Source organism: Peromyscus eremicus, chromosome 4, assembly GCF_949786415.1.
Source record: "Peromyscus eremicus chromosome 4, PerEre_H2_v1, whole genome shotgun sequence".
Lineage (NCBI taxonomy): Eukaryota > Metazoa > Chordata > Mammalia > Rodentia > Cricetidae > Peromyscus > Peromyscus eremicus.
In genome coordinates this window covers 71,834,699-71,906,787 of record NC_081419.1, presented here as the reverse complement: position 1 = coordinate 71,906,787, position 72,089 = coordinate 71,834,699, and the positions used below count along the sequence as shown (strand labels likewise).

Here is a 72,089-nt window from a genome sequence, read left to right as displayed (position 1 = left end):
TGGCAAGAACGTGTCCAAGAGACTCCGCCAAAAAGTAACCCAAAAACTCATCAAAGACGAAAGGAGCCCGGGGAGTAGGGCAGAGAAGGGGCGGTGAGAGGTGGGGGACTACAGATTGGGAGTCCCAGTGCCTGGAGATTATTTTCACGCTGTTGAGATCTCCTCTTGTACGTTATACCTGCTTTGGTTGTCACACAAACCCACACACACAGGACGGACACTCACACAATCTCTTTCACGAGAAAGCAGGCACCCACACGCAGGAACACATAAAAACACATAAGCACTCACAGAAGCCCGTGTAATGAAAACTGTCAGTAGTAACCTCCAAGAGGTGCTGTGAGCTGCAGATGGTATGGCTTGCGGTTACCTTCCCAGGTCTGTGGAGAATCAAAAGAACATCCAAAATCAGGGGGGTGGGGGTGAGAACTAGATTCCGGATTCCTCTCCCCCAGGCAGATGTATCAAGCCAGGAGCGAGTCAATCAGCAGAGGTGTCTGCTTGCACGGTGCCCCGGATTATGGCAAGGTTATTAATCTTGATGCGCTGCATGCCCCCACCCCCAACACTCGGCAGCCTGCATTGAGATGATTGCCAGAGCCGTGTCTGTCCCTGCTCTACTGCATTTTGCTCAGCGCTCTGATGCTGCAAGTGAGACACAGTGGAGGCAAGAATACTAATAAGGTGGTTAGCTACAGTTTCTTCAAGGCAGTCGGCAGGCACGCAGTACAGTAAATGTGGACTTCCCAGGGCTCTGTGTGTGTGTGTGCCTGCTTGTCTGCAGGGAGGGCAGCGAATCCATCGCCCGCCAGCAGGAGAGATGGCTTGCATTCTGCTGGGGAGGACTCTATCATCAGAATCGTCACTGTCCTGCATCCATTGTCTCTGACAGTATTTTGCTTGGGATGAAGAAGGGGGGTTAATGGTTTAGAAGCCTGGAGCTGGTATTTGAACGAGGTGGAGGAAAAAAAAAATGTCCAGGGAGACAAATTAGCTTTATAAATAGGCTCTAAGGAGACCATGGCAGATTTTTAACATGCTGCTGCCCTAGCTGTTAAGTGGAAATACAAAGCAATTTCAAAAACCAGCTTTAGCCTATAAATCTTAGAGCTGGCAACAAGTATCTGAATTTGACTGATGGGACAGTGGACAAATGGATTTCTGGGGATACAAAAAGTTTGCTCATGCCTTCTTCTTCCTAACCTGGTCCAATGTGTGCTGAAACCCAAAGTTCATTCATTTCAAATGTGAATTTAAACTTTACCTCTGCAGATTCATGTTAGTGTATTATTATTATTATTATTATTATTATTATTATTATTATTATTATCATTATTAAGTTATAGAGAATATTTGAGTGGCTAGGTGATGCTGTATCCCTTTTAGTACCAAAAACATGAAAGTTAATATATGTCTAATATGCTAAATGAAGAATCCCTAAATGCTGGACTCCGTTTTTCTCTTTCAAGGTTGAGACTCACATTACAATACCTCTTCTTTAGTCAAGAATACTCACTGAATTCCTCCAGTTCAATTAAAATGGTATTTCTGGAAAAGAATTGCACAATTGGAAAAAGTGAATTATGGAGCTTTGTAATACTGGGTATGGCCAGCAGATGTCACAAAATAGGAGGCAGGCAAAAGAATGCCACCCAGAACTGCAAACATTAATTTGATTAAGTAAACACAGGTTTTAATAAAATGGATGGCATTAATTTGAAATATTGAAGTTCTATAAAATTTAAAGAGAAAAGGTACCCAGAGAACAACCTGACATGTATAGTTTTCCAAGTATTTCCTTCCAATCACCATTCCACATGGTTCACACCTATCACTAATATTACAAGAAATCCTTCACCACTAAGATTGGGATTTTTTTCTTTTTTTTTTATTAAGAGGTTTATCTATTTATTTTACATATCAAACACAGATTCCCCTGTCCTCCCTCCTCCCACCTCCCAGCCTTCCCCCCAACCCATCCCACATTCCCACCTCCTCCAAGGCAAGGTCTCCCATGGGGAGTCAGCAGAGCCTGGTACATTCAGTTGAGGCAGGTTCAAGCCCCTCCTTCCTGCACCAAGGCTGTGCAAAGTGTCTCACCATAGACACTAGGCTCCAAAAAGCTGGCTCATGCACTAGGGACAGGTTCTAATCCCACTGCCTGGGGGCCCCCTAAACAGTTCGAGCTAAACAACTGTCTCACTTATCCAGAGGGCCTTGTCCAGTACCATGGGGGCTTCTCAGCTATTGGATCACAGTTCATGTGTTTCCACTAGTTTGGCTAGTTGTCTCTGTACTTTGTCCAATCATGCTCTCGATATCTCTTGCTTGTAGAATCCCTTCTCTCTCTCTCGTCAATTAGACTCCTGGAGCTCCACCTGGGACCCTGCCATGGATCTCTGCCCCTGCTTCCATCAGTCACTGGATGAAGGTTCTATGATGACAGTTAGGGTATTCAGCCATCGGATCACCAGAGTACGTCAGCTCAGGCACCCTCTCGACCATTGCCAGTAGGCTATGGTGGAGTCATCTTTGTGGATTCCTGGGAACCTCCCTAGCACTCTGCTTCTCCCTATTCCCATGATGCTTTCATTTATCATGGTATCTCTTTCCTTGTTCTCCCACTCTGTTCCTGTTCCAGTCTCAGGTTCAAGATTGGGATTTTTTTTTTTTTATCTCTGATGACTTTGTATGCTATGAAATACAGAATTCAATATTGCCTTACAGATACAGCAGATATGAGATGAAGACACAGGACAGATTGTGGGATAAAACAAGTTAGGTGGTTTAAGATTGCAAATTTAAAGCAATAATCCTGTTTGATCTTGATCAAGTTCATAAACATCAGTTTTAAAAAATTATTATTGTCCACGATAATATCACTGTCTACTATTACTGAGATATACAATATTAATAAATACATAATCAAAAACATGCAAAACTTTTGGTTGTTACCCAATTCTGTTATTATTTTTTTTTCTTTTTAAAGTTTATTTTGTGCTGAGGATTGAACCCTGGATCTTCTGTATGTTAAGCTGAGCCCTGCCACCAAGTTACCACTTGACTTCCTCTACATACTATTTGACAGCTTAAAAAAAAAAATCTACGAATCACTTTAGCCTTTATTTAGCTAAATGTGACTAATCAAAACCTACTGCCTCATAGCACAAATTGGTCCATATGTCAATAAAGCATGGTGTTGAAAGCTTGGCCTTTAGAACTGACACAGATTGAGGTTGGCATATCGGTTACCTTCCTTTAAGATAATTTCCAGTAAGCCGTGTGCCTCTCTATCACTTTATTTGTGATAAAGGAGAGGCCATTTTGACATCATTTTTTCGGAGGACATCTATACCTAAATAAAGTTATATAAAGGCTGGAATAAATCAACATTTACTGTATGCTTGATGTATTTACTGACACAGCCTATGATATAAAAGTATCACGTGTGTTGATGAATAAAGTAGATATAGTACTGACTCACTGTAGTAGTTCTGCCTACATAGACCATCAAGTGACATCAATCAATCAGTCAAGCCTTTTGGTGCTGAAAGGTGTGTGTGTGTGTGTGTGTGTGTTTAATGTATTCTTATAAATAGCTGTTTCAATCTTATTTTTGTAAGGCTATAGTTATATAACATTTGGTAGTTCCCTACATGTGTATTTATATATGCATGCTTGCATTCATCTGTGTATTTCAAGACTAATGTGGGGGAAAATTTCACTTTCTTGATTGCCTGACATCTGGACTCAAATAGAGTATGTGTTTAGAAAGACAATTTAGTGGCCGTGCACTGCTTCCTAGTTTGAGACTTGCTTTGAAGTCAGTAGTGTCACCAAGCCTCAAAGTACTGCTCCTTAACAAGACAAGGTCTGCAATCCACTAAAGTGGACACCCTAATTCCCAATGAGATAACATGTGGAGTTACAGCGATGGGATCCAGGAAGAGCTACCTCCCAGAATGATGCTTTGATGTTTAAGCAAACTGTGGAAACAGACAAGTCACTCTTACATTCCTGGGTCCCCTTCGTCCCACAAACAGGGACTAATACCTAGCTGACTTTGCTCAAAGCCTTCATTCCTAGAACCCTGGAGGGAATGCACAAGCGTTTTTCCTTTATTTTGTTTTTAAACATTTTTATGATTATTTATTTATGTGTATGTCTGTATATGAGGAGTACAAAGGGATGTCAGTTTGCTTGGAGCTAGAGTTACAGGCAATGATGCACTGCCTGTGATAGATGCTCAGAAATCAACTCAGGTCCACTACAAGAGCAGTATCTGCTCTTGACCACTGAGCTATCTTTCCAGTCTCCAAAAATGCACAGTTGTTTTTTTTTTTTTCTTTTTCTTTCTTGAAGGCACAGACACGGCCAGAAGAATCTGAACAAACAGGACCTGGCCAGTTTTTCCCAGTTCATTAGCATTGATCCAAACTTTCTCTGATCCCCTTCTATTATTTGACACTTCTGCTCATAAAAATACAGATATTTTCTGTTGAATCTTTGTTTCTGAAGTTTCCCATGTCTCACGAAAGTTATTTTAATAAAGTCAATATGATTTTCTCCACCTAAATTATCATTCATTATAGAGCACTCAAGTGGGAACTTTATGATGTATGAGGAAATATCTATTTTTTTTTCCTTCAGGAGTCATGATGTTTCCCTCATGAGTGTGATTCCAAAGAAGAAACTAGGAGGAGATGATATCTGTTTTCTATATGAGGATGTGGTAAGTAGGGGTCCATCTACAAAAAAGGATGAGGACCCTTACCAGGGCCAGACTATCTAGTGACAACTTGAATGTGAACTTAATTATTCTCCGAAACTGAAATAAATTTATTTATTCCCTTTAAACTGTTCCTTCTATAGTGGACTGCTTGAGCTATGACATAGGTGAAAATTCCTGTACAAGAATTTTTTTATGAACTGTACAAGAAATTGGTACAGTTCATAAATGATCATAAGTAATTAGTTCCAAGACAAAACATGGCAGATTATCACTACAACTTAGATATCAATTAAAAAGTCTAAAGGTTAAACTTTTTGCTATTGATCATTGAGGAGTTATTATCTATCTTGTAAGTCACTTAGCGAGGAGAAACAAAACTAAAATCGTGGTCACAGAGTGTCAATTACATCTGATATCCCACAGAGTCTCAAAAACACGTGTACTAGATAAAAAGTTTAGGTCATATAATTTGAATGCTTGGTGATGTACCCAGTGTTCTTCAGTGAGTGTGTCAAGTTGTACTATTGTTGGAAAACTTTGTATAGTACAGCTAAGCAAAAATTCCTTTGCCAACAAAGTTGATTTTTAAAGATTATCTTCTATATCATTCTTAGTTTCGTAATGGTTCCCTAGCTATAAACTGAAATGCATGTAATAATAGAAGTAGACAATTCCAAAGGAGATGGCCTTTCCAAGGGGGCCTTTCTTCTCTCTACCTATGAAAGCAGGCCTCTCTTTTAGATGTCAGTATTAGGATGCTTCAGTTTTAAAAGGTGGGCAAACAATTGAGAACTTTATGAGCAGCATGTTTGAATTAAGGACAACCCTACATACCCTAGACACTTATATTCTTGTTATCCTAAAATTCAGAATTTCTGCAGGAAAATGATCCAATCTAGGGTGGACAGTAGATATATGAGTCACCTTAACACGTTTTACTTTGGGGACTCAATACTGATTATAAATGGATCCTATCCCAGTCAATATAATATTCTCAGAATTCCCACATGACAGTTTCAACTTCAGATTTTCTTTTAAACTCACTTTACCTACAGCATGCTACTTTGCTTCTGTTCGCTCCCTGTGTCGTGTGATATACAAAAAGGACAGGAGAATGCAAATGGGGCTTGATATTGGTCCTCCATGGCTGGCTGTAAAATTCGTTCTCTACATGCCAACCACTCGGTAATGGTTTCCTAGTCTGAGTTGCCGCCTAACCCACTGGGCAGAAGACTCTTAGTTTGCTAAACAGTCAAACCCCACTAGTTCATCTTTTGGAGTTTTCATTATTCACAGCTTCGGTGTAACTTGGGTCTTTTATTCAAAGTGTTTTAGCAAGTTGCTGAGAATTCGACACCATCATATGTCTAGAATTATTTAGCCCAGTTATTTATAACATAAGTCACAAACTTAGGAAATTGTAGCATAAATACTAAACTCCTTTTTCCCCTGAGCTTTGGACCTGGATTTTTATAATGAATTCTACTCACTAATCAAAAAATACTTATTTTATTCTTCATCATGTAATATTTATTACTTATTGTTTTATGCACAATGTGAATTTTTTATAATATTGATTTTTTAAACTAACTTTTGTAATTTATTTGTTTCCTAGAGAAAGCTTAACCCATTTACCCAAAACTGCAGATACTAGATTAGTCTTGGATGTTACTGATGAAAATATGGCACTATACAACTCAATTTAGAGATATAGAATATCTTGTTTCACATTTACTCCTTTGAACATGTGCTTCTGAGTGAACTTGCAGTGGTCAGTAAGCTGACTGTGGTGAAGTAAAATTAATACTTCATCATTTGTTCAGCAATTCATAATCACTCTACTCCTTTAACATCTATATGATGCTATCCCCAACCCTGACCACTTGCATTCTTTTTTAAAGTCTAGCTGGAGATTGATCAACTTTATTGATTTCTTTGAAGAGGTCTCTGTGTTTGGTTTGATTTCATTGATCTCATTTTAATTTTTAATTTCTTTACTTTTCTTAGAGACAGGCTTTCATTATGTAGCTCAGGCTGATCTGAACTTGCCATGTAGTATAGGCTAGCTGGAAATCATGAGCCTCCTAAGTAGTAAGATGATAGGTTTTTGCTAAAAGGCACAAGTTTATATACCTTTGTTAATTCTTCTGTTTAACTTGCATTTTCCTTGATTTATCTATGGTTTCAAAATTATTTTATATAATTTGATCAATGTGTACGTTTGTTTTTTGCATACTTATATTGTTAATCTATGAGTTTATGATTTTCATGAAAATTAGCAGCATTTAAAGCATTAATATTTTACATTATTCTTCAGTTTAGTCTTCTTTGGTGCCCCTCCCACTGAAAATCTGTTCTTTTTTTTCTAATCTTTTTTCCTCTATGTTTCATTTTATGGAATTTTCATTTTACAAATCTTCAAGTATGCTCTTTTTTTTTTTGATAGAGTCAAATGTCAACTCTGCCTATATTTTTGTTTAAAACCTCAAATATTATGGTCCTATGTCTCTGTATTGCATCTATGGCAATATGTTTTGGATATTTTCAGTCTAGCTTTACTGTCCCATAATATGCTCTGTTTTTATCTTCTTTCTTAGAAGCAAGGAATTCAGTCATAGTATATATTTTGCTATCCCTGCCTGCTTGCTTGGTCTTTCATCTGCATTATTTCTAGGCTGGCTTCAGTTGATTTATGACTCCCACTCACAGTGGGTCATAAATTACTATTTTCATGGATTCCTGGCAATGCTTATTGTTTGACAAGAATTTTGATCTATTTTATTGAACTCTGGTCCTCAAAAATGATTACTAATATGCTTGGGAATCTACAGTTTGAGCCGGGCAGTAGTGGTGCTCCCCCTTAATCCTGGCATTCGGGAGGCAGAGCCAGGTGGATCTCTGTGAGTTTGAAGCCAGCCTGGTCTACAGAGTGAGATCCAGGTCAGGCACCAAAAACTACACAGAGAAACCATGTCTTGAAAAACCAAAAAAAAAAAAAAAAAAAAAAAAAAAAAAAAAAAAAAGAAGCAGTTTGAAGTATTGTTAGGAAGAGAAAGGGAGCCTGAGGTCTAAGATTCATTTTCCCCAACAAGGAAGCCATGCCTCTGTGCACACTCTACTGTATATGTTCTCTATTTTAATGTTTTCCCAACTCCAGTTGGAGAAACAGAAAGCATCCTGCCTTTCTGTGAGCTATTGGATTATTCACTTTGATCCTTTTCTAGATTCTGTCTAGCAAATTCTTCCTCCCCTTATCTAATCAGCCCTTCGGTGAAAACTAACTGGGACCATGTGATGACTTTCAAAGTATTCTCACTTTGTAGTCTTCTCTCTTCCACAGTCTATGCTGTCAAATTGAAATGGTTTCACCTCATCAAAGCCCAACTTCTATTGTGTCAACACAGAGAGACTGATGGCTCCCATCAGAGTTTATTTCCCCAAACGTATGGCCAAGAAACTCTCCAGGTGATAAGTTGAAGTACTCATAAATCCTATCTTATATTCCCCTACAACTCAGTGATGACTGTCCAGTGCTAACCACCGCCAATGAATATTTTCTTTGAAATACTTCAGTTTGGTTGTTCCTGTTGTTTAGAGAATGGGAGCAAATCTGTATGCTATTGTTCTGGTTTGGCTAAATATGGAAGTCTTAAATTACCCATTCAAACAATGTGTCTGTGTGTGTGTGTGTGTGTGTGTGTGTGTCTGTGTGTGTCTGTGTGTGTCTGTGTGTGTGTCTGTGTGTGTCTATGTCTGTGTCTGTGTATGTGTTTGGGGGGGGAGAGGGAAGAGGTCACTACACTAGTGAATATTTTTCTTTACTGTGCTAAAATCCCTGACAAAAGTAAGTTAAAGTGAAGAGATGATTTCAGTTTATAATTCACAGGTTTAGTTCATCATACTGAGGAAGCCATGACAGCAGAAGCATGTAATAGCTGGTCACATTGTGTCTCCAGTAAGAGAAGAGACAAGGATTCATGCCACTACTCAACTCTATTCTTTTCTTTCAGCCTGGAATTCCCTTGCCATTTGAAGTGATTCTCCCTCTTCAGTTCAAGCTCTAATAACCATTTCACAGATATCCCCAGGGGTATGTGGCATAGCTTGGCAAGGACTGCATGGTGTCTATTGCTACTTGACAAAGTTCCAGCATTTCAACACTGCAGCCCACACCTCTCCAGTACTCATTTACTTTCATTTTTAATGATTCTCAATATTAATGCCTTTCCCTTTGGGAAATTTTGTGGTGGCTTTGGTAAAGGATAAAAATGTGTACAATGGTACCCTCTCTAAACAAAATTATTCTTTGGGGGAAAAAATCCCCACCACTGTAGAACCAGGAATTCCATTGTGCCCTCCTAATTATACCAAGAACAGGAAAATTAGAGATTTATTAGATACACCTGGTCCTAAGGATGAAATGCCTACAATTCAGATCCCAAGCTTGAGGCCATTAAGGGCAACAGTTCAGTTAATAGTACAGAGAAATCAGAATGGTACGGTAGAATGGGAAGACTTCAGAACCTTCCCTTTTGGGAGCATATGAGGGGAACACATCCATATAATATGACCAAGAAATTGCAGTATAGTGTCAGCTCCCCAGAAGAAGTCCTTTTCCTAAGGTCAGGCATTTGGATAAGTGTCTCCATTTCCTTGGAGCTTGAGGAAAGTTCCTGCTTGCTGAAGCAGTCATTCTTATCTCTAGCAAGAGAAACTTACTATCCTTCCATTAACTTATGACCAGTGCCTATTGTCAAGGGCAATGCTACATTCTTCAATCCCTGACCTCAGTTACACCCCAGCTCATACGCCCCTTGTCTCCCATTTAATCTTATGTGCAACTACACAGTATAAATGGTGTAATCATTTTTCAATTAAAGGCTGCTGACAGCCATCCTGATTCACTCTCAGACCACACCCATATCCTCTCTCCCCTCCCACTCCACAATCCTCTTTGAGACTTAACCCTCTCCCCAAGAAGGCCTCTGGCAATAGCTGATTATAAAATCCAGCTAAATTGACAATAAAAGTATTTTATATTTGTCATTATTTTTTTAGGTGGTTTGAACCAGAGTAAACACATCTCTCCAATCATAGAGCTTCTGTGCTAATGAGATCATATTGTCAGTAAATCAGTTGATAAATATACATAGATACCTTAGATTGCTTAAGAGGTATGATCAAATGAAAGACTATAATATTCCCAATGAGTTAGAGGATTATTTTAAACCAAGTGATCAAATCCCCCTTGTGTCATGTGGATTAATAATTGAATCATGATGATTTGGCTGTTGAAAGCTCTGGAGATTGTGCTCTCCAGGCACAGTGGGGCGCAAAGATAAAAAAATCGGTTCTGTAATATCAACTAAAAAAACTTTACACTAGCTTGGCAGTCTTTATATACATTTCTGTATACAGTGTGATACAAACTGGTCAAATCTAAAAAGTCACTTATTTGCTTTTTCTTGGCCATGTGTGTATTATGTAGATTTTCCCCCAATAGTGTTAACATGATGCTAGATTACTGAAGAAGAATTGGAACTTTGTGTTACAATCAATCAGGATGAACTATATTCCAATGTGATTTAATATATATAAAAAAAAGGTCCAGCCAACTAAACAGAACAGTCACAGTACATTCTTGATTCTTGGCAGAAGAGCTGGGTTCACTGCAATCACTTAGGACCCCGGTCCATAAAACCTTTAGGACAACAGAGTTCATAACAATTTTCAAGTAACAAAGAAATTATGGAAAGCAACATATTGTCATTAAAAGTGTTCACTATATTGTTCCCACTCAAGTTCTATTTATAAATAGGAGATGTATTATATCACCTTACTTTAAAGGGGTAGAGCAGCTGACTTCTATCATAATTGTATAAAAAGCCATGGATATTTTAACAAACTACCAATGGAGACCATACCTTCTACCATAGATTCTATTTATTCATAGCTTTCATGAAAACAGAAATCTACCCTGAGATCAAGTTCTGCTTGAAAGCATCATTCACTGAGTATAAAGATCAGGTCATTAGTACTAACTAAAAAGTATCCCAAATTTCCTTTACTTTCTTTGAATTCGAATCATTAATGTGGTCTACTAGATTACTCCAATTAAAAATGATTGGGATTTTAAAGGCAATATCTTACCTTAGGGAAAGTTCCAGCAGCTTTGAAGAGAAATTTCTACATTTAAATGTGATGCCTGATTTCAAGAGGCAAGCTTTACAAGAAGGCAACATTGAAGTGCTTCAAGATGCTGTCATAAACTGAGACACTTAGATGAAAAAAAAAAAATCCCACTAGAACAAAGACACATTGGATCTGGGATGACTTAAGCACTGCTAAGTAAATAAAACAAAAACAAAAAAACTTTTTTGTTGTCCTCATAGTGCTCCCAACTACAGGGGTCAATGGTGCCCTGTCTCTAAAAAAAAAAAAAGACTCAGGCCACGAACCTAGCTATGAGGACAGGGAGGCTTGTGTTTGCAGGTAATGGCTCTCTTCTGTTTTCAACCTTGGAAGTGTCTGATGTGGAATGATAGTGATTTCTCACTTGGGAAATTCTTTGTCCCTCTAACTTCCTTACCTTCCTTGTGCCATTCAGGACCTTGAGTTTTTTGTTTTGAATCAGTTTTTTTAAGGAGATGGGGGATACAGTTTTTTTGTTTTTTTGTTTTTTGTTTTTGTTTTTGATTGTTTTTGTTTTTGTTTTTTTGATATTCCTTTCCACTAGATCCCTCGTAGTAGTGTCTTCCCACCATAAGAAAGGGGCCAAATAAAGCATACAACCTGTTTTCATACCCACTTTCAGCCAATAGGTAAGAGAAGACCAAGGTCATGAGGCAGCTTCACTCTTTTAACTGTATTTGCCCAGGGACAAGGAGTGCTCTACAGGGGAATTGGTATCAATGATTAATAACTTTAAATAGACTGTTCATTTTTTTTGGGAGATTTTCTAAACTTACTACTGTCTCTATGTTAAGGTTAGCATCAATTGACACTGTGACAGTTGAAGACACTAAACAAGCTCATTGCCTTTGTTACTATAAATATTTCATTACATCACTTCTTAAAATGCTAATTGCAATTTAGATTACATTTTTCCCTCTTTTTTTTGGGGGGGGGGTAATCTGAATTGCCTTGTCTTGTTGGCTAGTTAAAACACTGTTTCTAATGGCTTAATTTTAGAATTCAGGAAATCTATGAAGACAGACACCTCTACCTAAAGAGGGTGGGTTATAATATGCATGCTCATGTGCACCCCAATACATAGATACACACTTAAACTATATAAACATGAGAGATCCATTCTCCTTGTAGATAGTCATGACCACAGGAATGGTCTTGATCACATCAATAATACTTACTCAATCACACTCCTTCAAAGCCACTTTTAGAAGAGTGGGTATATTGGGTTGAGTCTTCTGCCCTTTTAGCTTCACAACGAGTTACATATGTAGAGTGAGGCTGAGAATTGGGTAGCTATTTTCAGCTTATTCTGAAAGTTCCATCGAAGTCTCAGACCTCCAAAACCCTGAAAGTAATTGTGAAACTCTTTTCTTCCAATATTAATCTTTGATGCTATGGATTTCACCTTCCCATTTGTCCTAATTGCTGCAGAAGTAGATTTTCTCACTGAAATGTGGTAAACTCCTAATAGAGAACATATTAATTTGAATTTTCTCCAACACAGAAGACTAGGTATGTTTGACACATCACTGTTTCTACTTGACATTTAGACTGAGAAGGAATTAGTTAACATGTCACAAGTTAGAATATATGTGATTTACATAAAATTTTGATTTAAATTTTTAGAAAATCTGAGCAAAAACCTGCTTTCTGTACCCACAGATGTAGGTAACCAAGATTCTATTCGTTAAAAGTAATATAAAATAACTTACAATTTAGAATAGAATAATACCTTACAAATTCATTAATTTAAGATTTTTAGAAGATAAGAATAAGTCAACTAGGTCATTGTATTAATACTATTTTTGAACTAGAAGTTGTCACTAAGACTCAGTATCATGAGATATTAAGGAAATTTCTCTTCTACTTTTTTACCAAAAGCTAAGTGCTTAAAATGAACTATTTCTATACCAGTCTTGAAATACAGATCAGATACAGTGATGTTATTAAAATCTTTATAAATATCATTATAAACACTCCCATGTAGCATTATAAATATTACTATTAATATTATGACAAAGAATAAAATGAAAATTACAATCTTCCCTTGGTATCCATGGAGGATTCATTCCACGATGCCCTGTGGATACCAAAATCTGCAGAAGCTCATGTTCCTTATATAAATAGCACAGCATTTGCATATAATGGATACACATCTTCCTCTCCACTTTAAATCATAAAATCATCTATAGCCTACTTACAATCCAAATACCACCTGTGAAGAGCTATATCAATAATTGTCATACTATATTGTATACAGAATGAGGACAAGGGGAGGTAATGCCTGTAAACATTCACTACAGTGGTAAAGTCTTCTGTAAATTTATTTAAAACATGGAATTGTCTCCAGACTGCTCATACTACCCAGTGTAACTCAAATGTTTATGTAAATCATTGTCACACTATGTTGCTTGCAGAACAATGACAAGGAAAAATGTCTGCACATGCTGACTAAAGATGTAAACATGTTTCCTAAGTATTTTTGCTCAGTAAAATGGATGGCAAAGACAACTACAAGAGGCCTATTTTCTCACTGAAGGAGGCTATTAAAAAAAAAAACCCAAATAACGCTCATTTAACAAGAAATCAAAGAAAATAACAAAAATTCCCAATAGTTAACAGTGTATAGCCAAGATAAGTACCAGGATTAGAAATAAGTTTGCCACACCATAGTATCAAGAATAAATAAAAATAATTATTCAAATAGCCAAATACCTTTTTCTAATTAATATGATGATTGCTGATTGTAAACTTAAGATTTTAATGTTTTGTCTTTCCTCCTGCTTTTTTTTTTTTCAGAATTTTAGCTTCTTATTGTCTCTGGTTGCTGTTCATAAGGATCTGTTTATGTCAGGGAAGCTTGTAGGAACAACATCTCAATATTATATCAGATTAATTTTCTCTGTCCATGTACATTTCTGTGTGCTATGGGTTTACTATAAAGTCTAAGCTGTTATCTAAACTCAAGTCATTAGGTTTTATATGTGAGAAATTATCACAAATAGTCTATTTTCTCTGAGCATGCTTCAACTTTATGTAGATCATATTAACTGGAATTAATTCTTATTTTCTTCTATTTAAAAAAAAAGAAAATTTCACATTTAATTTTTCTTATCAATACTTGTTCAGTATCAACAATACCCCCAGGAGCTGTACATAATGATGGATTCTGAATGAATAATGCAATTCCCTAAATCAAGAAGGAGGCAATTATATCAACTAATTATTGACAGAAAGACAGATAATTAAATTTCCAAATTGGTCACTGCTTCTAAGTTTTGATCAATAGCAAAACAAAATCATTTATATTTATTATCTTCAGGCATAGATAGTACATATTCCTAGATGACCAAATTGTTTTTCTTGTAGTGAATTGAAACATGGAAATAAATATGCTTTGTGTGATGTGTCTCTGGTATCCTGAGAAGTGAGGAATAATGTATCTACTTGGGAACATAAAAGAGGGGAATTTTATTTTGATTTTTTTCACTCCATACTTCTTTACATATTTATTGTTTTCTTTTATTTGTCCATCAGATATTTACTAAGTTCTAGTCTATTAGAAAATCATTGTGAAATAAGCAGAAAAGACTGAAATCAGTGCATATTGTATCAGTGTTGACTGACACCCGAGAATGTGGATGATGTGTGGCTTTGTGAGACTTTAAACTTTTGCCTTCTCTTTCCAGATCTTAATTCCAATAACCAATGTAAATTTGGCCAAGATATTTTCCACTGTATGACCCACTGTGCTCATTATAGGATGTGGGAATCATAACAGAATTTACCGAAAAGTTGATTCTCAAGCCAGTCATATTGATAAGATTACTCATTACAAATCCACATCTTGTTAATTTGATTTATAAGTATAATCCCTCTAATCTAGAACAATATACTCTATCCCTTAAAGTCTCATGTTTGTGTCATGATAAAAAAATATATTTAATACATCTACAATAGTTCCCATAGTCTTCAACAGTCTTCACACTGTTCAAAAGCCTAAAAGTCTCTTCAGAGAGTCAAGGCAATCTTTTATCCAGGAGCCCATATAAAATCAGAAAACAAGTTATGCATTTCCAATATGCAATATTTGCGGAAAGCTATCATTCCTGTTCCAAAAGGAAGGAATGTGAGTATAACAAGAAAAAAAAAGGGCCAAATTATGACTGAAACCCCACAAGGTAGACAGCACAGACCTCAGCTCTTTGTTCAGCAGCTGAGACTCTTGGCAGCATCGTGGATTCCAACAAACTCTAGTAGCATCAGTCCCTTTACCACACACAAATACTCTCCTAGACCAGCTCTTTCTTATGCCTGCAGTTCCACTGATGGGCAATGCCACAGTTCTAGTGTCTCCAAAAGCCTGAGGTTCTCTGTTATACCTTTTAGGCTGCACCTTCACACCTTCATGCAATGTCCTCCTCAGGTCATCGAGCATGGAATTCCATCCTGCGGCATACTGTTTGACATCAGGAGCTTCTGGAACATTCATGCACTCTGCCATAGCTCCATTACAGTCGAATGTTTGAATGCCTAAAACGTCGTGTCATGTGTATGATGGTACTAAGGTTACCTTCAAGCTCAAGACATACCGTGCCCCACTTCCACCACAGTGGTAGTAACTTCTGTGAATTTACCTCACTGACCAGAAAAAAAAATTCTCTAAGCCATTCTGCTCCCTAGGGATTCACATGAGTACCTTTCTCTATATTCAGACTATCTTCTTTCAGATTTTGCTTTTCGGAGTTTACAGTCATCAGTGAGTGGGATCCTGCCCTCAGGGAAGCTTTCCAGTTGTCTATATATAGAGCACTAGTTTCTCTTTAATGGAGTTCATCTCTTTAGGAAGTACAGCTGCTTTTCCATCACCTTCCTTCTCTCCGATTCCAAACTCACTCAGATTTCTTTCTTCACCAAGCTGCCTATTTCTCTTCCTTTAGTTGTCTGCCATGGTGGATCTACCTAAGAACCATGAGATGTAACCATGCCACAACCTGGATGGTAACCCATGTTAAAATGCACTCTAACAAACTACTTGGTACATTACTTTTGTACTCAAATTTTCAGGGCCTAAGTAGACAGTAAGGTTAAGTGCCGAAGCTAATGTGAATAGCCATTCACTCAGTTCCCAATGGGGTCCCTGTTAGTCCTCATGAGCTGGGCCTCCACTGTCTGCATGTCTATAGACTTTGTGGGTTTCTGAGCTTCCAGTGTCCCTTTGAACTATGCTTACAACATTCTGGAGTTCCTCTACCCTGTAGCTCTAATCTCTTCCACACTTCTCTTCCAATCAGTTCCCAAGGCCTAAGAGACTCCTGGTCAATTTTATCACAAGAACCTGGATCTTATGGACCAATTTCTTATATTGCTACTTTTTTTTTATTCTAATGAAACGATATATGACACAGCAATCTAAGGAAAGAAAGTTATGCTTTGACTGGCAGTTTAAGTTCCTCATAGAGGGAAAGGTGTGGAAAAAATGGCACTCTCTGTGGTAATGGGAGCATGAGGCTGCCTAAACTGATACTTAACTGGCTTTTTGTTTTCTTTTCTTTTTTCTTCTTTTATGTATTCTGAGGCCCTGTAGGGATGAATCTCCAGCTTGTGGAATGGTGCTGCCCACATTAAGGGTGGGGGCTACCTCTTTACTTAAACTTTTCTGGAAACACCTCCACAAACTTGTCAGAAGTTTGTCTCCTAAGTGACACTATAGTCTCTCAAGCTGATGACGAAGAGTAAGCGTGACTACACGGTTTACTAATGTTTTCTATTTATACGTCTAAGAACTCACTAAGAAAGAATCATAGTTTTTATGTGGATCTATATAATTTTTTTTATTTGGTGGATGTTAATGTTTTGAGATACCTCAGACCTGAAACTATAACCAAATGGACCTAGTCTTCACCCAGCATGCTTATGTGGATAATGCTTAAATTGCTAAGGAGTGATTTTTGTGATACATAGGTTCAAATCCAGGACTTTGAACTTAAGAGACAGTTGTTTTAATTGTGAGCTAATTCCCTAGACCTCAAATGTTTTCATCTCTCCCTAGTTTTCTGAGGTTTGGGTCAGTTTTGTGTTTCTTGTGAATATTACATTTCCCACAATTTTGTTTGTACTTTTTATTTAATTTTATTCTATTTGTTTAAGTTTAATTCTATTAGGAAATTTCTGTGGTTGCTCCAGATGCAACAATGTTTATAACTCTCCCCTAAAACTTTATAAAAGGTAACATTTGAATATATCAAGTAAAATACAAGTATCATGGTCATTTGGTTCCTTTTGCTCATTCTCCACAGCATGACCACACACACGCACACACATTCACAATCTCTTATGTGTTCAATATCTGTGCTTTCAATATCGCTTGCACACCATCAATAGGGCTAAGCATGGTGAAAATGCTTACCTCTGTCCTGCTCTCCAGAGTTCAGTAGCTGGTGGAAAGAGAGAACCAAATACTAGAAATTGTCCTCTGAACTCCACTGATGTCTACACACACACACACACACACACACACACACACACACACACAAATATGAAACATTAACTATTTATTTATGTTTAGAGAATGCAGGGAAGGAACAAATGTCTTTTGAGTTAACTCTGACATTTAATATTTTTACTGTTTCTTCATTGCTAAGCTACTGTTTATGGTCAGACTCATTTTCCACTGGCTGTGGGACTTCGTCGTTGACTTACATTTCCTTCGGAACAGATTTACTGGTGACAGATTGTGAGTTCTTCCTCATCTATGAACATTTCTATTTCATCTTCTGTCGCGAAGGTGATTTTCAATGTCCACAGTAGTCACAGTTGGCTTTTCTTTCAGCTCTTTAAATCTATTGTTCTCCTGTCTTATGACCTAGATTGCTCTGGTGAGGAGTAGAAAACAACTCTTTTAATCCTCTACTGAACATCTCTATTTTCTCCAGCTGCTTTTAAGATTGTTTTGTTTTTGTTGTTATTTTTGGTGAGGTGTTTTGTTTTGTTTTGTTTTAGCTTTGGTTATATTCAGTTTTGGCACGATGCTTATGTAAGATTTTCACTTTTTCACTTTTCTTGAAGGGGGCCAGTCTCACAGGTATTTAAGTCTATAAATATGACCTCTACTAAATTTCAGAGGTGTTAAGTGACCGTTTCTTCAAATATTTTCCTGCATCCATTACTTTGTGCAGTGGATAGCGTTTTCATGTATATAAAGCAGTGCATGTCGCAGGCACATTACACAGATGTAATGTTTTTAACCCCAGAATTTTCATCTTGTTATTTTTATGATTTCTCTTTTTTTTTCTGAAATCCTCCACTTGTTTCTTTGGTGTTTACAGTTAAGTCACAGCGTACAGTTGTGATAGCTGAATACAGTTATTGTTTAGTTTGCCAGTCCAATATCTGGGTCACCTCATAGGTAGCATCTAATAACAGTCTTTTCACGTAAGAATATGACATGTTTTTCTGGTGCTTTGCACATGAAACCAAATTTGATTATGGTATACATATAAAACCTTCAATTATGTCAAAAACATACAAGGCCTTATTAAAGATCTCTGTAGAACTTCTGTTCTTCTTTTTGGCAAATGATCAACAGAGCTTGATTGAAGCTTTTAGTCCTATAAATCACCTGCAGGTGATATGTCCAGGAGGGCTTTGCTTTCCAACCTTTTCTCTGCTACTTGGTGTCTATCTTAATGGTTCACAATGCATTCAAGATCTGTGCAGGTTTATATCAGGATGTCATCCCCCAGATGTCTTCTCTCTGATATTTGCCCTCATTCTTCATCGTTGAAAGATTCTTTTTGTGAGGATTTAGAGAAAAACAAGCAAGCAAAGACAATGAAAACAAATGAAAAAAAACTCAACAACAACAACAAATTGAGTTTTACTAGTCTTTTCAATCCACTATTGTCACAGATAAGCTGTGGATCCTACACACACACACACACACACACACACACACAAATACAAAAGGAAGGTCATTCCTTTTCACAATTCTTCCCTCTCCTATTCATTTTCAGTAATTTACTCTTTTTTTGTGTTTTGTTTTATTGGTCTGTAATTATTGGTAGGAGAAAATGACTATGTTAGGCATATACTACCTTGGTGGCACATCTTTTTTTTTTTCTTTTGTACATTTGCTTTTATTTTCACTCAAGCAATAGCTGACTTTACAGTAACAAAAATATAAGGCTCATTAAGAGTCACTGAAGAGGACAATATGGCCAGATTATGGTGACACTGCTTACACATCAGCCAGAGAGTTCTGTGTTTGCATGTAGGAGGCCCTTCCTTCCTTCCTCCCTCCCTCCCTTTCTTCCTCCCTCCCTCCCTCTCTTCCTTCCTCCCTCCCTCTCTTCCTCCCTCCCTCCCTCCCTCTCTCCTTCCTTCCTTCCTTCCTTCCTTCCTTCCTTCCTTCCTTCCTTCCTTCCTTTCGTTGCCTCTGCTTTAAAAGCAATTCCAAAACAGAAATGAAACTATTTCAAGTTTGCTTCTATATTCTAGTCACGGCACCAATCGACTTCCCCCAGAAGGCGTTTCTATTACTGACAATGGCATTCAGGCACTGACGACCACACATTCCCTTATTATACACTGTATAACATGAGGAAAAGAAAAAAGACCAATAAAATCACTGGGCCTACTTTTTGTGAGCCAGCAGCATTTGGGGCGGAATCACTTTATGCCACAGGTCTACACCTTTTAGATAAATTGGCTGTTGTGTAACTTGTAGAGCATTAAGTTTGGGATCCTAGTGTCAAAGACCACTGCTTCACACATTAGCATAAAAGAACAAGGATTCCACCTCTCTATTTCTCTGTCTCTGTAGAACAATCACTACTGTCTCTGGTAACTCTCCACAACATCATACTTTTATTCAGTGGCTGTTCTGCATGCCTGGCTTAGACTGGGATTTCCCAAAATGGTAAATGTGTACTGAGAATATTCATCAGTCGAGACTTATGAGGACTGATGGACACAAGACAGAACAGAGGAAGAAGATGAAGAGCCGTGTGACTTTAACACTGTATCCACTATCTCTTGTAACTTTAAAGTTATAGTAGCCTTTCAGAGAGACCTTGGGGTCCGGCATCAAAGCAAGGGCCTTGAATCCAAGAGTCTACACCCTTTGTACTGTTTTAACAACCAGCAAGTACACTGAACATGGCTGGCAGTGTAGTATTCTAGTTTGTTTGGGATTGAAACATTATTTCCAGGAGAGAGCTTCAGGTCAGGAGACAGACAGCTCAGCGGGTCAGTAAAAAGTCACTGTGTTTGGGGAAAAAAACAAACTTGGAAGATTCTTCAGGGCCTCTCTCCTACAGTGCAAAAAGGTAAACAACAGCAAAAAGAGGAGACTGAACATGTAGTTGCAGAGAAGACGTTCTTGGACAGTAGAGATGCTTGCAAGCTGTGCAGAGTTTGGGGGCTGCAGCTTTAGTGAGTCATCACCAGTATTGGGATGAGCTTTTTGATAATGGATTTGCTTTGGAATCATCCTTGTTCTTTGATAAGTACCCCCTCACTCATGTTCATATCAGTAAGCACAATCGTATTTATTTATGAAGTTGGACTTTTGTACAATTGTGACATTGTGCATTGTTACAGAGGAGAAAGTGGAGGAAGAGGAGTAGAGGGAAGAAGAAGACCATGAAGAGGAGGAGATACAGAACAGCCAATCATTGACCTAAAGACCTCCCAGCAGGGACCACCTCTTAATGGTTTTGCAGTCTCCTCATAGTGTCACACTGGAAAGCAAGCCTTTACCACACAGAACTTTGTTAAACATTTGTTCAAAGGAAACACAACAAGTATTGTGTGCACATCATAATATGCTCCTTAAATACTTAGATGCTGAGCTGGGATACACACATATTCACTTAGTGAACTATTTTCAAAAGTTCTCAATAAATATGTGCTATGTGCCTGATTTTGCAATATACAGTATAGAAGTAAGTATATGGGTAAGAGTAACTGCGATTATTTCATCTTGATATCTTCCAGGAAACTGGAGTGGAAGGGGTTAACACTTAGAATAATAATACCTAGATAAGAAATTCCTCCTTGTGTCTCTCTATGACCTTGCTGTTATTATTATGTACTGTTATTCTCCTAACAAGTCTGAGTGGTTTTTAAGGCCCGTTGAATCAGGCAGACCTTTAGGTATTTTATTTCTTTCCCTGTTTTTGTTTGTGTACTTAATTGTTATCTGTTTCTATCCCCTGCAAGTTGGCAGTTTGCCTATGCAAGATCAAGCTTGCATAGTCCACTTTCTACAGGGGGGTAGAGTGGGGGACAGAGATTGCTTGTTTGGACAAGACCTCTTAAATTAAAAAGAGAGTTTAAAATAGAAAATGCAATTTTAACACATGCAGATATCCACATGCTGAGAAGACAATTCCATTGTACTTTTCAAACATTAAAGAGAAAGAGAAAGAAAAACAGCAAGAGAGAGGAGTGAGGAAAATAAAATTAGGACATTAGACTGAACACAGCCAGGCCGTTGGCAAAGCTGGCAGAGATGCTCCTGCCAGTGTGCAGCAGAGCACAAAGGGTCGGTGCAGCTGATCAGCATGGATCACGCAGACAACTGAAAGAGTTTTAAAGCAGGATGAGTAATGTCACAATTTTTCTTTCACATGTGAGTCAGTACAATCTGACACATACCATTTAGGTGAAAATTCAGAAAGTATTTTTATTTCTGTTCAGTAGACGATTTTTTTTTTATCAGTTTCAAGTAAATGATGATTTTTCCTGGAGAGAGATTGAGATGGGGGGTAGAAAGAGGGAGAGAAGGAGGAAGGGGGAGAGGGAGAGAGAGTGAGTGAGGGAGGGAGGAAGGGAGGGAGGGAGGGAGAGAGAGAGAGAGAAGAGAGGAGAGAGGAGAGAGAGAATGTGCTGAGAAGAAATTACAATGCAAACACTCACACCCTCCTTTTCTGTAACAGCAGAAATGGCTGTTACTGTGTCTTATCCACTTCTTGACTCTTTTCCAATAGGCTTCTATTGCCACAATTATCACAGCAACAATATTTTCTGTATAGCAAAATGATTTCCCAATCCAGCTATTTTAAGAAAGTCTGATTTTTCACTAACAGAAGTGAATATGGTCCTGTGGTTGGCTGTGATGAGGGAGATGAGCATTTAACAATAAGCATAACCTAGACAATGCTGTTTTCCCTAGAAATAGTTTTCACTGGTACTGACTCACTGGTCCATTCAAGTCCATCACTCCACTGACCTAGGAATAGTGCATGTGGGGACATTTATTGTTGTTGTTTTCCTTTATGCAGCAAGAGTGTTCCCATGTCTCTGTATTGAGCTTCTCCCTATCTCAGGCCTGATTTTGACCACTGATTTTGACCATAATTGTAACATGACTGCCTGATTAAGCTAATACATGTGTGTGTGTGTGTGTGTGTGTGTGTGTGTGTGTGTGTGTGTGTGTGTAATTTTATCTCACAAACATACATTATGGAATGGCATTCAATCTCTGGCTTTTGAGAACATTTTTTAGAAGTGAAGCCCCCTTCTACTAAAATAACTGATATTTCAAACAGCTGCCAGATGCTGATGGCTATCTTACTCTTAGACAAGTCAGGAAAGCAGAAAGAAGGTGCCCTGGGTTCAAATTGAGAGGAGCAGAGGTGAAGGGATTCCAACTTGTGTGACACTGACTAGGTTCTCTTGAGTCATTCAACCATACCTGGTGAACATCCTATTAAGATTCTCAGCTGTGTGAGGTAATTGAGTCTATTCTTGAGGTTCAGGTAAAGCAAGATTTCTGCTCCCCTCACACTTTAGACTCAGCAAAGCCTGATGAAATCACGTAAGGTTTGCACAATTGGTCATTTACTCATTATTCATTCAGAAGTGTTTAACTTGGGAAGAAGTCAATTCCCACAGAACTCCTGGCCTTTCTGTAAGAGATCAGTATCAGGTCAGGACTCCCAGGACCAAGTTCTCAAAACAAAGGAGATTTATTTGCCCCATAGGGAGAGAAGGCAGGCAATAAAAGACAAAGACTGGAGACAGAGGACATGGGAGAGAAGGGGAAGGGGATAAGCCAGAGGGCAAAGGGGTATTTGTCCTGAAATGGGACAAAGGACTGCTTCTGGACTGAGAGGAGACAGACTTGGCCCATAGGAAAATGGCAGTTTATAAAGCTAAAGGGGGAAGCCCTGTGTTAGGATGAGGTATTTAATTTTAATTGGTCGGGTTAATTAGGAGAGCCAAATGGGCTTTTGATTGCTGAACTTCAATACTTTGAGAACTGGACCTTGGTGGTCAGCCTGAAAAGGAGAAAGTGGCCAAGTAAGGGACTAGACTTTGGTGGCTAGCTTTAGGAATGTCATCTAATGGTTTTTAGGAAGGGAGAGGCCATGGGGGAAAAGGACAAGACATGCCAGGGCCATGTTTGCCATGCTTGGGCTGAGCTGGTTAGAGTCCCTTCACTTTACCTTTTATTTCATTACATCTTCCTTGGCAGAAGATGATTCTGGAAGGAGAAGGGCTATGTGCTCCCTCCTTTTTTAAAAAATGAATAATCAATATTTAGTTAGTTAGACAAGCTGAGGTGGCAATGTCTGTTCGTCTTCTTGTGCCTGGTATTGCAAGTGGAGTTAAGAATCAGAGAGTAAGGATAGCTTTCTGGCGATGGCTGAAGACAAGCTAGAATTGTGAATCTCAGGAAAGGGGAAAGGATGACAGAGCAGGTTCAGAGAAAGTGGCCCAGATCAAGAGTAGAGTTTTGATGGTTACCCTGCGGATCTGTTGTTTCTTAAACCTGTTTTCAACAATCACACGAGTTCCTTTCTTTGTATAAACTACCTACAATGAAATTAAAGTGATTGAACAAAACTCACATGCTCATGTTTACCCTTTGAGACACGTTTTTCCATATACTGTTTACCTATGTTTTATGTTACAGAAGATGACAAACGGGAATCTCCAAACCAAGACATTGTGTGACATGTCACTTGTGTCATTTTTGAGATATTTTGAGACTCTAATTCAAAGTGTAAAGGACAGTGCTTTCTTTCAGTTCTCAGCATTTAGGGCAATTGTAAGTGCTTCAGCAAAAAGTCACAATTATGTAATGAGCTACAATGTACATAATTAACACAGAGTCTTTTTACACTCTACCCTATGTATCCCTGAGTGTGACTCTAAAACCTGCAGTTTTCCCATTTATGTTTCATTAATTCAGGGAAAGACATTGTAGAGGTAGAAGGCAGAGTACATTTTGACACAAATCTAATTGACATGTATTATTATTTGGAGAAATAAAAAAATAACCTAAATTATTTAAAATGCTTTTTGTTGGCAGCTGATTCTAGCTGGCAACTTTCATCTGTGCATCCAAGAGACTCTGTGACCTTGAGAATATTGCACATCTTCGCTAGGCTTGGTAGGAATTTTAAGACATTATGGTGTCATCAAACTATAATATTTCATCCAGGATTCTTTATGAAAAGATGCTTAAATGTAGTATGAAATACACCTGCCTGGTTGCATAGTATACGAAACCAAAACAAGCATTAAACAAAACCAATAAAAAGCAGTGTAAGCAGGTGCTCATTAGCAATCCACATTCTATCTGAAGACAAAATCATACCAGATGGAATCTGATCAGGTTACAAGGTGTATGGCAGCTTACTAAATGCTTGTAATTCAGATATTTTCATATTTTGAAAGACACTCACATCCCCTGTCTTCAGAAAACTGATTTTTGCCTTAATTTTATCCTCAATGGGAGTGTAATGTATGAATAATGAGTTTCAGAAATTATTCCTGAGGCCTGAGCTGAGTATCCCTTTGGCAGTGAAAATGCACACATGTGGGATGCAGCATCATGTAAACACAACAGCTTGACAACCCTAGAGAAACCATAGAAACATGGCATCCAGAATTTAACAACAGTTTCTAAAATCTCGTGTTAAACTTATGAATGAATCTAGATGTGACATGATATGTAGACTAGGAAGATCACACGAGTTGAGGCTGTCTCAAATGCACATTAAAATCTGCTCCCATTCTAAATAAATGGTTTTCTGAAAATTATTCCTCCTCTGTAAGATAAGAATGATAATATCAGCTTTTGGGAGGATAAAGGATGGCATATTTTCAAGGACAAAGACAATAATGGATGCTTTTATTCTTATTCTTCATCATCCATTCTAGAACTTTTAGACAAAGAAAGGATGGTCTTGCAGTTTACTGAAACCAGGTTTAAGAAATAACAAATCCTGGAGGTAAAAGTCAAGAATCTACCCTTGGTCTCTTCTGCTTTGTCCGACTATTCACAATCCACTGTCTTCCTGAAAGTCACCATTTTTAGTTTCACTTTAAGCTGTAACTAGAGAACTATTATCACTCCTTGAGTCTCGAGTTCAATGGCAACTTCGTGCATGATACAGAAACTCTTTTGTTCTGTTTCAGGGAGTTTCCAAGTCTAGCCTAATTAGCAGGGTACATGAGACAGGATTGGGACTACCGAAAGAGTAACTTAAAATCATATATGGAGTTGGTGTCTCCACAGGAAGGAATACTATTCACTGAAAAATACACTGGAATCTTTGTGTTGATTCTAAATTTTTTTAAGATTCATTCATGACAGAAATAAGATACATAAAATACCTGACATAATGTTTGGTCAGTAGCAAGGATTGAATAAGAGCCCATAATTAATTTTAAAGTTGACATGTGTAAAGATAATCCTCACCTATGCCATCATTGAATGAATATTTTCTGAGGCACTGATTATAACTTAAATACTGGCTGGCCACATCCTGAAAACAGTGAGAAGGATCTTTTTGCAATGTAAAAAAGGGTGGGAATATCTAGTTCCTATTTCTTTAGCTCAACAAACTGTGACCTTTATGAAATGATTTCTGGATTTAGAATATGGCCATTTTGTTATTTTTTAAGACAAAAGATAGGACCTTTCTACAAGCACTTATATAAATTAGCCCTATTTTTTTTTGCAAAATAAGCATTGTGGTGTGCAATCCCTGATGTGAGTCTTCCTGTAAAAATATCCCAAACAACTTTTAGGAGGTGATATTAGCCTTGTGCCTCTCACTCCATAGCTGTGCAGAAGAAAAAGGATGGAAACAGCTATTCTAGATGTAAGACAGAGAAGGGCAGTTGACAATGCACTGTTCCTTCCTTTGCCTAACAGGGATGCTCGTAAGAAACTCTTTGGAAATTGGAAATTCTCATAGGAAGAAGGTGAGCCATGTGTTAACTACAGTGTATAACACAAAATGCCAATGTCCCCTGTCCAGGTGCCACAGACAAAACATCAAGTATTCAAAATGAAGCACAAAATTCCCCAAGCCTGAAAAAAGAGGAAATGGTGATTTCTTGACTGTTTTTTCAACCATCTGCATGTGAAAGTGTCTTTTCCTTAATCCTTTTCTCAGTTTTCTTATAGGAAAAGAGAGAGTTTTATGGTTTTTGTTTTGTTTTGTTTTGTTTTTTTTTTTTTTTTTTGTGTGTGTGTGTGTGTGTGTGTGTGTTCCTGTGCACGTGGGTTTACAGGTGTGTCCACATAGATGGGAATTAGAGTTTACCTTTGTGACTTGTTCTTTGAATGCTATCTGTAGCCAGATTGCTAAATGGTCTTATTAATAAAAAGCCCGGGAGCCAGGTATTGGGGTAAATTCTGAAAAATCAGAGAGACAGAACAAACCACAGCTAACCTCACCTCAACAACTCTTCAGCTGATCCTGTTTCCTCAAACTGGAAGCCTCTGAGTCCTCATCTGAATGGATCTCAGCTTAACTGCTGCTAAAAGCCTAAAACCTTAAAAAGCCTCTAGTTTCTGGTCCTCACAGCTTATATACGTTTCTGCTTCCTGCCATCACTTCCTGGGATTAAAGGCATGTGTCTTTCCCAAGAATGACATGAGATCTCAAGTCCTGGGATTAAAGGTGTGTGCCACCATGCCTGGCTCTGTTTCCTGTGTGGCCTTGAACTCACAGAGATTCGGATGGATCTCTGACTCAGAATGCTAGGATTAAAGGCAGGTGCTACCACTGCCTAACCTGTATGTTTAATATAGTGGCTGTTCTGTTCTCTGACCTCCAGATAAATTTATTGGGGTGTACTATATATTAACCACAGCTATCCATTCTGATTCAGAGACAGGATCTCTCACTGGCTTAGAACGTATCAAATAGTCTAGTTTGGCTGGAATACGTATTCCTCTATCTCCCATTGTTGGCATTACAAGAATGTATCACTACATCTAATTTTCTTCTTTTGGATTTTGAGGATCAAATTCAGGCCTTCATGCCTGTAAGGCCATTACTTTAATGACCGTGCTATCTCTCCAGATATAAATTTAAAATTCTGCAATACTTTTCATTCCAAGTCAGATATTGCAGACACTGGCTCCAGCATCCTCCAGCACTTGAGGATGTCAAGCTCAGATGCTTCCTTTGACATATTGTATAAATTAACATATATGTATCACGGAGAACTTCAAAATAAAACAAAGTGATAAAGTATAAAAGTACACGAACATATCTACTATCCTCTCTCAAATCTAATATACTACAGCATGGGGTTTCATTCCTCAAAGTCTTTATTACTTGTCTTCAAGAATGTGTACTATGTTTTGAATAATTAATGTTCCAATGTGGCAGGAATTGTTTGAATATATTGATTCTATCATGGGAATGTAGGGAAAATATATTATATCCATTAACTCTCATCCTCCTTCAAACCTCTTAATTGTGATTGTGGCCATCCCTGTACCATGGTATAAACTCAGAAGCAGACTTGATCATTCATGTTCTTTGAAAGCTAGAAAATTGGTCTGCTTGATCCAGGCTTCATCAGTAACAAGCACTAGATGCCTCAGTCCTGAGTTGAGAAGTGAATGACATGAGAAAAGAGATTTCATGTGGGATGAATTTCTCAGCACTGCTTAGACAGAGGCACAGAGATTTCAATAACCTCAATGTATATTCATGGTATTCATGGCAGGGTCCCCTTTCAGAATCTAATGATGACCCTCCATTGTGATTAAGATGGGGAATTGTGCACACTAATGCATGATAGAAATTGGGTACTTCTTGTGGCTGTCTGATTTCAGACTGTAATTATTGGACTGCCCTGGAGATTGTGTTAACTGATTAATATTCATTATTAAATTTACTGTATAAACTTTGTAAATATATTTCTGTGTTTTGTTTCTAAGTGAACTAGTTAACATCTTTTTTTCAATAGACCTTCATTAAAAATTCCATTTAGGGTCCAATGAAATATGCTATTATATAAACATACCAACATTCCTTTAACTTCATTGCTTAATTTTTAAATTCTTGTAACTTTAAAACCTCCTTGGAATCTATTTTGGTAAAATTTTAATGAAAGATTTAATATATTCTTCTGGATCTTTATGCCATTGTATCAACTACATCCTTCACAATTGCTTCTTCATATTTGATAGGAGCTAGCTTTTTTTGCTTACACTTATACCTTAATCCATTATTCTGATTGTATCTTTTTAAAATTAATCTTACTCTTACCTGAGCACAAATCCACAAAACTGATTGATATACAACGTATTGATGCATTGTTTCATTGTACTGAACGTTTCAGTGTTTGAGAAGAGAGATATCCCCATGGTTCTTTTTGTTCAAGGCACACTGGCAATTTGCTTGGGATAATTCTTGGGACTAGTGATACATTTCAGTGACTAAGTAAGATTTCTTGTCATAAAATCACTTGATTTTTTATTGACATGGGAATACTAGAATGACATATATCCTAGATAGCAATAACCCCTGAGAGTTTGTTTGGGAAATAATAGTCTGAATTGTGAATCTGCAGCTTTGCATGGATGTGCATTACATATACTGGCACATATAGACAGAGGTGGCAAAACCACAGCTTCAATTTTTTGCTGTTTTTATGGTTAATTATTCTTTGCATTTTTGTCGTGACTACTGGGCTTCCCCATGATTGTTGCTTTCATTGCATTTGGCTCGACCTTTCCAACTGCACTAAACACAAAGACATGTAAGTCCTGTTCTTAGCAGGTGGACCTCTGCTGACAGAACAAGTCTGGTCGCAGCAAGCTGTCTTTGAATTTGTCAACACAAATTTCTATTTTGCTGCTGTATTCTAATTGGAGAGCTTTGCCATCTCTGACATCTCTGGCTGAGTGAGAGATTGTGCAGATAATTTCAAAGGTTGCTGTCAAAAGTGTGGGGAACTGATGCTCAATCTGTACTGTATCTGAAAATCAAGAAGAAGTGTGCTCATTTGTCAGTAATCTCAATCACCCTGCTTGAAAAATTATGCTTACTCCTTGATTCAGACTGTTACCTCTTCAAAAATAAACAATTTCATTTGTTCTTTAAAGGTTGGTAGAATTCAGCTAAAATCCAATATAATGGCTAATACAAATGATATATCTAGCCCTGGGCTTTTACTACAATCAAAGTTCCTTACATGTAGGTTCTGTTGTATGCACCTGGTTCATCATCTCGGGCATGTTAATAACCTCAAATAACAGTCTTTGAAGTCATGTGTAGTCCTGTTTCAATTATTTATTTAGTAATTATGAGATTTAGGATTGGCAGTCCCAAGAAAGGGATCAAAATAAAAATCTCAAAGTTTTCTGGAAATTTTTGTCTTCATGCCTGTTTATAATTCAATTGTATTTGTCCCATTTAGAACTTGAGATATAATAAATGTTAATGCCCAGTAAATAAAATAAAAATAATGCAGTGTACTCTGCATTCACACATACACTTGAATTTCTTACAGAAGCCAGAAGAGGGCAGAAGATGCTGTGTATAAAAGCATATTTGCATAAAAAATGTTCCTTTGAATTGAAATCCAAAGTAATCACATTTTAGACAAAGAGATAAAGTGTGTGTGTGTGTGTGTGTGTGTGTGTGTGTGTGTGTGTGTGTACTAGCCTTTTATTATTCACTGATTTGCTTACTTTTGGCACAGGGGCTCAAACCCAGAGCCTCAGATATTCTGAGCAAGCATTCTACCACTGAGCTTCACCTGCAGCTGTCATCCTAATTTTAATAGTTCATAGCCCAATGTTAATGGGGAACATAGAATAACGGGACAAGTTGATTTTCATACCCCTCAGCCAATTCTCCAGACCTAAAAAACGTGATTAAAAACAGGAAGCATCAACATTTATTCAGCTATGATATTTGTTGTTTATTAGTAATCTTGTATAAATCTATATAGGCAAGACACTGGAAAGAGAGCTCAGCCATCAAGAGTGAATGACCTCAGAGGGCCAGAGTTCTACTCCCAGCACTGCCATCTGGTGACTCACAAAGGGATCCAACACTTCTAGCCTCTATGGGCTTCTGTATTCATATGTACACACCCATGCACGTTCACATATTTTAAAATAATAGAAATAAATCTTCAAAGAAAGAACTCTATTCAGGTGAGACTCTTGCTAGGCCCATTTGAGAGATGAGTAAACTGAGCTGCAAAAGGTTAATTCATAGGAAATGGTAAGGTGGGTGTAAATTCCAGCTTCAATTTAAGCAGCTGAATCTCAACATCCATTCCTATGTTCACACGGTCCTTTTTTTGCAGGATTGTAATGGATGATCAGTCTGATGCTGCCAGGTCAAATGACCTAATAGGAAAATATTAGGGCCTTTTTGCCTGGCATGAATCTTTTATAAAATTATATTAAAAGGCAAATAAAACACAGAAATTCAGCGATAGTAACAAAAGAGTCTGCTCTGAGGAACCTGGAAAGGGCTTTCCTTCCAGGCTCCTCTATAGGTCTGGGCTTCTGTGATGCAGCCCCTATGCTAAACAGTACCACAGTATGCCCTGCTCCTCTGTGTGTCCTTGAATCACAGTGACTCGCAGTTACTGCCAGTTTGTCTACACCCAATGTCACAAATGACTTGGAAACAAGACTAATGCTAATGAGGCTGGAAGAGAAGAAGAGACAGGGGAGTTTCTTGCTGTGGCTGGTTAGGTCTGTGAACAGGGAAAGGCTGTCCCTCATGGAACAAGATATGTGCAGCACAGCTCATGTTCCTAGGACTTATGAAAAGAGGTCTCTTCTTGAGGCTTCCAGTGTAGGATCTGGTGGTGAGAACCATTCATCTGCCATTAAGTACCTGTAATTAGATACATTCTGAACTGGCTATAACAGGTTGAAAATTAAAAGCAAAAGTTATTCCTAGGGGGTTGAAGATATGGCTCAGTGATTAACAGCACTGGCTGTTTTTCCAGATGACCTGGGTTCAATTTCCAGCCCCCACAATGGCAGCTCATAACTCTTTGCAAATCAGTTCCAGGGTATCTGACATCCTTACACCAATGCACGTTAAAAAACAAATTATTTATGAAAACTTGCCAAATTAAACTCTATGACAGTATTTGTGTGTTAAGCATATCCAGTCACTCTCTGACAGTACATCAGGGTCCCAGGAGTAGACAGAGGAACAAACAGCCTTTATTTGGCACTGCTTGTTACATATCCTGAAGGGATGCACAGGAATCCCAGTTCATCACAGATGGAGAAATCTTAGGTATGTTTAATACAAGGAATATTTTCTTAGTATAGATCTAATCTAAAATGTGATTACTTTGGATTTCAATTCAAATTCAAATCTGGGGTTTCTTACGGAAGCCTGAGTGGCATCAGCCAGCCCACAGCAGCAAAGGATTGGCCTTAATAATTTCACCAGTAGAAGTTCAACTCGCAGAAAGCTACATCAGAGTGGAGCCTCTTCCTTCCTCCCTGGCTGTTGTTGATGGCTTAAGTCACTTCTAGAAGCCTCATGAGTGCTGTGACCATGAGGGAATGTTTCAATCTGAAGGGAACACCTGTACGACGGGCACAAGGCAATGGCTTGCTAAGTGATGGATAAAGCAATCAGTATATTCCTAAAGACAAAAGTGGACAGTGAAGCCAGAGAGACCTGAAGGATGAAAGAAAATCTAAAGAAAGAAGAGTGAAATACAAGAGAGAGCCAACCCTTCTAAATTATAAAACTCATCACCTAGAATGGAATGTGAATACATATGCCAGAGTTCCTCGTCTCTAAAATGGGAATTGTACTGCACCTGCCATCCAGAGTCCCTGAAAGTGTTCTATGGGAAAATGCACACACACACACACACACACACACACACACACACACACACACACACACAAATTATATTTTGGTTGTGAGCCTAGCCTTTAACAGCTGAGCTATCCCTCCAGCCCACAAAAAAAAAAAAAAATTATATGAGAGAACTTAGAATAACTCCTGGCACACAGCAAGCAGTTGATGAATGGTAGTGATTATTATGATTATTAGCTTCTAGTTCCTATAACCTTTAATAATAGTCCAAACTCTGTAGAAATCTATTTCTCCTTGCACCACAAAAGAAAAACCAAGGCATTTTGCTGAACTGTAAATGCACCAAATTAAGTGCCCAGGCATGTGAATTAGCATAAGCAATATCTCTCCACAAAATTGGCACTCAATATCTCCCAGCACATAATCTTTACCATCAAATGAATGAGCTACCTAAAATAAGCACATTAGTTAGCTGCAAGAGACAAGTGATGTTAATATCTACAACGAGCTACAAATTACCAGACAGCTCTAACACTTGTTTTTAAGAGGAAACTCGCAGAGTGAAGAAAATCCAACTTCAGAGGTGTAAGTGTGAAGCTACGATTGAACGTCTAGGAAAACCTCTGCTGGGCAGATCTGAGAAAGGAGATAGAGAGTGAAGAGGAAGATTTTCTTCTACCTGGCCATGAATGTAGAGCCTTTATTTAATGCATCTAGCATAGTTTATATCTGTCAGGTTTTCAGGTATTCTACTCATCTTAATAAACAGCTAAAATGTAAGTTAATATTTTTCAGCACCAAACAATCACCATCCCATACTGAGGACCACTGACTGCTCACCCATCTAAAGGATCATGTTAAAAGATTTGTAATTATCCAAATTTGGAGCAAGCAAAAAAAACAAAACACAACAAAACAAACAAAACAAAACAAAACAAAAAAATCTTAGATGTTATTGTTTTCCAAGTTGTTAAATGACCTATACAAAATACAGATTCAAGGTTGTAGCAAAATTGGACTTAGTACATGTTTGCCATAAATTCTCCGACCCATTACGTCTTGTTTCACTTCATCACCTACTAGCTCTGCTCACTATGGCCATGGCATAAAGCATCTGATTTCTTCCTGTTTGGATATCAAGGTGTGATCATATCTTACTTCTTTATAAGCCAGTATCCCTTCTCTGTCTCCCATTCATAAGTCCAAGTACTGTCCCTCAATACATATCTAATCTTGAGCCTCTGCCTCCATAAATCATTCAACGGGCAGTCATGATTATTTAATATAATGTTCAAGGCCCTACACATTGCATCTCCTGATCTCTTCTTCCCTATGAACATCCTCTGCCCTTCAGCCAGCCTATACTACCAAAAGTCTGCCCATATCTTAGACCTCTTGCTCCAGAGTCTCTTCACCTGTCATTTTTCTCTTTCTGCTCGAGTTCCTCCTATCCTTTTAGCTCATGTTCTCACCTCCACGGTCACAAGTTTCTGCTGCCTTAAGCTTTTCCTTGAATTGGGGTCTCTTTATGTGTCTCCACATTCTTTCTGTGTAGCACCATTACACCTGAATGAAAACCCTTTCCAAATATTCTTCTCTCCCTTCCAGATTGTTAGATCCTGGAAGACAGAAACTGATGAATATATTCATTATTATATTACCAGTGCCCTAAATAAAACTTGACATAGTGTAAGTTCAATGGCTCTTTGTAATCTAGTTCCTGAATTCTGAATCCAAGGTCTAAGATATTCTGGTATTTCAGATTACCTCCCTACCATTTAATTACTCACTATTTGCTTTGCATGGAATAGCTACAGCTCACCAATTATATGATAAGCAACTGAAGGGCAGTTATTGCTTTACTCCTTCTTATCTCCTCTAGGGCAAAGCTAATAATAGGCAGCTTTCTATTGCTAAAGGAGTTTAGAAAAAAATAGGTATGTTTAATACAAGGAATATTTTCTTAGTATAGATTCTTGATTCTCAAGAATCTAGTATGTATAATATACCACACATTCATACATGCATACATTCATACATACATACATGCATACATACACATATATACATACATACATACATACATACATACATACATACATATGAATGTGCTCATGCACACACACAAAGGGAGAGAGGGAGAGAGGGACAGAGAGAGAGAGGCTTTGGTTTAAGATGATTTAAGGATTTGTGTGTTCCCATCCACACTCTTAATTACACCAAGTTTTTTTTTTATTATTATTGTTTTAATCTGTAGTTGTGTTTTTCTAACAACTGGTCACAGTCCATTAGAAAAGACTAACATGAGTTTATTCAGTCAAGGTGTACATGGATACAATTAAAAAGAAAAAACTTTATTTTCCTCACATGAAGTAAAGATGAGTATGGCTATAGAAATTATTAATCTGTTAGTACACAGTGATCCATAAACACATGCTTCTAACTATGAATCGCCATCAGAAAAGCATTTGAAACAGCTAGGCACCAACATATTGCTATCCCACTAGCTAAAAGATAGCATACTGTTTTCCTTCTCTCCCTCCTCTGCTTTCCTTTCCTTCTGAACATCAGTTGCCAGATTTAGCTCCTTAACTTAAACACCCTGTTTGCCCATCACTCAGCTGTGGTGACTAGTAAGTATAGTCATTCAGTGAATGTATACATTGAATGACCTAAGTGTTAGGACCAAAATTCTTCTATACCTCCTGTCTAAAGACACTTAGATATCTCTTACCTCCAGGATTGATCCTTTAGTCTTCAACTCCAAACATCCCCCTCAATTGGCATGCATATTTTGGAGGAGGTAAACTTAGAGTGGATCAAGCCCTAAATAAGGCCTTCACAGACATCCTGGTTATTTTGACAGAAATGATGTAAAGTTGCTTTCTCATTAACAATGATCTGAGAAGCTCCAAAGTAAACTAAGTTGCCCAGCTGAAAACTGGGACAGCAAAAGCATTTTGATGTCATGTTTCTCTCAATAACTGGAAAACTTTGAGGCACCAGCTTGCATTTACTGCTGGCTCTCTGCCTCCTGCCTAAAGAAATTCTTTTTATAATAGGACTCCTTATAAAGTAAAGTGGAAGAAATTCCAATTCCTTGGCCTCATACTAATTATCTTATGAATATATTAAAACACTGTTGGATGATTTTGTAAGAAAAAAACTGTTCAATGTGCTTTAGTCCATTTGGTTGCTCACAGGGCACTCAGTAGTAAATATGCATGCATGGAGGTCATGCTGTTCACTTCTGCTTTGCCAAAAGGGGGCTTGGTTGATCACACTAATCTAAGGCCTGGATGCAGGGCCGAATTCCACGAAATTTTTCTAGTCTGCTTTTATGCAAATTGTTTTTATTCATGAAGTATTGCAATTTAAACTTTATTCCATATGAAAACAGGTACCCCTGATGACTCAAGGACTAAATTGATGCCTCAGCTCACTCCACAGTTATTAAAAGGTTGAGGAGATATGCTGCCAAAGGACTCTAAAACCTAATGCATTTATCATCTCCCACTTTTGTTGCCTTAACTCTAACCTGCCTGTTTAATCCTCAATTTGCTAATCAAGCTGTCTAGCTGACAGTGGTTTTAAAAAGCTTAGTTAATATCTTAGGCAACTTTCTATCACTGTGTAGAGACATTATGACCAAGGTAACTTGTAAAAGAAATAATTTATTGGGAACTTGCTTACAGTTTCAAAGGATGAATTCATGATCATCATGGGAGGCTACATGGCAACAAGCAGGCAGGCATGACATTGAAACAGTAGTTGAAGCCTTAATTCTGATCCACAAGCATGAAGAGAGAGAGAGAAAGAAAGAGAGAGAGAGAAAGAGAGAGAGAGAGAGAGAGAGAGAGAGAGAGAGAGAGAGAGAGAGAGAGAGAGAATTGGAAATGGCATGCGATTTTGAATTCTCACAACCTGCCCTAGTGACACCTTCTCCAAAAAGGAGACATCTCCTAATCCTTCCCAAACAGTTCCATTAATTGGGAGCATTCAAATATATAAGCTTATAGGGACGATTCTTATTCAAATCATGACAATTGCAGCTGGAACTTTATGTGTAAATGATGATGTAGAGATAGTAAATGATCATCTAGTATCATAGAGAGTGGGAGATGTTTCCTTCCTAATAAATCAACCATTAAACTCTCATAGCATCCCCACAATTATAGACACTGCTATACAAACTATTTGACAATAAAATCAAATCTGTCCCAGAGAATTGAACAGTTTTCCAAATTTGATAGCTACAAAATCAGGATTATTCTATCAGCAATCAAATCCAATGCTGTGTGATGCATATGTTGGCATGTGTGAATTACATAGTAATGTATAAATCAGTTATTTTACCTGTAACTAGAGTTGGCTGTTTGCTTTCTACCAAATTCTCACTTAAATTTATGTATCATGTACAGGAACAAGTAGGAAATTAATTATTATTATTATTTATCATTTTAATTAATTGATTGATTTTAATTAACTAATTAACTGTTTTCTTGAGAAGGTCTCATTTTGTAGTCTTGGGTGTCCTGGGACTCACTGTGTAGAACAAGCTGGCATGGAATTCATAGAGATCCAACTGACTCTTTCTCCTGAGTGCAAGGATGAAAGATGTGGGCCAAATACATCTGGCTTAGGAAATTTAATTAGATTTCATTTTTAAAAATAAACACATTAAGGTACTTATTAAAAGGTTTAAGAAATTTAACATGACAAAACAGAAGTCTCAGCCATGCATTGGGTCTCATGTAGCAATATAGGCCACAAACTAAGAAGAATTTTTTGATTATATATCAGATTTGAACAACGTAGTGAGAGACCTTTGCTAGTATAAATATCTGATTTTGTACTGACTTTTTTTTTGTCTATGTCAGAAAATAATTCCAAATTCACAAGATCTTAATATTCAAACAGTTATTTTTCTTTCCTGGAAGATGAGTCAGCAGTGGGTTACCTGGGCATGGGTTTAAGTCTGCTTTCTCTGTCTTTCATTCTGGAGCCATCCCAGGAAGAGCAGAAGCCACTCTGGAGCCACTGCCATCTCATGGTCACAACAAGACAGTGAGCCATGCCACATAAGGACATGCAAAGCCCATCAATCAGATCTGTTCATATTCAGTGCCCATATAGTTCCGTGTGGAGAAGTTCATGGCTAGAGAGGTGAGAAGCTGGCTTCAAGAGGTAGGAAGTACAGTTGCTAAACACAGCTACTGTGCTGCTGCCCTTTGGAGAAGTAAATCATCAATAATCTAAGGAGGTGTTCTGAGGAAAGCTTGGTCTTCATTTGAGTGAGATTCCAGATTAGCCTCAAGTACCAAACATATTAGATTGCTTTATTATGTTGTTCAAAGTACGGCTGAAAATGGGGACAAGGAGTGAGCAATAGTAACCTTGTAAGTAGAAGTCCAATCGAACTGAGACACTCAGCTCTCCTCCCTTTATTAAAACCGAAGAAAGGAGAACCTTTAGGATTAATGAATAAAATGTGGTTATAGGAAGGAAAGCCTGCTGCTTCATTCTTTGGCATGATTTCCATTCAGCCATCCATTTGTAGACCTACTCACACGTAGTTATACTAAATGCAACAGAAAATGAGGAAGTTATGAATGCAGTAGTTTAGGTCTATAACATTCCCCCAAAGGCCCCTGCACTGAAGTCTTGATATTGAGCCTATAGTATTTTGGGAAAGTAGTAGAAGGCTTAGTTGGTAAAGATTAGTGAGAAATTAAACCACTGGGGAGACGAGTACCCTTGATGGGGTTACTGAAATACCAGTGTCTTCTTATTTCTCTCTTCCCCTTGTGGTTGTCATGAACTGAGCAATTTTCTCTGGCACACTATCTCACCATGATGTGTTGACTGTCCATAGTCACAAAACCAACAGAATTAATCAAGCATGGAGTGAAAACTGAATCAAGAGCCCAAAACAAGCCTTTTTTGTTATAAGTTGTTCGTTCTTTCAATTATTTTTTCCAGTGATCACAACTGAACTCCACAATGAGGCAAGAAAGAGAGTATTAAAGAAACAGCCTATTTTCTGACCATTTGACATACAAGCTACCTAGAGTTTCTAAAAGTTGGGGCTTATCTTGCCTACATTGCCTTCCCTGCTCCACCTAATGGGGTGACTATTCGGCCAGGGAACTATGAAAAGATGTTTTGACATAACCTATTGTAACATGAATCTTAAAGGGTCTTAATACAGACCAACCCGAGGCCAGGTATTGGGGTGAATGCTGGAAGATCAGAGAAGCAGAACAAGCCACAGCCACCTCACCTTGCCAGTTCCTCAGCTGATCCTGTTTCCTCAAACTGGAAGCCCCTGAGTCCTCATCCAAATGGATCTCAGCTGAACTGCTGCTCACAAGCCTAAAAGCGTAACCAGCTCTGGTTCCTGGTTTTTATGTCTTATATATCTTGCTACTTTCTGCCATTACTTCCTGGGATTAAGGGCATGAGTCACCATGTCTGGCTGTTTCCAGTGTGACTTTGAACTCACAGAGATCCAGATGGATCTCTGCCTCCAGAAGGCTAGGATTAAAGGTGTGAGCAACACCATTTTCTGGCCTCTATGTCTGTCTAGTGGCTGTTCTGTTCTCTAACACCCGTTAAGTTTATTAGTGTTCACAATATATTCAGGAACATGATATCACCACATTTCCCCTTTTTTGTCTAAAATTAAAAAAGCTTATAACTAACACAAGAAAAACTATATACAATAAGTATATACAATATATACAGTCAAGAATTACATTAACAATGTCTAATCCATTAACATTTGACAGACTCAGACAAAAAACTCCATTATATATATTGACAGTGTCCAGTCCAGTAACATTTGATAAACTCAGACAAAAATTTTTCATTACTTATCCTATGTAAAACAAGTAGTTCCTCTTTAAAAGTAGATTCAATAATCTCCTTTTTTATCTTACCAACCTATTAGAATCAGAACTAACTCAGGCTCATAGTTCAGGGACACTGGACTGACAGCTAAGGAGCCTTCATGGGACTGACTAAGGCCCTCTGCATATGTGTGACAGTTGTATAACTTGGTCTACTGTGGGACTCCTAGCAGTAAGAGTGAAGTCTGTCTCTGATACTTTGCCTGGCTTCCAGAAACCTGTTTCTCATACTTGGTTGTCTTATTAAGTCTTAATACAAGATGAGCAGCTTATTCCTTCCTCAATTTTATAGGTCATGCTTTGTTGACACCCATGGGAGGCCTACTGCTTTCTGAACAGAAACAGAGAAGGAATAGATTCAGGGGGGAATGGCAAAGGGAGAGGGAGGGAATGAGTAGAGAAGAGGGAGGGAAAACTAGTTGGGATGTAAAATGAATGAATAAATTTAATTAATAAAAAAAGAATAAGCGTCAGGAAGAAGGGGGGGTGAATATTGTATATTTTATTGAAACATGGGGGTTGAGTAAGGAATACCCACTGTAGTGTAACATAGAAGACCCAGTAGGAAGAAATGTTTATCTTCAGCAGAGTGGCTATGCCTTAATCTACTCCTGTTGCCGCCAGCAATGTGACTCCACAGTTACTGGCCCGCTTCTCTGGTAGTGGCCAAGGCTGCTCAGGCCTCAGCCTGGTGGGAATTGTTTTTTCCACAGGCTCTGGCTATGCTGCTGCTCCTAAAGGTAGCTTTAACTAAATCTCTATTGCTCTATTTATAAATAAGACTTGAGATTCAAAGGCTGGGATGAAACTCTGCTAGCTTAGAGAGGTTAAGTAACAACTAGCTAACCTTCTGTCCTTGCTGGCGTTTCCAAAAAAGCCCATCCTTCTGATCAGCCAAAATGAAGAAACAAAAAGCTACCACACTCAAACTCCTCCCCTACTACTTCCAGTGCATCTCTTTATCTCTCTCAGACATTCTCTGAAGATCTATGTTTACTTTTTGTCAGCTAGTTACTAACTTGGACTCCTGACTCAAGATTAATTTGATTTAATTAATGCAAATGCTAACTCAGGGTTCACAGTGTGATCAAATATCCTCCAACGTTTCCTCTTTTTTGTCTAAATAAAAAGGAAAAATTTTAACTCTAACACAGCAAAACTATATACAACAGGGACAATTATCAGGTATTGTCCAAATACAAAGAAAAGGTTTTAACTTTAACATAGTAAAACTATATACAATAAGAACAATTATCAAGTAAGGATTACATTCACAATGTCCAGTCCATTTGTATTTGGCAATTCAGAGAAACTACTCTATTATCTGTCCTATCTTAGTGAGTTCAAAGTTCTGTACCTAATTCACTTTCTATTCTAACTTGTATTACCAACCCAAAACTATCTTTTCAGACTTCCAAACATTTTCTTGGATAAACAATTTAAGCTTTTATGTCTATCAACCTTGTACACTTTATATCTCTTTTGTAGGTTTCTTTTCTGAATTGGTAACAAAAAAAACTGTAACTATAACTATATTGTCTTCAATTCCATCAGAGATCTGAGAAGGATAATATTACCTAAGTAAACATGAAGTGCAAAGCAAACATCTTCCAAAACTATATAAATGACAGAAATAGGTGGCTGGCTAGACAGTCATCCATGGTTCCTCTGCAATGTTGGGGCATCCATAGAGAATATCTGACAAACTTTTTTTTGTGAAGCAAGAATTTAGAAGGACTGTCCTACCTTGACTTGGCAAAGTTAGGTAGTTGCCTTCTTTTGTGTCCTGCTCCTCTAATTTGGAAAGCATGCTCTCAGTAGTTGAGGCAAGGGCAGATTCTTGCCCAGTGGCTGACTTTGCAACAAATGAAACCAAATTCCATATGGAGGTTCTTTGATGCCCATCATCCATTTTGAGGTAAGCTAGTACTGCTGAGAGCATATGTGTTTCATTGTCATGAAAAGCCGTAGGTTATTAAAACCTCTTAAATGTCATATTAAGTAGGTCTCTGAAGTGCTTGAAGACCATCTGTCTATCTAAAATACATCTGTTTGTCCTTGAAAACATACTTAACATGACTATAAGTTTGAATATTATAGATAACTAACTACTAACCCATATTTCTTAATTATACATTACATTTTTTAATGAGCTGCTTAGGTACAATACCTTAAACAAGAGTAGAAACATATATGTATAACAAAAACAACCTTAAATTTCTATCAGTATACAAAAATCCACACCAATATAAAATATTTGAGATTAATAGTTGCTTTTTAGTTTAAAGTAGATTCAATAATCTATTCCTTTATCCTATCCTTTCCATATCCCACTTTTTCTTTTCAGAAAGAGATCATTGAATCCAATCTCCCTTGCTTAGTTTCTTCCATTATCATGACAAGTAACAATTTGCAATCAACCCACTGAAATGATGACAAACAATCATAACCCACATTTTGGAAATGTTGGCATCATGTTCTTTTTGTGGGGGGTGTTCACAGGACTTTTTAGATTTAAAACTGTAAACCATGTTAATCATCAAGATAGGAAGACACACATTTCATAATTCTGAACATGACTTTATAATCTCCATGCTGGGGTAACACCCTTATATATCCATCCTGCCAGAATCTACTCCCACAACACCTGTCAACATGCCCAAGGCATCGTATTCTTATAATTATTTCCTATTGTCTGGGGGCAATGCCATCTTTAGGGGACCCTGAAGAAATTGTGATAATATTCAAGACCTGGGAAAACTAGCTGTGACATTGGTTGTTCAATCTGTGTGTAATGGCAAAGTGCAGGGCTTATCTGAAGTCCTGAATGGAGTAGTCTGTGAGGCTGATCCATCTCAGCTAACTACCTTGAAATTTTTCTGAGTAATTTGCAGTTCAAAGCTGATCTTTGGGTAGTGTTTGTCAGCTTAATGACATTACTACAACCCGGGTGGTTGTGGAACTCCACCATCCTTTTGGAGGCTTTAAAACTTACTGATAGGAATGGTCACAATTCACTGCAGAAAACTTAAACATTTTAAATGTCATATGTAGCAGATCTCAGAAAGGTTAAATGACCACATTCTATTAAGTATATTCAGGGTACACAAACTAAATTCCTAGTTAACTGCTTCAAACTCAAGCACAAAATCATCTACAGAAAGCTAGATGAAGCCTATTTCTAGAATTAGTTAGTAGTCTATGTGACCATTAAAAACGTGACAGAAAGTTTAAATATATATACATGTATATATACTAATCTTATAAATTTAAAGAAAATACACTTTAAAAAAGTTTTAAAGAGTCAAAATAAAACCAAAGGATTATGAAATTAGTGACAATAGAATAGTCTCTTAATTTTGATTTTCTTCTGTCCCATATCAGGTGGATCTTCTGACATGAGAGATTTTGGATTTTCCTTTAACAAGCATGCTTGTGTTTAAAGAAGGAGAGAGCCATGTTCCAACTCAAAAGCAAGCTTTGAGTTTTAATTGAATTGGGACCAGAAAAAGACCATTTGCCTTTTAAGTTTGTAGAGAGCAGCAGAAACAAATATTTGGGAAGATTTATGAAATTTTATTTTGTTGGAAATGTGCTATATCATTAGGCCAAATGTATTCTTTTTTCTTGGGAGATTTTTCTCTAGATGATTTGTCCTTCTTCTTCAAGGGTCTCATTTGTCCAGTGTATTCAGATTCCTTAGTTGGGTGCTTTTATTCTCCTGAAAAGAAAAACAAAACCTTTCCCCAAACCTAACTTTGGAGAGTTCCTTTTTGTCAGCTTGTATCTCTGCTAAGACAAAATGTTTTTGTTTTGTTTGTTTGTTATTTTTTGTCAACAGAAAAAATATTATCTTTTAATAATGAAAATTATTTTATTTTATTTTATTTTTTATACCTGATCAAATGAAAGTTATTTGTTAGTCTTAGAAGTTAGTTTGTATTGAATGAGCAAGCTGTTTGATAAACTATCACCTGTCCTAATCAAGAGGTCTCTCCTGCTCAAATCCAATCTTTATCAATCTTGATGGTATCCATATTTTTTCTTTCCTGTGGAAACCAGAGCAAAACCTCTTCCTCAACATAACACGATCCTGGTTTTCATTCTAAGGTCAGCACATCCTTAAAATATTTAGGCTGATTTAATTCAGTGGTGTTTTCTATTATCCAATGTCTCTCTGCAACTGTTGTTTCTTTCTCATTAGCATTTAAAAACTTTAAAATCATTAAAGCACAGTGTAATCTATCTTTGGGGCTCTTTATTACCCATTTCTGTTTATTAAGCACATCATTTAAAGTGTGATTTGATCTGTCTATAACTGCTTGTCCTGTAAGATTATGAGGTATACCTGTAATATGTTTTAAGTTGTAATTTGATAAAAAAATTATTTTACTAGAAACATATGCTAGATCAATGTCAGTTTTAATTTGAACAGGTATTCCCTAATGGCCATAACTGCTAATAAATGTGTAATTACATAATCATTCTTTCCAGAACTAAAAGCAGTTGCCCATTGAAATTCTCAATATTTCTATGGTATGGTGCACTTATATTAATTTTCTGAACTCTGCAAAATGAAACACATCCATTTGCCAACTTTCATTTCTTTGAGTACATTTTGGGTTACTACCTGAAGGTAATGAAGTTTGATTATACAAAGAACAAGTAGAACTTTTTCTTATATTTTCTTTGGCTTGTTGCCAAGTGATAGAAATATCTTTCTTCAAACCATTGCTGTTAACATGGTGTTTCTTATAAAATTCTGAGTCTTCTAGCACAGTTCCTATCAAAGCTGAATGATTTCATCATTAGCTTTTTCTAGAGAGCATGGTAAACCTGTTTGGGATCTGATACGTGTTCCACACAAAGAATGATTTCTATTTCTGATTTTTTGTTGTAGTTGAATAAATAATATAGTTAATTCTGAATCATCTGGAATAAGATCAGCAGTTTCAATATGTAAAACAACTCTTTCTGCAAATTGAGAGTCTCTAACTATATTAAGAGCTTCTGGAAAATCTAATAATACCATGAGAATAACATGTAATTCTGATTTCTGAACTGACTCATAAGGGCCTTGAGGCACTTTACTTATCTTTTCTGACTTATCAACTGCCTTCCCTGATTTATTTGCATCAGTGGAGAACATAGGGGCTTGAGAAACTGGTGTTCCCTTTATTATATCAGGAAGAATCCAAATAGCTCTTTTTATGAACTGAAATTTCTTTCTTTCTTTTCTTTTCTTTTTTTTTTTCAAGACAGGGTTTCTCAGTGTAGCTTTGTGTCTTTCCTGGAACTCACTTTGTAGACCAGGCTGGCCTCAAACTCACAGAGATCCACCTGCTTCTGCCTCCCAAGTGCTGGGATTAAAGGCATGCGAAGTTTCTTGCTTTTGAGATATTTGTTGCTAATCTCTCCCAAGAAATTACTGTAAGCTCTTTGTCAATGTTCATTTTCTGCCCATAATGAGGCAATTTCAGCAACAGTAAAAGGTACCACAACTTCTGCCAAATCTATTCCTGATAATTGACAAAGTCTCAATTTTTCTTTCAGAATCAATTCAAAAACCTTTTTTCTTCATAGGACTTTAATTTTTTATTGTCTTTGTGTGCTAAAAATATCCATTCTAACATATTATCTTCTCTCTGAATAAGAATTCATGGGGAAGAATGAGTAGAAGGTGATATAACTAGAATACAGTCAAGCTCTGGATCTAAGCAATCCACATGTACATCCTGTAATTTCTTTTCTAATAGAGCCAATTCTCTCTCAGCCTTAGTTGATACTTTTCTTGACTATTTAAGTCCTTATCATCTTGAAAGGTTTGAAATAAGTTACTTAGTTCTTGAGTTGTTAATCCAACTGTGGGTCATAGCCAATTAATATCTTCCAGCAACTTCTGAAATCACTAAGAATTCACAATCAGTCTCTCCTGATTTGAACTTGCTGTGGTTGAATTTTCTGTAAACGTATCTTATATCCTAAATAATTAATAAAATCTCCTCTTTGTGTTTTTTCAAGAGCAATTTGTAACCCCTAACAAAGTAAAATTTTCTTTATCAAACATCTTTTCTAAAATATCTGTGTGTGAATCAGCCAATAAGATATCATTCATATAATGGTAAATTATAGATTGAAGAAACTGTTTATGAATTAGTTGTAATGACTCCTACAAAATATCAACATATTATGTGGGCATTTAACATCCTTTGTGGAAGAATTTTCCATGGTACGTTTTAACAGGTTGGGAATTATTATAAATAGGCACTATGAAGGCAAATTTTTCTCTATCCTATTCTTGAAAGGTATAATTTTAAAAAAAGCAGTCTTTTAAATCAATCATTAAATAGACCACCCTTTGGTAATAAAGAAGCCAAGGAATTCTAGGCTATAAGAGCTCATTGGCTGAATCTACCTTATTTATGGCTCTTAAATCTGTTAAAATTCTCCATTTTCCAGATTGCTAAGTGCTGCGGGAATATACCACAGGTGACAACTGGTGATTGACAAGTCACCCCACAAGACGTGTAACTCCCTGATGGGGAGCCCCACCTGGCAAAGCCATGAGGTCACTGGCTATGGAAACCAGTTGTTTTCTGTCTGTAACTTTCTCATGTACCACCATTATACTTCCCTATAAGAACAGCTGTGTGGTGTTTTCCACAGTCCTTTGGTAGCGTGTTTTACATCTCTAGGCACATATTTAGCTGTGGATTTCTGTTTAAGCTGTATAATTCTGATGAATAGAAATATTGACAGAATATTCTTCTTTAATGACAAGGGAAACTAACTGTATTCTCAGTCTCAAAGACAGCCTTTTACACATTTTGCAAAGACCTTAGAACTAGTCCAAAACAGACTAAGCTGCCCCTACAGAATATATACAAAGATTAATCCCCAGGTATTGATTATTGCTAAATCAAGGCCAGGTTGTTTACATCAAGACATAGTCCTTGCAGTAGCTCCTTTTCTGCACTTACCCTAACTGCTCAAGAATCAGCCAATTATTTAATGTCTGGGACCCCTCACCAACTTAGAGCTAAGTCAATGTGACATTACTAATAAGAGAAATTGTGTGACTTATCTTGTGTTTTGAGAAGGGGTAGGTCCCGGAAAATATAACTTATAATTTTCCAGAGTTTGGTTATGAAGAAAGAACATCAGCAGTGTGGAGATGGCTGTGTAGAGCTATGTGAGAGCTGCTGCAGAATGTGAGTGAAGCATGTGTGTGTGTGTGTGTGTGTGTGTGTGTGTGTGTGTGTGTGTGTGTGCTGAGTCAGAGATGAAGGAAAAGAAGCATGAAGAAGAAGCATGAAAGAAGTGTTAGGGAATGAGTGGGTGTAAGAGTGAATAAGTAAAGAATGAGTGAATAATCTAGAATATGTGTGTGTGAATGAGTGAGTATGTGTGTGTGTGTGTGTGTGTGTGTGAGAGAGAGAGAGAGAGAGAGAGAGAGAGAGAGAGAGAGAGAGAGAGAGAGAGAGCTGTATTTAAGAGGTGCTGATATGTAGAGAAGCTATGCCTATGTAAATTGCTATATGATGAGAGAGCTATGCAAAGGATGTTTAGCTGTGGCTATGTAGAGATTGGTAACTGTGTAGAGGCAAGGAAGATGAAGCTGTAAAGGAAAAGGGATATGGAAGAGAAATGTATGTAGAAGATAGATGTGTAGACATGTGAAAACAGATGTAACTGTGTATAGAGATATATGGCTGTATGTACCCAAAGAAAGACATATAGCTGTATGTATGGTATGTAGTAATGTGGAGATATATAGCAGTGTGGAGACAAAAAAGTCAGAGACCATTCTTAAGATGAAGTAAAAGAGAAAGTTAACATCAGAAAGCATGATTGTTTTCTTATTTTACCAGTCAAATAGCAACTTATTTCTAAATATCCTCAGATAGAAAAAATCTAGCTCTCACTCCTTCATGGATTTTCTTGCATTACCTTGGAGGTGGCCTTGGAGCAGGCTCTCCATATGGCCCTAATACCTGATTTCTTATTACTAACAAATATAGGATAATTCCAAGGAACTGGTAAATTCTTCCACATGTTAAGCATTTAACTGCTCCTGTACCAGCTGTTCTAATGCCTATAATTTTTCTGATGTCAAAGGTCATTGTTCTACACACACAGGTTTGTCAGTTAACAATTTTAAAGATAGGGCTATTGGTACCTTTGAAAGATCAGCAGCTGTTATGCCCTGATTATGTACAACCTAAACAGTTGGTGACAGTTCTTTATAATACATTTCTATATTTTTTTCAGAAGCATTAGTTCGTCTTTGGTTTGTTTCTGAGACTGGAGGAATGCTAATCAGTGTTTTCCTTTGCTGCAAAAAATCATGTCCCCATAAATTCATGGCTACGTTAACTACATATAGCTTTAATTTTCTTATCTGTCCTTCTGGCCCTATAACCTCAACCCATCTTGGACTTTGTTTTGCCTGAGATACAATTCCAATCCCTAGAAGCTGAACATTTACCTCCTGAAGAGGCCAATCTGGATGTCAAGATTTTGGTAAAAATACTGTTACCTTTGCAAACATGTCTACCAGACCCTCAATTTTAAAACCATTTATTTGTATTTTTAGCTTTGGTCTTTGATCATTTGTAGAAGTTTGCCTAGATACTCTTTTTATGATCTCTCCTGAAAATTTTATCTACTAAAGCTGTTCTGTCATCCAGAGCAGTATGGTTTTTAACAACAGGCATTAAGTTTTTTAATTTCTCTGTGGAGGGTTTTCCTTAATGCTGACAAGGAATGACTGAAACAAATTTGACATAGGGCCTGTGAGAGGTCCTCAAAGGTGGTTCCTAATAGCAAAGGATTACCTTGGCTGTCCTATGTTCATCTGAATTCATTAGTTCAATGCCAGCCTTTGCTACACCTTCTGCATAATCCAGAAGGCTGGGGCCCTCTGTCAGGATTATCTCTAGAAAAAACAATGTTTCTTGGAACATCTTGCCTGTAATTCCTTTTCAGATGACCTTGTTTACCACAATTAAAACATCTGACCTTTTGATTTTCTTAAAATTTTTAGAAATCGCTTCTTGAATCCAAGTATCATAATAAATATGAGATCCAATATCAGCCATATTTCAGATCCATTAATTGATGGGTGCTGATGTTGCCTTTAAAGGCCTAATCACCCTTTCACATTCTGAATTAGCATTTTCAAAACCCAAAGATTCAATTAATATTTGTCTAACCTCTGGATCTGGTATCATTCTATTTACCACTGAAATGAGTCATTGGAAAAATCATTGAAGCCTTCTTTTGGCCCTTGTGTAATTTTAGTAAATGATTCCATCCTCTTTCATGATTCCTCAACCCTGTCCTAAGCATTTAGAGCTGCTATACAGCATAGAGCCAATGTGTGATCATCAAAGATAGACAGTCTTTGCAAATCAGCATACTGGCCCTCAACAAAAAGCTGATCTTGGAAAATTTCCATACCTCTAGCCCTACTTTGTTGTTCTATGATCCCATCTTCCTCTCTCCACCATATTTTCCATTGTAACTGAGGACCAGCTTCCATATTGTTGTAGCTAACTCTTTCCAATCTTGTGGAATAATTCTCTTTCTAGTTACCTATGAATTTAATATCTGCTTCACAAATGATGAATTCATACCAAATGAAAGAACTTCTTCCTTAAATCTCTTCAAAGCTATCATTTTTACAGGATTCCAATTAATTTCTATATAGCCTTGGGGGTGCCTATCATCTGGTTGTTATTCTTGTATGGTAACTGGATAAATTAAGGTTGGTTTTCTTTCTTTCTTTTTTATTTTGCAATACAATTCAGTTCTACATATCAGCCATGGATTCCCTTGTTCTCCCCCCTCCCGCCCCCCCTCACCTTCCCCCCAGCCCACCCCCCATTCCCACCTCCTCCAGGGCAAAGCCTCCCCCAAGGACTGAGATCAACCTGGTAGACTCAGTCCAGGCAGGTCCAGTCCCCTCCTCCCAGGCCGAGCCAAGTGACCCTGCATAGGCCCCAGATTTCAAACAGCCAACTCATGCAATGAGCACAGGACCCAGGCCCACTGCCTGGATGCCTCCCAAACAGATCGAGCCAATCAACTATCTCACCCATTCAGAGGGCCTGATCCAGTTGGGGACCCAACCATTACACCCTAATTGTTGTGCTAGAAACCCCATCCAATGACTGAGGGATCTGGATGCAGAGATCCATGGCTAAGCCCCCGGTGGAGCTCTGGGAGTCCAATTAGCGAGAAAGAGGAGGGTTTATATGAGCGAGAATTGTTGAGACCAAGGTTGGATAAAGCACAGTGACAAATAGCCAAACGAATGGAAACACATGAACTATGAACCAAGGTTGGTTTTCTAATAACCTTAGGTCACTCACCTTCAGTTTCATAAAGCAGTGATGTGGTAGGTTCTGCTTTAAATTCCTCTGTTTGTGTCTGAGTATTTTTCTTATTTTCATTAATGAGTGTTTCTAAAGTTTGTACCTTCTCAACTGAAAGTCCTTCTAAGACTTGTATCTTGACAGTCAATTTTTTTCTTATTTTCATTGGTAAGTCTTTTGAAAGTTTGTATCAGTTATCATATTTTACAGTTATCAAGCCACTTTCATAAGATTAGAATATTAATTACCAAACTGATAGGAATTACAATCAACATTATGTCAATCCCAGCTAAGTTATTTATCCCCTCATTTAAATTCCCCATTTTCAAACCAACCATAGCAGCATGGTTCTAGGACCAACTATGCATGGTCCTAGAACACTGCATATTAATGTTTCCCTTTCTTAATGTGGTGAAGAGTTTTCTTTTTAATATGATTTAACTCTCTCCTAAAGGACTTCTTAAGTATTTAACCAAATCTGCTGACTTCTCAGTTTGGCCAAGGCATGGGCAGTCCCCTCTCACAATTTCCAAGTGTGTGTGTGCACTTTTTGGAGTTCCAGCAAGCAGCACCCTCTTGTTCTGAGTGTTTGGGAGGAAAGGCCCTGACAGCAACTGCAGCAGAGCTGGTTGGTGTGACTTCTCTGACAGTGTGGTCATGCCACACGTTGGAGTGCCAATTTTTTTTTCTTCCTCACAGTGGCTGTGCCTCAATCTACTGCTATTTCAGCCAGCAATTACAACTCCACAGTTACCAGCCTGCTTCCCTGGCAGCAGCCCAGCCACTCAGGCCACAGTCTGGTGGCAATTCTGTTCCCACAGGCACCAGCTCTGCCCTTGCCACTAAAGGTAGCTTTAACTAAATCTCTATTGTTCTATTTGTAAATAGGACTTGATGGTTTGGGTGAAAGCCTGCTAGCACAGAGATGTTGAGTAGGAACTAGCTAACCTTCTCTCCTTGCTGACATCTCCCAAAAAGCACATCCTTCCACTCCACCAAAACAAAAAACAGCTATTTCACTCAATATTCCTCTCTACTTCTTCCAGTGTATCTCTCTATCTATTCCAGATGCCCTCTGATGTTCCATGATTAATTTCTATCTAGTAGTTGCTAACTCAGCCTCTTGACTCAAGGTTAATTTTATTTAATTAAAGTAAATGCTAACTCAGGGTTAACAGAGTGACTGAATATCCTTCAACAGGGAAAGGAAAACTGTATGAAATAACTAATAACTGAGTACCACCCATACAAAGCCAAGATGAGGTAGCTGGTAAGTGTTCATGAAATATCTCCACAAGCAAACTGTAGTAAGAGAAGGCCAAATCATTTAGAAATGAATAAAAGATACAGTCAAACTGCCATTAAGTAATTGCATTTCTCTCCTTACTTTGTACACTGGAAGAATAAACACACGGAGGAGACGAAACCATAAAATATAGGAAAATAATATGTGCTACAAACTTCATCTTGTCAGCCCAAGCCCCAGACAAGAATCACAGGCCTGACCAATTCCTACTAGGAGAGCTGTGGCACAGAGGTTTAAGATGAAAAGAGATAGGTTAGTTATGCATTAAAATGAACCTTAATATCTAAAAGTACCTGCAACTTATGGGACTGTAATGAAATACTATTAATCACTGTAGTATGCAACAAGAAAAAGGGTTGGACCGTTCAGCTAAGTGGCAGTTCCATATACATTTTCTTAAAAAATATGAAATGAGATAATATAAAAAATGATTTCAAGAGTCAAAACATGGTTAATCATGTTTTTGCTTTGGAAGGTTACTGGAGAGGTCACAAAGTGAGAGGAATGTATATAGCATGCCAGATAAATAACATTGATTGAAGACTATTCCAATCCCAATGTACAACATAACAACATACAACAAATAAGATAAGAGATAAAAAGAGAAATGATCTTTAAGCCAGGCTGTCAGTTCTTGTACCTGGCTCTTGGTATTTCTTGACTATGATTACTGGGCTGCTGAAATATTTTCAATGTTTTTGTAGCTACTACTAGCTGTGTAGAAACACTACTTTCTCCCTCAAAACACTACACCTCTTTCTCTGAATGTGAATGAAGACTATGAAATTCCACCCTCCCCTTTTTCCCCTTTTTTCTTATGTGTAGCTTTAGAGATAATGGTTTGATCTGAGGGATTATTATATTTTTTGAATGTTTAAAGATTTTTCTTGTACTGCTAGAAAATAGTACCAGAGACTTAATAATTTATAAGCCATAAAGATTTATTTGTCTCATGATTTTAAAGATGAAACAGCTAAGGGCATGCTGCTGTAACACAATAAATGCATTTATGCATCAATAGAAGTCCAGAAAATGACAGAAAGAAAGAAAAAACAAACAAACAAACAAGCATGATGGGGATGCTGTTCCATATGCTGTGAATATGTGTTGCTCTGATTGGTTGATAAATAAAGCTGTTTGGCCAATGATGAGGTAGAATAGGGTTAGGCAGGACTTTCTAACTAGAGAGGAGGAAGGAGAAAGGTAGATCAGAGGAGATGCTGCCAGCCACCACCATGAGAATCAAGATGTAAAGATACCGGTAAGTCACGAGCCACGTGGCACAGTATAGATTTATAGAAATGGGTTAATTTAAGATGTAAGAGCTAGCTAGTGAGACGTCTGAGCAATTAGGCCAGACAGTTTGAAATTAATATAAGCCTCTATGTGTTCATTTTGGTTTGAGCAGCTGCAGGACCACAGGGCTGCAGAGCCAGATGGGACCAGAAAAACTTCAGCCACAAATGGCGCCCAATGTGGGGCAAGAGTTTCCTCCTAAAACCTGAGAAAGTTTTTTTTTTTTTTTTTTTTTTAAAGATTCTAAAATGGAGCCAAGAGTAGCTTCCTAGTTGTGTCTCTGAGGAAAGCTATGATATAGAGATGTTGAAGCCTGTGGGTTTGAGCTACATTATGATGGGTTCACAACATATGGGCTTGAGTGCATCATGGCCGATTCCTGCCATCATACACAGTAGCATCTGAGAGCCATTCAGTGCACTGTGTGGTGGATTTAGCTTTTGCTAATACAAAAAAAAGACGTTTTAGGGCTACAAGCTCCTGGATGGAGGCATAGACCCATTGTCTCCCAGATTCATTGGTGAGCATGGTTCCCCCAAAGTTGGTGATAAACATAGTTCCACCATGTTGGAATGCTGAGGTGAGTGGAGTCAGCAGCCAAAGCTGCTATTTTAGTCTTAGTAATGCTGCAGGTTAAAGCAATAGATTGACAATAAAACAAATTTAGATAAAATATACTTCTAAATGGTTTAAAGTGTGTGTAAAAATATACATAGGCTTGGAATAGAGAGGAAAAGGGACATAGACAGTTATGTAAAGAAATAGAGAGCTTTAAAAAATAAAGAGACAGTAAAGGTAATATAAAAATAAGCCATATAAAGATGGATATCACACAGAGAGTCTGGATCATATTATCTTTGGAATTTTTAACTGCAGAGAAACATTTGATTATAAAACCTGCTGAATTAAATCAATATGTATATTTCAAAGGTATCTTGACTTCAAAATTTGGATCTAAGTATATGATGCTTTGGAAAGGAGGCTCTGTTTTTGTTTCCATAGGAAGCAAGAGGCCATGGATTTGCTTTAGGCTAAGATACATCAGGTTTGACCAGCTAAGACCCCCCTGAAAGGTCTCTGGTAACACCATGGCCCAGATGACCCAACATCTAAAACGGCTTCAAGGCAACTGGCTTAGACAATGCAGCCTCACAGACTATTTCAGTCAGGACTTGACCATAATTCTTAATTTTCTCAGGATCCCCATAAGAATACAGTGCCCTTTATCAGCAGGAAGTAGCCTAGAACACTATGCTGACATTTCCATAAAATGGATTATGGATGTTTGTCTTTGTTTAGGTTGTTGGTTACAAATTGTTATTGGTCATAATCAATATCTTTCTAAAAGAAGAAGAGGGGATATGATATGCTGTAAAAATATAGGATATAGATATGATAGGATAAAAGGATGGCTTGTTGAGCCTACTTTTAAAGAGCTACTTCTTTAAAATGTTTTACATAGGTATAGATTTTTGTTTATTGATAAAAATTTAAATTTAATTTTGTTATACTGTATATATATTTCTACTCTCCTTTAAGGTATTATGTTTATGTAACTCACTTAAATTGTAATAGATAATTAAGAAATACAGATTAATAATTTGTCTTCTATGATAGTCAAACTTATAGTCATGTTGAGTTTTCTAGATATACATGAATATGATTCAATTAGGTATACATAAATATAATTCAATTAGGTAGATAATCTTCAAACACTTCAAAGACCTACAGAATATGGCATTTAAAATGTTTTAAAAACTTAGGCTTTCTGGACAATGAGACATGTCTGCCCCTGCCAGCACCGATTTACTTCAGAAAGAGAGATGGGCATTGAAGACACTCCACATGGAGTTTATCTTTTTGGCAAAAATAGCCATTTGGGCAAGAAACTGTTCTTGCTTGGAATGCTTGAGAAAATATTTTATCGACTGGATATGCAGGACCTATAGGAAGGTGACCACTGAACTTTACAAGACGAGATGGTCCTTCATGTTCCTGCTTTGCAGAAAAAATTGCCAGACATTCTACATGACACAGAGAGAAATGATTGAGACACTCTAGGCATGTAGGCTGAAAAATGGATGCCCTAACATTACAGAAGAACTTTGAGTAACTGTCCAGGTAGCCAGCTGTCTCTGTCATTCTAGATTTTTGGACATTGCTTACAATGCTCTTCCTGTTTACTTAGGTAGTATTATATCCTTCTGAGGTCCTTGATGTAGTTGAAGACTAGATAGTTATAATTTTCCTTGGTTATGATAAAAGATAAATTAGATATAAAACTTTAGATATAAAACTTTAGACTCACAAATACAGAATAGACAGAATATTTTCTTTAATTTTGCCAAATACAAATAGACTAGATATTATAACTGTAATTCTTGCTTGATAACTGTTTTGTTTATGTAATTTTATTATACTGAAGTTAAAAACCTTCCTTTTAAACAGAAAGAAAAGGGGAAATGATGGGTGATGTTGCTCTGTATTCTGTGAATGTATTGCTTTGATTGGTTGATAAATAAAATGCTGATTGACCAGTAGCCAGGTAGGAAGTATAGTTGGGATTAACAGACAAGAAGAATTCTGGGAAGAGGAAGGCTGAGTCAGAAGTTGCCCACCCGCCGTCCAGGGAGCAGTATGTAATGACATACAGGTAAAGCCACAGAACATGTGGCAACATATAGATTAACAGAAATGGGCTGAGTTTCAGTGTAAGAGCTAGTCAATGGTAAGCCTGAGCTAATGGCCCAGCAGTTTTAATTAATATAAGCCTCTGTGTGTCTACTTGGGTCTGAGCAGCTTCAGACTGGGTGGCACACAGGAAATCTTCAGCTACACAAAAATGCTCTTAGTCAGAAACAGGATGGTTACAAACTCACTTTTACAGCAGTCCATTCTTCTGACAACTCTCTCATGCCTACATCATAGCATCAATCCAATTAACCCTTATCAGGCCCTGTACTGCAACAATTTTACATTGGGGATCTAACCCCTGAGTCATGAAATTTGAAGGACACTTTATTGATCTGATTTTGTTGTTGTTATTGTTATGATACACATTATGACCAACAGCAACTTGAGAAAGAGAAGTTTATTTCACTTTTCAGGTTATTTATAGTCCTTCACAGTGAGAAGCCAAGGCAGGAGACTGAAGCACAAACCTTCTGATTACTAGCCTGCTCCCCAGCTCACTTCCAGCATTATGTTTACCTTTTTTTAAATGCAACCCAGGACAATTTGCCCAGGAATGACACCACCCAAAGTGGGCTGGGCTCTCCTATAACAATTAACAATCAAGAGAATGCCCTGTGCACGTACCCACAGGTCAATTTGATGGAGGCAATCCCTCAGTTGAGCTTCCCTTTTCTTGGGTGTGTCAAATTGACAGTCTAGATTAGCTATTGTAGGTACACTGAAACCATAGTCCTTACTTTTATATTGCTTTCTGGCTCACATTCAGATACCACTTTTGTCAGCAATTTGTGTATCAGACTATGCCCTCTTTCATATTCCATTCCTGAGAGAGATAGATTGATAATTTTTAGTCTATCAGAATTCATAGTTTAAACAAATATAAAAAAACAAAACAAAACAAAACCTCAGCTGTCCAAGTAGGAAAGGCTTAGGAAGTTCTCCCTGCAAGAACATCGAACATGGACCCTTGTTGGGGCATTCTGTATATCCTGGCCCTTCTCTAAGTCATTTCAGCATTTCCATACAATTCTAAATTTATGTATTTCAAAACTTATTCCCTCAGAAGATGGGAAATACCCATTTCTTTCTGTGTGATAATTTCATTGATGTGGCTGATTTCTTACAGATCTTGAAATCATCCTTTACCAATCATTTTACTCTTTAACTCAGGTTTTTCAGTTTTCATATTTTCCTGCTCTTGATGTGGTCCTGATGTACAACTTTGAGCATATGCCTCCAAATGGCTCACCTGGGACTCTTGGAGGAGCTTTCTCTGTCTGTTAGGTATGTTCTCTTGGCTGATATATTTCTTCCATCATATACTTCCTTTATTATCTAATTACAATTAAAATTTCTACCCTGTTCCTATTCCTGCCCTACCTGGGTTTTTATTCCTTTCCTCACAACCACGTCCTTCAACCTATCTTCCAATACCAGTTTTTTGTGTCCATATCCATTTTGTCTACTTGCTAAACTCACTGCAAAGAAATAAGTCTCTTCTTTCATCTTAATCTGAAACATGGGATTTTTGTTTCTTTCCTTATCTGTTTTAATTCTAGTTTTTGAGTGAAATTTACATTTTCTCCCTACTAATCCATATTTTTCTTGATACTGTGACTTAATTTAATTACTTAAGACTTCCAACTATAGGCTTTTTGAACTTCATCATTGGCTTGTGAGTAATAAACATAAATTTTTAAGACAAACTGGAAATGCCTATAGCCTGTCAAGGACTCTGATACTGCAAATGGTACTTAAAACCTATATAAATCATTCTTGGGAATCACACTGAGGCTATTTCCTGGAGGTATAAACCCCAGTCAATGACAAAGGCTTTGAATCACAAGCTGAGCTCCCCTATACGTTTTTCCAATGGTACCAAATGTTTAAATAACTTGAAGGACAGCTTCAATGGCCATTTTCTTTAAGAACCCAACCCCTTTTGCACATGGTCTAAAGATGATTCAGCTGGGTGAAAACCAAACCCTTGCCTGTTTGTTCTACTTGTGTTATTTCACTAGGCTAAAATAACACAGCAATTATCTTTGTGCAATTCTTTCCATGTTCTTTTTTTCATCTGTACAGACTGGGATCAACTTATGTATATTTTCCCTACTCCATACAGGCCTTGATGAAAGAGAGAACAGAATAATTGGGCAATATGATGTAGTTAATTTCTATCAGTCCAAAGACAGCTAATGGGACCACAAAACACCAAAGGGAGTGAACATTTTTTTGTTGTTGTTGTTATAAAATGGGTCAAATTTGTTTTCCATTATGAGTCTGCATTGTGTAGGGTGCAGCTATTTTGCTCCTGTATTCTGTTCAGAAAGCATCTCTCCTTCCTGCTGCAATAGAACAGAAATGCCTGTATTTTTCTGAAAACAGATGAACCTCTCAGCCTGGAGATATAACACAATGGGCATCTCAATTGCAGCTGTCCCAATTTGCAGCCTCCATCCTTTTCTGGGCAATCTCCAGGCCTGGTCTTTAATAACTGCCTTCATGTATAAGAGGAGTTATTGTATAGCAAATGTACCTCTGAACAGAGCTGAACAAGTAAAAATCACTTCGGACTATAGCCGGTCTAGGCAGCTTAGATGTTAGGAAGAATTCTCAAGCAGTAATACTGAGTTGGCCATGGCTGAAGGATATGACAACACAGTATTATCCAGGGTATCCTTCAGGAGTCCATTTACAGGGCATTGTCAGATCCAAATGTGCAGGACTGAATATGGAAAGTCTCTGGACATGCTGTGGCCAATGTCCAGTTCTCTAGTTCTGACAGACATCACTGATTGATATTGAAATTTCTACTCAGCTCAGATACCACCATAGAATTACTGTCAATGTTATTCTCCATCTGATGTTATCCACAGAATAGAGTAAGTACATGAGATGAAAAACTTTGCCACCAAAGATACTCCTTTCTCTTGGTAGTAGTGCTTGGATTATAAATGCTCTTGTTAGCAGACTACCTGGCCTTTGAAGTGAGCTTCAGGGATAGAATTCTTGTCTTCAGGTTTACATAACTGGTTCTTTTACCTGCCGAGCAGTCTTCCCAGCTTGTGAAATTCCTTTTCTAAAAAGGGTTTTGTACAAAAATATAAACCACCCCCAAAGTGAGACATAATTTAAGCAGATGTCTATCAACCTTTATCTCTTATGATCAAGAATAGGTGTAAACTGAAGACATCCTCATTTGGATAAATAAAACTGTCCTGGAGCTATTAGAAAGGTATACATCAAGACTCAGGGCTTCTATTCTCTTAAAGTCACCAGACACACAACAAGGTTCATTCTGTCAATGCACAACTCACAAGTTGGCTCACTTGAACTGCTAACAAGTCCTTAGGAATGTAATATGATGAGAATTAGAAGTTCAGTCTAATAACTTCAGAGATACATTTTCTTTCCATTTAAGAATTCTTTGTGATTATAATATAATCACAACATTTTCTCTTTTCCTTTCTTCCCTTCAATCCCTCTCATGTGCCATTCCTCACTCTCCTTCAAATTCCTGACCTCTTTTTTCTTTAATTCTCAAGAAGAAAATGTAGTGTATATACTCAAGTAAGTTTTTTTTTTGTAACCAGGCAATGACCAAATATGGCCCCCAAAGGGAAACTTTTCAACTTTTACCCATTTCTTCTCTACAAGTATCCCAGTTTGTAAATAGACGACAGACAGACTTTGACTCTTTTGGAGAACCCTCTTTGCAGGCTCCCCCATGAAATAAAGGTCTGCACTGTCTTAAAGTACTCATTCAAAAAAAGGGGGGAGAGGTAAGGGCTAAAATTTTAAAGCTTTCTTCCTCTTGGTCTGTGTGGAGGAAGGAATCACAACGGCAGATTCAAGCCTCTACACTGTTACTGACCTACATCGTCCAAGATTAAATTGTAAGAGAAAAGGGGGTCAAGAAGGAAAGCTACTGGGATGATGCTATGGTATAGTTTAGAGGAGGAGACAGAAAGACTACCCACACTGGACTTATATAAGCTTGTCACTATATTCTTTTCCATTTTGCCCTATATTTTAGCTTTTATTATATAAATGTATACTCACACACATCCACAGCCATGTAGCTCTTTATAGTTTTAAACTAACAGCATCATATATTGCCAGTCACATAGGCTTAGAGATAAAAATACACAGTTTTGCATCCCAGTTCGGTCATTTATTTGTGTGTGACTTTGGGCCAGGTTAATTAAACTTTATGTGTCTTACTTTGAAGTCTTTTATGTCACTTCCATTCTCTCCTCCTATAAAGATGCTAAGGGGATTGTCTGGCTGAGACTAGCGATTTAGCAAAGTTACCTCTCCTGCTCCATTATAGAAATAAATATATAAAATAAAATACTTAGGCAATTTCATTTGCAGTTAATTGCACTTAGAAATATAAGGGTTGTCAGGCCGGTGAGTTGCAGCCCAAAACTCAACATTTCCTCAGATAGCCACTGGAAGCTAAGTTCCCCTCTGCAACATAAGGTCTCTTGAAATCATTCAGGTGGAGCTTCAGGAGGACATCAGGAGTTCAGAAAACACATTGTCTGAGTTCAAATCTCAGCTGCTCCTCTTCCTAGATGTATGACTTTGGAGAAGTTGCTTAAATCCTCTAAGCCACAGTTTTCTCATTTGTAAGATGAAAGCAGTTATATGTTTCTGCCCTTGAGGGTTGTTCTGAGGGTTAAATAATTTACTGATGGAAAATCCATTTATGACTGACTGACTGACATGAAGTAAATAGCATATAAATGTTGGCTATCAATGTTATGTCTATGGAACTTGTTTATCTGATACACATAAATTAATAACTAAGGGAATATGCATCCCCTTCCATATGATAGAGTCTGTGCTGTGCAATTTCCTGACGGTGAATTATTTAATGAGTAGATTAGGAGGTGTGGAGGGTTCAGTTTCCTCACTTTTATCTGAGTATTGGTAAGAGTGACTTATATTCAAGAGAAACTTAACATTGTTTTACTTTCTAATTGGCACTGTGTGTGTGTGTGTGTGTGTGTGTGTGGTGTTGAAGACAGAAAAGAAAATGAAAACATGAGGAAGATGATTTGGACCTCGGGTGGAAACAGTTAACGCTGCTTTATTTGCATTGTTCAGTTTTAGGGATGTATATGTGAACGTGTTTCTCCTTGATGTTGTACTCAGAGTCCCCCAAAGACCAACAAGAGACCAAATCTGATGCAAACGTAAAGAGTCTTTTTATTGTTGTGAGTTAACCCGGGTCCCTACATCAATCTGATGCAGCAGCTGAGCAGAAGAAACCCTGAGTAGCAATCAAGCAGGATTTTTATAATGGTTAGGGTAGGGGATCTAGGAGAATTCCAACTCTATATAGTTACAAGCTCAGGATTGGTGCTTACTTCAGGTAAGATGCTTGGTTTGAACTGATTGGAGAGCTGCAGCTGCAAGGAAATTGCCGTATCCTCTAGCAATCTATGTTATTGTATCAATTTTGCCAGAAGACCCATTTCCTCGGATAGTTAGACATCCCATTTTTATCTGCAGTAAACCCGTTTTCTCTGACAGCTATGGTATACAGCAGAAAACATCCCATAGAGCATATCTGGTGCTTTGTTTATTATCCCAGTTACGTTATATCATGTCCTTTGAGTTATAGCAGGAAAAGTCTGGTGTGCAGCCCCTAGTTGTCTGGAACTAGGGGCAGCACATCTTCTGATGAGTTTCCCAGGGTCTAAGGGTAGGGGGGAAGCACATCCTCTGGTCAGTTTCTCAGGGCCTGCTGCCCCCAGTCTGACCCTCCTCTAACAGGGCTGCAACCCTGTCATCTTCTCACTTGACAGCAACATAGTTTCAATCTTCCTGCTTTTTTACTTACACTTCATTCAATTATAGATAACACATTTCGTGGTAGCCTTACACATAAAAAAATTCTTTCTGATTAAATATTAAAAGCTATGATGGTCAGACTTACATGCAGAGAGTGGAGGACTGAGTCATCAGTGGGAAAACATAAAAAGATATAGTCCCTCGGAGACTATCTATCCTGAAAAGTTGACAGCAACATTTATAAAACTGCTTGAAGATGATAAATCAAAGTGAGAATCCAACAAATTACTGTATGATATATATTTTAAGTATGAATAACCACATACACAGTGATGATTCATATCATTGTGGACTGAAAATATGAAAGTTTGAGGGGCCAGTAAGCAAGGTGGCTCAATGCATAAAAAGACACTTGCCATTAAGACTGGTTTCATGCCTGGGGACTGCATGTTGGAAGGATGAACTGACTATTGCATTTCATATGGGCACTGTACATTTGTCCCATATAGGCACCTATACACAGACACACACACACACACACACACACAGACACACACACACACACACACACACACACACACAAATAAACAAATGTAGTAAAATAAATCTGCTTTTTAGGTGAAGCTTTCAGTATGATTAATTGTAAATTTCTCATATATACTTTGTTTCAATAGAAAGGAAAACAGGGACTGACCATTGTTCAGACAATCATAAAATGAACTCTGAAAACTAAAGGGTTTTAGTTTAAGATTTTGGTGATAAAAAATGGTGACTGGTAACCATGTGGCAGTGTTCTTTCCCTTCCCAAAGCATTAGACAAACCTGCTGGCTAAATCTCCCTAATTGCTCCTGGGAGGCAGATTGCAGCTTTATCCCATTTTATGGATAAGAAGTCTATAAAATGTAGGTTTAAGAATTTGCCCAAGGCCAGGGGAAATTTGTTTCAGAGTTCCTCACAGAGTTTAAGCAGTTGTGTGCTGTATCAGAGAGGTGAGATTAGAGCCCCTTAAAGTTATGAACTTAGTTAAACCTCTTAATTCAATTTTAGACTCAGCCTTTTCAAATGAAAAATGTTTTGTGTATTTTAATTATGCCTCCAAGGAAGTGCTTCACCATTGAGAACTGAGTAGGAATATGATTGATCGGCCACTTCTAAAACTACAGCCACTTTGCCCACTTAAATTCAGTTCTTTATTTCTTACTTAAATCTATTCTCTCCCTCCACATTTAAAACCCAGTCTATCAGAGATCGACTTATATATTGCTGTCTATTAACTCATATCTTCAGTGCCCCCAGATCTTCAGTAGTGCGTATGATCAATACATTTATCTGAAATAGGACACATGTTCTCTGCTTTATGGCATGGAAGATGATTATACCAAAATGAAGACTGATTCATTCATTCATTGACATAAGAACAGAAACTTATTATGTACTAGACACTTTCTGGGCATTGAGTATTCAGCAGGGGCCATATCAAAACACATGGAGGTCTCTGCTCTCCTGTGTAGGATAGACAACAAACATGATAAAGAAATAAATTATACAGTATTTGATACCTAAAGAGTCTGGAATGTTCTGGTGGAAGCCCCACCTCTCTGCCCAGACCCTACCTCTCAGAAAGTCCCTCCAAATGTGGCTCCTTCCCTAGAGATGCTCAAGACCACTCCCACTGGGTGTTTAAACTGCCCATCAGAAAACAGACACGTGGTTTTGTGGTTTTTTGGTCTCTTGTCCCTGGGGGGGCGGGCAGCGAATCACCAGTGAATGCTTTGTCGGTTAAACCAGGGTTTTTCTAATTTGGTCTGATTTGGATTGCTGTGTCAGAGAGGCTTATCAGGATGCAAAAGCTTTTCATCAAGGACAGATAGAGAAACAAATCAAAACAGAATACAACAGGGAGAAAGGCTGCTCATGAAGGGTCTAGGAATAAAGAAATACAAAATTATAAGCTTAATAAATATAAGTTAACAGTCATCAGCTCTAAAGGTTAACTTCTAACAATGGCTCTTTGCTTTATAACTAGCTCCTCTGTCAGCAGCCAGGGGTTAACTTTTAACCCCCTTTCCCTTACAGCCAACAACTGCCTGGACCAAGTTAACTATTGATAGTTGTTTCTATGTGACTTCTAGCATGCATCCCATGCCTGATATTTCTACATGACTCCTAGCATGCACCATGTGCCTGATGCTTTTCTCCTTACTCTAAAAGGGGCTCATAACCCCACTCCAATTTCCACAGCCTCAGAAATTCTGAAAATTGACTGTGGACTCAGCTAACTGATAAGCTTTTGTGCCCCACAAGCGATTTTTTTCTTTGTTTTTTTTTCTGGAATAATTCTGCTGTAATAGACTTTGGTGGTCTGTCCCCCATTATTGTGAGACCCCAGACCCAACACTCATATATGTATATAATGGTAATGGGGATTACACTTAGGGCCTGTGGCATACAACACAAGTGCTCTTATAGCACGAATCTTAAAAGCTCTTATTAATAAAAACAAACCTCGAGCCAGGTACTAGGGTCAACGCTGGAAGATCAGAGAAGCAGAACAAGCTACAGCTTCCTCACCTCGCAATTCCTCAGCTGATCCTGTTTCTTCAGACTGGAAGCCTCTGTGTCCTTATCCAAATGGATCTCAGCTGAACTGCTTCTCGAAAGCCTGAAAGCTTAACTAGGCTCTAGTTCCTCATCCTCACACTTTAAATACCTTTTTGCTTTCTGCCATCACCTCCTGGGATTAAAGGCTCCTGTTACCATGACTAGCTATTTCCAGTGTGGCCTTGCACTCACAGAGATCCAGACGGATCTCTGCCTCTGGAATGCTAGGATTAAAGGCGTGTGTGCCACCATTTTCTGGCCTCTATATCTAGTGGCTGTTCTGTTCTCTGATCCTAGATAAGTTTATTAGGGTGCACAATATTTTGGGGAACACAGTATCACCACATGCTCTGGCTGTGTCTCAGTCAGACCTTCAATGCTTTAGACAAGCCAAACACAGGCAATTTCAGGAAGCCAGGATTTGAGTAAAGAACTAAAGAAAATGAGTAGCTAATTTGTACTATGTACTTGTTTTTCCAGTTGAAGTTTTTGGTTTGGTTTTGTTTTTAAATATGGCATAATAGATCATCAAAATACTAATTTCCATTTCTGAAAGTTAATTCTTTGGTATAAGTGAAAGGGTATATGGCCTGGTTTGGTTGGCGCTAGATCAGCTACCACGGCGCTGGTTTGGTGTGGTGGAAGAGTCATGAGTGGAAGAGTCACGAGCCATGGTTACCAGAGTTAGAATGGGCTTTATTAGAGAGAAGAAGGGATAGGACAGAGAGAAAGAGAGAGACAGAGATACCAAGAGCAGAGAGAGAGAGAGAGAGAGAGAGAGAGAGAGAGAGAGAGAGAGAGAGAGGGGAGAGAGAGAGACAGAGACCAAGAGAGCGCGTGGGGGTGCACGTCCAGCTTTTATGCTGGGACGCAGTCGCCCACTGATTATAATAAATGTATAAACCCATTCTACCAATTTTACCAATGAAATTTTCATTTGCAAAAAATTCAAAATCACTTAAAAATTAAAGTTTACTGGGCAGGATCTGTGAATCACTGGCTGAACGGTCTCTTATGAGGATATAAAACAGTGAAGTAAATTATTCTTTATTATAACATGACACTGAGAAATTTTCAAATACAAATGGAATTATTACTATTTTTTAATGAACTTTAAAGGCAAAAGAACTGTGTGTGGCCAGTACTATGTTTGATTTGAGTTAAGGAAGCAGAATCTATTAATGTATAATGTTACCAGGTGTTCCCAGTAATGATACAGAATTTCAGACAAGTATCCCTGCAACATCTGGATAGATCACCTTGCAATGGTATTTATCTAAAATTAGGACTTTCTTTACCTGGCCATTTTAGTTCAGTGCAGCAACCCAGGCAGCACATAATTTATACCTCTGGTCACTTGTGAAGTTGGTTGTGGACATGGTCTTGACTCTAATGTCTATACTGATGTGATCCAAGCTCTTACAAACTTCAAATTGTGAGAGGAGAACACTCATAGAAAGAAAAATTCACAAAGAAGCCGATGAGCACTGCCTAGCCCAAGAAATATGACCACAGTTCACTATGGGTGAGGGGAAGAAAGAGGAAGAACATGTCCTGTAGTGACCTATTAGCGAAGGCAGACTCTGTTCACACACAGCAATTTAAGTTATCTGAGTGAGAAAACAGGTTTGGGGAGAAAGGCAAGTCATTTAGTGCTCAGGAAACTGGATTCAGGATGGCCCCATGAGTTTTGGGGTGGAGATTCTGGGCTTCCCACTTTGGATGAAGTTGAAATGAGAAAACATCTTTACTGAGTAATTAGGAAGGGTATTGCTTAGCCTTGCCGCTCTGTTTACACAGGTCGCTTCCTGAGTGACAGACTTAGCAGGAAAACCGAAACCCCCTTTTGGAGTTCTTAGTCACATTAACATGAGAATTTAGAAGCAGACTCAATGAAACTCAAGGACAATTTTATTGAGTTTGTGAGAAAAACAACACGGCAAGAACACTGTAAGTCTCAGCGGCTGCTGAGAAGAGGGTGGGAGAGGAGAGGAATCAATCGAGGAAGCCATGCTTTTTGAGTTAGAGTCCAGGAAAGTTGGCATGCCCAGCGGTGGAGGTGAGAGCACAGCTGTGTGGTGGAAAGCGGGGGGCATCAGGGAATGTACAGAAAATCCCAGAGTGTCGGGGAAAGCATGTTTAGATGGGGAATCACCTTTAACATTTTAAAAGTATATATAGAAATAAACAGCTGGAAAAATTAAGCTTTTTGAGGTTAGAACTTAAAAAATATACAGTCGTGCTATGGAGGTCTGAGAAATATTGCATTGAGGGAGGGCCTTCTGGGAAGCATAAATACAGTATCGCATCGAGGGAATCACTATTCCTCACTTCTCCTTAGCACATCTTCAGGTGAGTCAGCTTTCCTGGGGAGGTGGACTCTTGGCAAAGTGACTGATTGGCCCACCCAGACAAATTCTCAAGGGAGGAGACAAGAGTTTGTAGTATTTTAATCTTTGCAGCAGATCATGTCATGTCTATACCCAAAGCCAAAGCTAAATTCTATTTTTAAATTTATTTTGCAACCCAACAAAGCTTTCTTAAATCCTTTTATATGGTAACTTAAATCCTTGGGGTGGTGGTGGGGACTACCTTAGTAGTGTTACCAGGGGAACTGGAAGTGAGGTCCAAAACTGACCACAAGGGGGTCCTATTCCTTAATAGCCTCAAAGCTTACTAATCTTGCTACTTAACATTCCCCTTCAAGAGCTGATACCCTAAAATCATTTAGGAACTGGCCTGAATTTGGGAAGTACATCTAACCCACTTTTTCCTGTGGATATTCAGATATCCAGTTCTATATCTGTTCACTAGAAAGGATCAGTGTTTGTGCTGGAGCTTTGGTTACACCTTTATGTGTATCTTCCAGTCAGGAGAGACATGCTTGTGTAGGAGAGGAGAAAGAAACCAGAGATCCCTTCTGGCATTCTTCACTTCTGGGAAGGACAAAACCAAAGACATTCCAAGCATCAGGCAAAAAACACTTGATAGATATCCCTATCTATATGCTGACCAGTTTTCATCTCCTGTTCTCAAGAGTACTATAGTCTGTTGGTCTGAGTGAAGGAAGGACTTCTGTCCTGTTTTCTACCACACAAAAGAAAAATGAGTCTAGCTTTGGGGGCCAGTAAATGATTGAATTACTTAGCAAGGTCTGAGGGATTCCAAGGATATTAATAAAAATATCATCAACAATATTAAACATGCATATAGCACATGCTTTATGCCAGATCTCCTTCTATATTCAGTATTCATTATCATTCCCCAAGGTAGGTAGCATTATCCACATTACAAGTGAAAAAAGCAAAGGAAAAGAGAGTTAACCTATAATTTTAAATCTAAGAACCAAATTTGGAACTGGGTGAAAAAGGATTGCCAACTTGCTAAAGATCCAGTGTTAATTATAGAACATTGTTTTATAAAGATTTTACTTCTATTTTGTTTTCATCATTTCTTAGTTAATATTTACTCCTTTTCCATCTTTATAAGTAATTTATACATTTTTTGTGCATCATTTGAACAGTTGCCGTTTATTAAGGCATTAATTACAGTCCTGAATTCCCCATAACTTTTTTTCCCAGCTTTAAACTGATAAACATAAAAGTTATTCTTTTTCTCATTTCAGAACACTTGACTGAGCTCAGCTGGACTGGCTTTGTTGGGGCAAGGACTTTCCTTGTGGTTGCAATTAGTAACAACTAAGAAACAAATATGAAGGCTTCCTGATTCACACTGGCATCTGGCTGGATAGCAGGAAGCACTGATTCTCTTTAGGTATCTTTTTCTACCTGGCTTCTCGCTATGGCTAGAGTGAGCATCCTTGATATATGGTCATCTTGTGGAAACAAGGTAAGTGACTTGAACAAAGTATTGGAATTCCATGGAGCCTGGTTTATGAGGGTAGCATCTGTCCTTCACAAGAGAAACAGATGAAGGTGATTGTATAATTATCTAAGTCAGTGATAGAGAAGGACCTTGGAGTCAGTTAATATCACTAATCTCCCAAGGTTAAGCCTCAAGCTAAAGGCAAATGATATCATCTTATAAATCAAGAATCATCTTTTTCAGATTCCTTTCCAAGGATGATACTTTGAGAATGAAATCCAAGAAAACAACAAATAAGGTGCAGAAATCAGCCCAGAAACCTCAGTACCAAAAGCAGATCCTTGATGGACATTAGACCTAGTGAGTATTCTATTGCTGTGATAAAACATCACGACCAAAAGCAAGTTCAGGAATGGATGATTTCCTTGGTTTACATATTCTTGTCACAGTCCTTCATTAAGGGAAATCAGTACAGGAACCTAGAGGCAGGAACTGAAGCAGAGACCACAGAGGAACATTGCTTACTAGCTTGCTCCTCATGGTTTGTTCAGCCTGATTTTTTTTTTATACAACTCAGGACACCTGCCCAGGTGTAGCACTACCCACAGTGGTCTGCACTCTCTCACGTCAATTATTAATTAAGAAATGTCCTGCAGACTTGCCTACAGGCCAATCTGATGGAAGCATTTTCTCACTTGAGAGTCCTTCTTCCCAGACGACTCTAGCTTCTTGTCAAATTGATGAAAAACTAACCAGAACAGCTCTCTCTCTCTCTCTCTCTCTCTCTCTCTCTCTCTCTCTCTCTCTCTCTCTCTCTCTTGTCTTTCCATGATAACAGTTATCTGTAGATGAAAACTGAGACAGAAGTTCAGCTGTTTTTCTGAAGGAACAAAGCAGGTGAAAAAATGTTGGAGAAGTTTGAGCTACCTTTCTGTAATTTGTGCTAATTTCCATATGAACAAGGATCTCATAGTGAAGCCTTTTTCCGTTGAGCCTCTGCAACAGTGGAGATTAACTCAGAAACAAAGAGGATGAAATCATAGCTATCATGTGTTGCCCCCTCTAATTCTACCTAATTTAAGAATTAGTTAAGGTACTTGTAAAACATGAAAAGAAATGTAAAGCACTGGCCATATTTCTCAGTTTCTTTCCTTAGGACCTGACTAAAAAATTAAAACCATGAGAGAATATTCTTATGTGTCCAAAGACTCCTGTGTCTTGGAGAGGCCACTGAGAATGCAGGAGGTATGGATAGTAAATGTCCCACTGTGCCCAGACATAGGGATAAAAGAGATGCAATATGAGCAGATATTTAGAAAGAAGTTTGGACTTGACTTCTAGTCCTATGAACATGCTTTATTGACAAAGGTTTTTTGATAAAGAAATTCTATTTTAAGTCCTCGATTTAGAATAACAACAGAATTACAAATCATTGGCATATATTGCGTAGCCCGGTCACAACAATTCTTCTGTGTTGATTTCCTTTCTGTAGGAATTTGAATGAGTTTTCCCTCATACATTTTGGGTATTGGAATACTTGGTCCCCAGCTGTTGATACGGTTTGCAGAGGCTGAGGAGGTGTGGTATTGCTGGAGTGTCACTGGGAGCAGAGTTGAGGTTTCAAAACCCATGTGCTGTGTTCAGTGCCCTCTCTATTTCTGGTTTCAGATATGAGTTCTCAGCCATTCTTATAGCCGTGTTTTCCTAACCCTCCGGAGCTATGAATCCCCAAACAATCCCTTTTTTTCCCTAAGTTGTTGCTTTCTTCACGGTGTTTTATCACAGCAAAGGGAAGTAACTGAAACACCTTCCTATACAGTAAGGAGAACCGCACTAGCTTTCACTAACTACTCTCTGTTTTGTTTGTATTTACTTAAGGAGCCTTAGTTTCCTTTGAAATATACTTAGCAAAAGCTGCTTTCATATAACAAAGCCTTCATGTGGCTACATGTGGAAAGGATCACAGGACAGAAGCAACAGTCTTGCAGGATTACTATTCCCTTCACTGAGGCACTGATTCATGTCATCTCTTAACTTGAGTTAAATTAAATGGAAATGTAATTCAGAGGTTTGAAATGGTCTTTCCACCCTTTTCAACCAAGAAAGAATAAGCAACACTTGAAACAAAGTTAAACAATAGCAAGGAACATCTTTTTTTTTTCCAGCAGAGACATTTTGCAATTCATACTACATTTGTAAGACTCTCACTGAAGTACCAAATTAAAAAGGAGCTTTAATTTCCCAAGTGCTTCATTTCTGGGAACACCTTTCTTCCTATGAGTTAGACTACTACTCCCTTGACACTGAATAGAGCTTGATTCATGTTACAACTTTGAAGAATGCAGAACAGAGCACTCCAGAATATAAGAACTCCCAAGTATGTCGATTCAACTTTTGGGTTAGTATCTGACACAGGTAAGCAATGTATGGGAATTTCATTTGACATGCAAGCATATGGAAATTGTATTTAAAACAACACTGTAGTTATGAAATGAAAAAAAACACTTCACAAAGAAGATGTACAGTGGGAAAAAAAAAATCCCAAATACATTCAACAGCATTCTCCATGAGAAAAATGTGTAACAATTTAATGCCTGAAGGTACCTTGTCAGGTTGGAGCCAAGGGGTTCCACAAAGTCACACTATGCAACTGAGCCCCCATGAGAAGTTTATTGGGGAGCAGGGTGCAGAGGCGACATCTGAGTATGAGTGAAACAAAAAAGAGAGCTGGGAGAGAAAGCACTTGATTTTATTAGGGGGATATCACATATGCACAGGAGAGTTCCTGACTCACTCTTGGTGGCAGTAGCAACAGTGTTACATCTTGGTGGCGATGATGAAGTGTCCTGCTGTTGCTTGGTTCTGGAGGGCAGGTGGGGAGAAATGCCGAATGCCAATAGATTCTATGAAAGGCACCTTTTCCCCCTGCTCTTTGTTGACAATGATTTTTCAATAAATTGTCTTCCCTAAACTCAGGAACATAAGCATAAGTGAATCTTTATAAAATTCTAATTTCATTTCCAATTATTTTTTTTACATGTTAGTATGATCAAACCTTTAGAAAGGATTCCTCAATTTTATTTTTAAAAATTTTCATCATATTGTTTATTCTATTTTCAGATGGTCCCAAAACTAGAAATGAAAGGAGGATGGAAAGGGAGAGAGAAAAAGTACATCTAGGATAAGTGTTGTTCTGTTATTTGTATTGTTGGAAACTCAACTAAGGTTGCCTCAATTTGTCCCATTTTCCATTAGTGATTTTGCCTACTAACCACTATGAAACACTTTCCTTTACTTTTTTCTAGCCCAAGTCATCTCAATTCTAAAGAATACAAAAAAAAAAAAAAAGTATTTACCAAGGCTTCTTTTGAGTTCTTTGTAGTATGACAATCTATGTAAAAGAAATAGAACTAACATCTTGGGTAGGGGTGTTTTGTTTTTATGTTTAGAAGGCTTGTGCTCAAGTTGTCAGAGAAAGGAAGGCCAATCGTATCTCCATCTAATAAACATAGCAGAAACCTTTCTCTGCTGTGAACCAGAGCTTGAAAATTGAGAAAAAATTGCTGTTTTTAATCAGATACAAATATCACATAGAGACAATTGCTTTTTATTTTCTGTGCAAACAATAGACTTACCTATTAAATTCATGGACAATGTTGACATAGTCTCATCAGAAATGGTTTCCTAGTCCAGGTGCCTTAGAAATGCCATCCAGTGATGGAAAAGAGCATGGCCACCATCTACTTTTCTTTAAAGAAAGAAAAGGTTTGACTGTGGGTCTCTGCAACTGCCTCCATCAGTTGCTGGATGAAAAATAAAAAGAAAATAAAAGAATCTGTATGTCCTCATTCCCATACAAGAGAAATACAATAAGTTTATGGGATTATTTTTATAAAAGTGAATGCCATGACAAAACTTCGGTATCTCATACATGATGATATCACTCAAAGCAGATATGTAACCAATAACTTATGACAGCAAGAATAATAGTAGTAGCAAAATAAATTTTAAAAAAGTGCTAGCCTTGTTTTATTAGTTGGATGAAAGAAAACTCAGTCGAGAAAGTAAGTAGAATAAAGTATGCCTGATTTACAAGTAAAAATTTCATTTCTTTGTGTGCTTTAATCCTTTAGAAACCTAAAAGGGTAAACGCTAATCAGATTATATGATAAGAATTTTTTTATATGTGGAATGACCTTATTTACATTTGACTGAATTATTAGTAAATACCTGAGTTTATCAATTTTCTTAAAAAAAATATAAGGAGACATAAATGAAAGCATCTACTACTTACAAAGCTCTTCATGATTGCCGGATTTATAGAGCAGATATTATATCCCAAGAACTGTGCTAAGTGCTAATTTTGTTCAGTTTCAGAATATGGATGAGAGGTGTATACTGTACGCTAGTTTTCTTGATACAATTCAGTAACTTACGCAAATTCTTACTATTAAGAAATAACAGTAGATGTTCTCAAGTCCGCTTCTTTTTCACACCAAACACTTTGTTCCCTCTCCAGAGGTCTGTGGCTTAGAGCACATCGGTCAACAGCCACTTTATCCAGTGCTCCATATAATTCACTGGTTCTATGCATATGTGTTCAGTATTTGTCATGTGTTGAACATCCTTCTGGAAACCTGAGATACATACTCAGGAAAGTTACTATGGTGGTCACTGCATAATAGAAAGCAGACAAAGAATAAATCATCCACATCTGTGAAATTTTAATTTAAGAAAAATATTGAGCATTTAGAAAATAAGTGCTATGTGAAGGTGAGAAGGGCAGAGGAAGGGACCAGAGTGTGAGAGCATGGGAAAGGGTATGGGAGCTGGATGTTATTTTAAGTTGAAAGGTGAGGATAAACCTTATGTCAGGGTTGTATTTAAGGAAGTATTTGAAGACAACAAGAAATTTTGGTAGGTGGAAAATTTGAAGGAGAATGCTTCTAAGAAAGTTAACACAGGTTTGTGGTGAAGAAGGAGACAGTATTTTCTATGTTAGAACAATAACAGAGGCAGGTTTGTGTGGAAAAGAGCAACAGCGCAGTAGCTTAGTTTCACTGAGAGACAGCACTGCTTCAATGAGCTATTTGAGCTTCAGTTTCTGTGAGATGAGAGTCAGGCAGAGTCTGGGAGCCAAATAACAACAGCAACAATAACTGTATGGGCTTGTGTTAGATTACTCCAGCTACTGTATTAAGATTAGAATGTAGAGGGTTGAAGTGGTGAAGAGTGCCTTTATTCCCAGCATTGAGGAG

General features: G+C 37.8%; 1 long non-coding RNA gene across 1 annotated transcript; it reads right to left on the bottom strand.

Moving 5' to 3' along the window:
* Positions 1 to 17,465: 17,465 nt before the first annotated feature.
* On the bottom strand, positions 17,466 to 60,625 carry LOC131908396 (uncharacterized). Its single transcript, XR_009378579.1, has 2 exons — positions 60,550 to 60,625; positions 17,466 to 18,716 (listed from the first exon to the last, which is right to left on the bottom strand). It is a non-coding gene; the product is annotated as an uncharacterized LOC131908396 (long non-coding RNA).
* Positions 60,626 to 72,089: the final 11,464 nt, after the last annotated feature.